The sequence below is a fragment of the Macrotis lagotis genome, chromosome 7, assembly GCF_037893015.1.
Source record: "Macrotis lagotis isolate mMagLag1 chromosome 7, bilby.v1.9.chrom.fasta, whole genome shotgun sequence".
NCBI classification, from domain to species: Eukaryota; Metazoa; Chordata; class Mammalia; order Peramelemorphia; family Peramelidae; genus Macrotis; species Macrotis lagotis.
In genome coordinates this window covers 94,986,410-95,058,498 of record NC_133664.1, presented here as the reverse complement: position 1 = coordinate 95,058,498, position 72,089 = coordinate 94,986,410, and the positions used below count along the sequence as shown (strand labels likewise).

General features: G+C 36.1%; 1 protein-coding gene across 1 annotated transcript; it reads right to left on the bottom strand.

Annotated features, from left to right (window-relative positions):
• Window positions 1-11,588: 11,588 nt before the first annotated feature.
• LOC141494079 (GTPase IMAP family member 8-like) lies at window positions 11,589-60,576 on the bottom strand. The gene is given in 11 exon segments (XM_074195241.1): window positions 11,589-15,099; window positions 16,861-16,909; window positions 18,368-18,438; window positions 21,854-22,065; window positions 33,416-33,556; window positions 40,390-41,239; window positions 44,713-45,312; window positions 46,194-46,242; window positions 47,434-48,182; window positions 53,524-53,581; window positions 60,379-60,576. Coding segments are annotated over 10 exon segments (3,654 nt in total). The 5' UTR covers window positions 60,379-60,576; the 3' UTR covers window positions 11,589-14,224.
• Between the last annotated feature and the right edge of the window lie 11,513 nt (window positions 60,577-72,089).

Here is a 72,089-nt window from a genome sequence, read left to right as displayed (position 1 = left end):
TAACTATTTCCAGTAGCTTTTTAGATAATTTTTTAGGGTTCTTTAGGTAAACCATCATGTCATCTGCAAAGAGTGAAAGTTTTGTTTCTTCCTTCTCAATTCTAAATCCTTCAATTTCTTTTTCTTTTCTTATTTTCTTATTGCTGAAGGATTTCTAATACAATACTGAATAGTAATGATGATAATGGGCATCCTTGTTTTACCTCTGATCCTATTGGAAATGACTCTAGCTTATCCCTATTGCATATGATTTTCACATAGATACTGCTTATCATTCTAATGTTCAATGCATTTATTAGTATGCTCTCTAACTGTTTTTAGTAAGAATGAGTGATTTTTGAACATTAGTGGAGATAATCATATGATTTCTGTTAGATCTATTATTGATATAGTCATTTATACTGATAGTTTTCCTAATACTGAACCAACCCTGCATTCCTGGGATAACTCCTGCTTGGTCATAGTGTATACTACTAGTGATAACTTGCTGTAATCGCTTTGCTAAGATTTTATTTAAGATTTTTGCATCCATATTTATTATGAAAATTGGTCTATAATTTTCTTTCTCTGTTTTGATTATTCCTGATTTAGTTATCAGCACCATAATGGTGTCACAGGAGGAGTTAGGCAGAGTTTTGTCTTCACCTATTTTTCCAAGGAGTTTATAGTTTATATAGAATTGGAACCAATTGTTTATTAAATATTTGCCACAATTCACTTGTGAATCCATCTGGCCCTAGAGATTTTTTCTTAGTGAGTTCATATGATGGCTTGTTAAATTTGTTTTTCTGAGAGGGTAATTTAGGTATTTGATTTCCTCTTCATTTAACCTGGGCAACTTATATTTTTGTAAATATTCATTTCACTTAGATTATCAAATTTATTGGCATATAGTTGGGCAAAATAGTTCCAAATTATTACTTTAAATTTCCTCCACGTTGGTGGTGAGTTCACCTTTTTCATTTATGATACTAGTAAGTTGATTTCTTTCTTTCTTTTTTTTTAGTTGAATTAACCACAATTTTATCTACTTAGTTATTTTTTTCATAAAAACAACTCTTGATTTTATTTATTAGTTCAATAGTTTTCTTGCTTTCAATTTTATTAATTTCTCCTTTAATTTTTAGAATTTAGAATTTGGTATTTAATTGGAGGTTTTTCATTTGTTCTTTCTTTAATTTTTTTTTTAGTTGCATGCTTTGTTCATTGATTTCCTCTTTATTTTATTCATGTAAGCATTTAAATATATAATATATCCCCTAATAACTCCTTTAGCTATATACTATAAGTTTTGGTATGTTGTCTCATTATTATGATTGTCTAGGATGAAATCATTAATTATATCTATAATTTGTTGTTTAATCTGCTCATTCCTAAAAATAAGGTTATTTAGTTTCCAATTAGTTTTAGGTTTGTCTCTCCATAGCCCATTATTGCACGTGATTTTTATTGCATTATGGTCTGAGAAGGAAGTATTCCTATTTCTGCCTTTCTTTATTTGATTATGAGGTTTTTATGCCCGAGTACATGGTCAATTTTTGTGTAGGTGCACAGATAAAAAGTATTTTTCTTTCTGTCCCCATTCAGTTTTCTCCAAAGGTCTGTCATTTCTAGGTTTTCTAGCATTCTATTTACCTCCTTAACTTCCTTCTTATGTATTTTATGGTTAGATTTATCTAATTCTGAGAGAAGGAAATTTAGGTCTCGCACCAGTAGAATTTTGTTGTTTATGTCTTCCTATAACTCATTGAGCTTCTCCTCTAACAATTTGGATGCTCAGCCACTTGGTGCATACATATTTAGTACTGAAATTGCTTAATTGTATATGGTACCTTTTAGGAGGATATAGTTTCCTTCTTTATCTCTTTTTTTCAATTTTTTTATTTATTTAAGGCAATGGGGTTAAGTGACTTGCCCAAAGTCACACAGCTAGGTAATTGTTAAGTGTCTGAGGCTGAATTTGAACTCAGGTCCATCCTGACTCCAGGGCCAGTGCTCTATCAACCTAGCTCCCTCCTTCCTTATCTCTTTTTTTTTGTTTGTTTTGTTTTAGGTTTTTTGCAAGGCAAATGGGGTTAAGTGGCTTTTCAAGGCCACACAGCTAGGTAATTATTAAGTGTCTGAAACCAGATTTGTCTCAGGGCCAGTGCTTTATCCACTGCACCACCTAGCCTCCCCTCCTTATCTCTTTTTAATGAGGTTTATTTTTTGCAGCTGCCTTTTCACTTCAGCTGAAGCATAATATATTCTGCTCCCACCTCTTACCTTTATTCTACATGTATCTCTCACCTTCAAATGAGTTTCTTGTAAACAGTATATTGCAGGATTCGGATTTTTAATCCACTGAATATTTGCTCAAATTTTATGGGAGAGTTCATCTTATTCACATTCAAAGTTATAATTGCTCACTCTTTATTGCCCTCCATGCTATCTTCCCTCTGTTTGTATTTTTCTCCTTTTTCTACCTTATCCATATTCCACAGTATTTTGCTTCTGAATACCACCTCCTTCAGTGTGTCTGCCCCCTTATATCCAACACCTTCCTGTTTTGTTTCCTTTCCTTTTGCCCCTTCTTCCTTCCCTTCCTTCTGTCAGTTCTTCTTTTCCTTCTCCCTCCCCCTTTCCCCCCTTTCCCCCCTTAATATTTGAAAGATAAGATCCTTAATTGAGTGTGCATATGTTAAGTCAAAATATGTTTGAGTCAAATCTGATTACAGTATGATTCAGGCAATTCTCACCTCCTCCCTTCTTCCCCTCTATTGCCATAGGTCCTTTGCACCTCTTCATGTAATATAATTTACCCCATTCAACATCCTCCATCCTCCCATCTCTTTACTGTACCCCCTTTTTAAGGAGATACTATTTTTAAATCATTCTATCAGAGTGACAGACAAGTCATGGGTGTTCATTACTTCTGGCTATGTATATTCTCTCTAATAGAGTTACAATTCTAAAGAGTTAAGAGAATTTTTCTCCCAGGTGGGAATAGAGACAATTTCATCTTATTGGATGACAGTTTTTTTTCCTTTGCCCTTTTTTACATTTTTATGTGTCTCTTGAGTATCCTGTTTGAAGTCCAAATTTTCTATTTAGCTCCAGTCTTTTCATCAGAAAAAGTTGGAAGTCATACATTTTGTTAAATGTACATCTTTTCCCCCGGAAGAAAAGGCTCAGTTTTTCTGGATAGTGAGTTATTGACTGCATTCTAAACTCCCTTGATCTTCAGAATATCATATTCTAGGTCTTTTGATCCCTTAATCTTGATGCAGCCATGTCCTGTGTAATCCTTACTCTGGTTCCTTGGCATCTAAATTATTTCTTTCTGGCCGCTTGCAGGATTTTCTCTTATATCTGATAGTTGTGGAATTTGGTCCCAATATTCCTTAGTGTTTTCATTTGGGAGGGGATAGATGTATTCTTTCAATAATTATTTTGCCCTCTGGTTCCATGATAACAGGGCAATTTTCCTTCACTATAATGGGAAGTATCAATTCCAGGCTTTTTTAATCCTCTATGTTTTCAAGAAGCCTAATGATTCTTAAATTTCCCTCTCCTGGATTTATTCTGTATGTCAGTTATTTTGCTAATGAGGTATTTTACTTTTTTTTCTATTTTTTCGATTGTTTTTGGTTTTGTTTAGCAAATGCTTGTGATCTCATGAAGTCATTAGTTGCCATAGGTTACATTTTTTATTTTATTTTGTTTTTAAAATTTTTTTATTATTACAATAATCTTGTTATAAGAGTAAACATAATCCCGCCCCCCCCCCCCCAAGAAGATGACAAACCTCAAGAATAGTGAAAGAGAAAAAAAATGTACTTCAGTCTATGTTCAAATTCCATTGGCTGTCTCTGGGGTGAGTTGTTTTCTTTATCTTAAGTCCACCAGAGACATTGTCTCAATATTTCTCCCACAGTTGCTATTACAAGCTGTATATACTTATACTCTACTAATCCCCACTCTCATTTATTCTATTCTCTCTCTCTCTCTCTCCTTTCATCCTGGCCCTGTCCAAAAAGTGTGTTGCATGTGAGTGCCATCTCCCACTATCTTCTCTCTCTTCTATCAGTTATTCCCTCCTTCCTTCCCCACATTCCCCATTTTCCCATCCCTTTCTTCTCAAATTTTCTCTAGGGTAAGATAGATTTCTATATCCTATTAAGTGGTGTATCTTATTTCCTCTCTGAGCAATTTCTGATGAGAATGAAGGCTCACTCATTCCCCTTCATCTCCCCCCATTCCATTCCACAGAAAAAGCTTTTTTGACCCTTATGTGAAATATATTAGTTCCTTCTTCCTCTTCCTCCCAATATTTTCCATTATCGCCCATTGACTCTGTCTTTTTTACTATATATTGTACCATTATATTTCACTCCTTCCTGTGCCCTGTCTATATATGCTCCTTTTAACAGCTCTTATAAATGAGAAAGTTCATATGAGTTTTCAATGTCTTCTTCCTATACAGGAATACAAACAGTTCAACATCATTAAATTCCTCATAGTTAGTCCTTCTCATATATCTCCTCTATGGTTCACCTGAGTCCTGTACTTGGAGATCAAACTTTATGCTTAGCTCTGGTTGTTTCAATAGGAAAGTTTGAAAGTCCCCTGTTTCATTGAATATTAATTTTTACCCTGAAAGAGGATACTCAGTTTTGCTGGGTAGTTCATTCTCAGTTGTAAACCAAGATCTTTTGCCTTCTGGAATATCATATTCCAAGCCCTATGAGCTCTTAATGTAGATGCTGCCAGATCCTGTGTAATCTTGACTATGGAGCCATGGTAGTTGAATTGTTTGTTTCTGGAAATGTTTAGTATTTTCTCTCTGAATTGGGAGTTTTGGAATTTGGCTATAATATTCCTGGAAGTTTTTCTTTTGGGGTCTCTTTCAGGAGGTGATTGGTAAATTCCCTCAATTTCTATTATACCCTCTGCTTTAAGGATCTTGGGGCAATTTGGCTGTATTATTTCTTGAAAAATGAAGTCTAAGCTCTCTTTCTGGTCATGATACTCAGGTGGCCCAATAATTTTAAAATCATCTCTTCTGGATCTGTTTTCAAGGTCAATTATTTTTCCAATGAGATAGTTCACATTTTCTTCTAATTGGGGGGGGGTGTTTGGAATAGTTTTATTTCTCCCTGAGTTCTTGCAAAATCATAGTCTTCGCTTAGTTCCATTCTGTATTCAAAGGACTTCTTTTCTTCAGAGAGTTTTTTTATCTACTTTTCTACCTGGCCAATTTTGCTTTTTAAAGCATTCTTCTCCTCACTTGCCTTTTGTGTTGCTTTTTTTCATTTGGCCAAAACTGGTTTTTAATACATTATATTTTTTGGTATTTTTTTGTATTTCTTTCACCAAACTGCTGATTTGGTTTTCATGATTTATCTGTATAACTCTTATTTCTCCTCCCAATTTTTTCCTCTGCCTCCCTTAATTTCTTTTCAAAGACTTTTTTGAGCTCATCCATAGCTTGAACACACTTTCTATTTCTCTTAGAGGCTTTGGATAAAGAAGCTTCAAGTTTGTCATCTTCTGAATCTTTCATCAGACCAAAGTAACTTTCTATGGTCATATTCTTCTTTTTCTGTTGTTTGCTCATTTCCTGAGCCTAAGATTAATTTACCACACTTCCAAGGCTTTGGGGGTTTTTGGGGACACCCCATTGGGACCTTTATTCCTTCCAGGTCTTATGCCTTCTTGCCTGTGCTTTGATATGTAGATGACCACAGGCACCCCGCTCTGCCCTAGAGCTGTAAGGAGGATCCCTGCTTGGCTATGGTAGTGTGAAAGCCTAACCTGCATCCTGGATCTCAATGTGGGAAAACAGCAGAGTACTGCTCCAGGGAGAGCAGAAGACTTCTGAACTCTCCCCCTCCCCCCCCTTACCATCTGTGGGCTGCAGGTTGCTTCCCCCAATTCCTACTGCAGGTTCTTACCACACAGCTATTCTGAGGCTGGTGCTCCTGCCCTCCAGTGCAGCAGAGTTCTCTCATTGCCTCTTCTAGCTGTTCCAGTGATCCCTGGGCTGTGCTGTGCTGTGCTGCATCCATGGTTTTTTTTCCTACCCCTATTCCTGGTGAAATACACTTTTCCTGTGGAACCTCTAAGTTGTCTAAGATTGGGAAATTGTTTTACTTGGGCTTTTGGTGGGTTCTTCCCCTCTAAATTTTGGCTACAGTCATAATTTTATGGCTTTTTTTGAGTTTGGGGAGGGCACAAGTTTCAGGGAAATCCTGCCTTCACACCACCATTTTGGCTCCACCCCTGATTCCAATCTCTTTTTTAGAGAAGAATTTTCTCCATTTACCTTTTCCAATTGGTCAATTCTATTTTTGAAGGAGCTTTCCATCTGTCCAATTGTGGCTTTGAGAAAATTATTTTCTTTTTTGCACTCATTAAATTGTATTTTCTTTCTCTTGTTGCAAGATGATAATTTTCTCTTGCAAAGTGCTTATTTTCTCTTGTGTTTCTTTTCCCAATTTTTCCAACTAAATTTTTAACTCCTCCCTGATCTCTTCTAAGAAGTCTTTCTGGGCTGGAGACCAATTTGTATTTTCCTCAGAAGTCTTAAATCTCTCTGAGTTAGGATCTTTGTTCAAGGTAGCTTTCAATGACCCCCTCCTTTTTCAATGGCTTTTCTTCATTTTCCTAGGATCTTGTGTTGGAGGAGGGGCTGGTTTACCAACCTTTAGTATTGAAATTACTAAAGGCTGTGCTCACTGGTCCAGCCAGTAGGGGATGATAGACACTTTCTCTGGAGTATCTGTGACCTTGGTTTGTGGCCCATTCCCTAGCCCTTGGTGGGGAAGGGGGAACAGCAGGGTCTGTGTTATCCTCAAATAATGTGGGCTGGGATATTAGTCTATATAGTTAATCTCTTTAATCTGAGATAGACCTGCTGCCCATACCTGAGCCTGGGGTGGGGGGAGTTGTTAATGTGATTGTTCTGGGAAGAATCACTTTTTTCCCCACAGGGATGGGGTGTTGGGAGTCAGGGTCTCTAAGCTGTTTGACACAGTTGCAGGTGACTGATATGTGAACTCTAACAGCCTTAGTTTCATGGGAAAGAATAAAAAAAGTCAGAGAAACTGTAACTAACTATTTTCTCACCATCTTTTTCATATATTCCTGTGTATGGTAAGGGGGGGGGGCAAAACTGTTATTTTCCCTGGAATTCTATCCGACCCATCTTATATCTGTTTTCCCTGTATATATTCTGACATCTGCTTGGAATTCCCAGTGTTGGGTTTCCCAGAGATTTCATAATGTTGAAGTCTTTTGTATGCCTCAGGGAGAGGCAGTCCTGTTCAACTTGGACAGAGTTTACAATCTGTTTTATTCAAGGAATTTTTCTGAAATCCTTCCTTTATAGTCATTTCACTATTAGGGTGAGTAAGTATTGCAATCAATAATAGACCTATAAATATTGGTATACATGGAATCCCTATATATATATTGAAGAAGGAAATTTTGTTCCATCAGGTAGTGTGACTGCCTTGAGACTTCTTGCTGCAACTGTGTCAAACAGCTTAGAGACCCTGGCTCCCAACAGTGGGGGGCAGAGGACTCAACTGGAAACATGGGGACTCTGCTAAAAACACCAGGGCTCATGCCCCTGGTCTTCCAGTCTAGCTGCTGGAGCTGGTTTGGAGCTCTCCCACCCACTACACTGGAACTCTCCCTCCAACCTCACTGGGTCTCTCCTGCCCCACTCACACAACCTAAGCTTCCATGGCCTCACCATGCCACCCCTGCGCTGGCTTTCTGTTCTCTGCCCCCAGCTCACCCTGGAACAGACCTTGTTGGTAGATGTTCTCTTGGGTTCTTTTCTGGATTTTGTGGATCCAAATTCTGTTAAGAGGCTTGATTCATGTTAATTCTGAGGTAAAACCAGGGCTTTCTGGTCCTGGCCTCTCTCTGCCATCTTGGTTGAAAGTCTATGTTATTTTTATTGTTACTAAGACCACTCATGCACTCTCTGAACTAGAAGAGTTACTTAACTCCTTGACCAAAATGGTTCTGGATAATTGTGTTGCTCTTAATTATCTCCTTGCCTCTTCAGGTGATGTCTGTGCTCTAGACAACACATAGTGTTGTATGTATATCAACAACTCTTATAAAATGGAACATTATACCAAGAAAATACTATAAAAGGGAACTTGGATGCAAGATCTACTCTCCACTTTGGTCTCTTCTTCTTCCTCTTCCTGTGGTTCCTGATTTCTCTCCTTGCTGGCCCCCATGATTGTTCTTCTTTTAGTAATTCTCTTGCTTCTATTTGTTCCTTTATTGTTCAAACTTCTTCTCAAATTTATTTCCTCTAATATTCAAGCAGCAGGTTTGCAGCTAGTGGCCTCAGTCACCTGCACCAAATTCTGACTGCCCACATCCTTTGGGTATTACTCCAATTGAGTCCCATCTGCAATATATTTCCCCTCCAAATGGGCCTCAATAGGATATGTAGGGACAGCATGAAGCCCCTTTTTCAGCTACCAGAAAGTTACAAAGGACTAACTTCCATCCCAATTCCCCAGATGAATCTGGGCCCCAATAATTTGAGAAGGGAATATGATGCAGGGAATTATAGGCACAAGGAAATACTGTAATTAAAAACAAATTTTGTAATCTTTTTCTGCACTATTAAAATCCAGTAATCTTATATATTGGGAACTAGTCCTTGTAACTTTCTCTGCACTATTAAAACAAATGCCTCTTGAACTTCACTTTGGCCCTGGCCATTGGCTCACCAGTGGGTCAAGTTAGATGCTAGATTATACAAGGACCAAATTATCAAGTATGGGTTCCTGAAGAAATTTATCCAATACAAGACTTGGACCATTCCCAAAATGTCACCCCTTCCATGGATCATGATGGGGTATTGAAGGAGGAACTGGAGCATTTCTCTTTTGTTCTCTTACTTGTCCTTACCTCTCCGACTTCTAATATTAGAGTTACTCAGTCAACAACCATTGACCTGCCTGGTTGGGCTACTTTATCAAAACCATGTGGCCTTTAAAGAACTTTGACTCTTATTTTTGTCATCTTTAACATGATGAACTTTAACTCTTAATCTTATGGTCTCTAACCTCCTAATGTGCCAGTTAAATCACCTGGCCTTCCTAGTTAAACTGCTATGCTCAAGCCATGTGATTTATAAAGAACTCTTAGCTATCTTTCACTTTCTTTTGTGCTGTAATGACTTTTTAACAAATCTGTGTTTTCTTTCACAACTGCATTCCAGGATCAAAGTCATGAATTCTTTTTTTTATTTTTTTGCAAGGCAATGGGGTTGTGTCTTGGAGTCATGAATTCTTTTTCAGAAACTATTAAATCCTCCTACAACAATGCTGCAAACCTGCAAACTTTCAGTGCTCCCACAGGGGTATTATCCAGGAAAATATCTGATTCTTGACCTCCTAATATGTGCTCTGCAAGTTACTGACTCCAGTTTGTGTCTAACCAACAAATTTATGGGATTGATAAAATTAAATCTCCAATAGTCAGTCAGTTGGAAAGGCCTCCTGGTTCAGAGAGAGAGAGAGAACTCCAAACTGGCCTTTTGTTTAGGATTTCTGTCCTGGTTATTTCACTCCAGGCTTCAATGGAGCTTGAGGTTAGAAATGAAACTCTACTCTATACTTAGGGTCAGAGTCACACAGCTGCTTTTTGTTTCTGAAGATATTCTTTGTTCAGTATATAGCTAAGGGTCTACAACTACACCTCACCTTGGAAAGGTACTCAGGTGCGATTCTCATCTGCATTCTTTTCTGGATGAGTGACCTGGCTGTATGTAATAAGTAACAGAGTGACAATATTTAGCTATTCTTGTATCCTTCTATATGATGCATGTGACCTCTCCTTGCCCTAATGAATGTTCTACCTGGTTATTGTTGGGTAGACCCTGTCCCCAGGTCTAATTCATTCCCCCTCTACCAGCCTGGGCCTTAAAAAAGTGAGTCCCTCTGGGAAGTTGTTTCGTTTTGTTTTTTAATTTTCAATGTACATTTATTTATTCTTGATACTTTACCCCTTATATTAAATTAATTTTAATTTTAATTTTATTTCTATGGTCCTTAATTGAATGTAATTGTATTTCAATGTGGTCAGTTAAGTATCTGTTTGATATTTTTCCTCTTCATTTGTTTGTGTTACATGGTTGATTTTTAAAAGAGTGCCAATAGTACTGAGGGATATACACACTTCTATTTCCATTCAATAATGGCCATCTTACTTTTAAAACATCTTTATCAAATCTTACTTAAACAATTTTTCACTGTTCCTTACCTTATTTATCTATTATTAGACTAAGTCTAAGAGTTATATTTCTGCCCCACAGTACTATAGTCTTACTATTTCTACTTATCACTCATTTAGCTCTTTAAGTTTTAAAGAAAAATTAATTTATATGAATATTTACAAATGTTTTTTCATGGAAATGAGTGCAGTACATTATTAACCATTTTTTTCTGAATCAACTGATATAATCATTAGTTTTATAATTTTTATTGATATTATCAATTATACTAATCTATTTCCTTATACTTAATCATTCCTGATACAAACTCCACTTGTTCATAATGTTTAATCATTGTAATACATTGTAATTTTTTTAGCTAATATTTTATTTAGGACTTTTGCATCCATTTTCATTAATGAAATTTTGTCTATATTTTTCTTTCTCTGTTTTTACTCCTCCTAGTTTAGTTTCATTATCATATGTGTTTACTAAAAGGAGTTTAGTAGAATATCTTCTTTGCCTTTTATTCCAAATAATTTATTTAATATTTAAATTAGTTGATCTTGAAATGTTTGATAGAGTTCTCTTATAAATCCATCTGATCCTGGTGCAATTTTCTTAAGAAGTTCATTTTATAATCTTTTCCTTTCTTTTGGTCTATTTAGTTATTCTACTTCCTCTTCTGCTAATCTGCTAATTTTTATCTTTGTGAATATTCATCCATTTTATATAAATTGTTAAATATTGGCATACAATTGGGCAAAATAACTTCTTATAATTGCTTGATTTTTAGGCTTTCCAATTTAGTGTTTAATTGAGAATTTTACTTTGTTCTTTTTCTAGGTTTTTTAATTGCATACTCAAATTCAGTGGACTGTTCCTTTCTCTATTTTATTAGCATAAGCATTTGGAGATAAACATTTTCTTACAATTACTGCTTTTGCTGTATGGTTTTTGATGTTTTAGTTTTGTCCTTTTTAATGAAATTATTGCTTATTTAACCCACTCAATTCTTTAAAATTAGATCATTTACTCGCCAATTAGTTTTTAATCTTGTCTCTATTATCCCTTATGAAATATAACTATTACATTGTGATCTAAAAAAGGATATTTTTAATATGCCTGCTTTTCTGCTGAATTTTTACATACCATCATATGGTTTACATTACAACATATTTATAATGGAACCATGAACTGCTGAGAAAAAGCTGCTATTTTTAAAATATGAAGACATCATAATTTCAGAGCAAAACTTAGGTTATACACACATATACTTGTGTGTGTGTACATGCACAGTTCTAGACCACAAGAATTTCTGTCCAGAACGATGATCCTAAGACTCTACTAGATAGTTCATCAGCAAAACATCAATTTTTTTATTTCATTTCAATTGAATTCAATAACAAAGGCAGGAGAGGAAGTTACATCATTTAGACAGATTTTTATGGAAAGCTGGAATAGTTTCCTAATTAATCTTCAATGAGTTAAGTCCTTTATTTGGAGCTCCAAATGTATATACCAACAGAATTTATAATATTTAAATAATGTATATAATGCAAGCAGTTACTAGATATGTCTTGTGCTAAAATCCAAGGGAAAATGTAAATATTAATCCCTTTTAATGAAGTTTATAATACAGTGTGAAAAGATATATTTTATGCATGTATGTGTATGTATGTATATATACATATATACACAGATACCTAGCTATAATATAATATAGCATGTTAAGTACATGAGAGAAATAAAAATAAAAAGTAATATGGGGTCTGGGGAGTAAAATGATCTTTTCTTCATGGAGAGACTTGGAAGATGTTTTACTAGGTGGCATCTGAGATTAATCTTAAAGGATAAACTTTCAACCACTGGATAAGATGGAGGGCAATATTGTAGCAATGAGGAACAAGTTAAATGAAGGCACAGAGGTGAGAGGGTACAAGATATGAATAGGGGAAGGCAGAGTCTAATTTGTCTAGAACTCAGAGTATGTGGAGGAAGGGGAATATGAAATACTGTTGGAAAGGGAGAGGGATATCAGATATCTGAGTGGCTGGAATATCAAAAAAAATTCTAGTTTAGTTTCTATACATTAGACAATAAATTTGTTGGAATGCTGATGATGTTTGTCCTTCATTCTTGAAGAAGACCATGACAGGAGAGGTGATGCCATGACAAGCTAATAAATTGGATTTTAGTGAGGGGCTGCTGTGCTAGGTCACCAGCCTCACTTTCTCCTCCAGAGTCATCTGGGTCAAGTGGCCAGATATGAATCAGGATGCAAGGTCCTGGATGTGAGGCAATCTGGATTAAGTGACTTGCCCAAAATTACACAGCTAGTGTCATATGTGGCTGAATTCGAACTCCCATCCTTCTGACCCCAAGGCCAGTGCTCTATCCATTGCACCCTTAGCTGTTAGTGAAGATTCTTGTGGATTAGATGGTTTTTTCAATCCCATTCCAGCTCTCACACTCTATTATGCTGTAAGTTACTGAAAAGCTTTGAAAAGTGGCACATGATCAAATTTAAGGTCACTTGCATGACCTTCAGAAAGTCAGTCAATTAATGAACTTTTATTAAATTCCTAATCCATGATAGCACTGGCTTAAAAGCTGAGGGGGGGGGGAGAAAGACAAAGGACATTCCTCAGTCTCAAGGGGCTCTCAGTTTTATGGGGGAGACAGTGTATAAACAATCATATTCAAATAGGATATATAGAGAGTAGAAATTGGAAATGATCACTAGAGCAAAGGCACTTGAATTAAAGGAGACCAGGAAAGGCTTCCTATAGAAGGTAAGATTTAGCTTGGCCCTATCTGAAGGAGGTCAGTGAAGGTGGCAGTGATGAGCAGGAAGAGAATTCCAGGCATGAGATACAACCTGTGGATATTCATGTTAGGTATTCAAAAATACCTAAGAGATCAGTGTTACTGGATTTCAGAATACATGAGAGGCAGGGGTGGGATTTGATATATAAGAATATTGAAAAGGGAAGGATCAGGTTATAATAAACTTAAAATGCCAACAGATTTTACATTTGATCCAGAAGGTGATAGGGAGCCTCCAGTAAAGTTGATTGAATGGACAAAGTTGGGATGATATGTTCATACCTGTGCTTTAAGAAGTATTCTTTGACAATACTGAGTGAAATATAAGTTGCAGTTGGAAGAGACTTGTAGAATCAAGATCTTTTAAGGCCTCAGTTTCCTTAAACCATAAAATGAGAAGAGTTGACCTAGATAACTTAGAAAGGTCCCTCCATCTCTAAATCTACGCTTCAATACTCTAGCTAGAGTATGCAATACTTTAATTGGGTGATATCAAGGTTACCTTGAAAAGAAAGGAACAGTCAGGTGGGAGAGAGATTATGGAGGTTAAATTGATGATTCACAGCTTGCATAGTTCATGGAAATAAGGAAGAGAAAGTTTGACAAAAATTTCAATTTCAAACATCAGTAACTGGATAAATTTTTGCTTTATGAAAAAAATAGATAGAAAAAAGGAAGGGCACATTTTGGGGTAAAATTCATGTGTGGTTTTGTTTTCATGTTGACTTTGCATTACTGGCAAGACATGCAGGGAGAAATGTGCTATGGACAAAAGGAAATGTAGATATAAAGCTCTGGATAGACTGAATCAGAGATTCAGATGTAGGAGTTAGGAATGGGTGGCATTGCCAAGGCAGAGGATATATAGAAAGAAGAAGAGAAGTCACCAGAGATGCCCAAAGTAGCTCACAATTTGCCCTCAAACTACTAAAACTATCAGATATCAGAACTATTAGCTTCATTTACTAATTCTTATGAAGTGAGAAAACAATTGACTTCTTTTAAATGTCTTCTTGCCAAGTATTCTCCAGAGGGATAGGATTTGATAGTTATATACATTTTTGAAATTAGAGAAACTCATTTAGAAAAAAATTCCACGACAGTGACCTTGAGAATGACCTCTTCCAATAATTACTATTAAGAACCACCTTAGAAAATTACTCAAGCTATAGAAACCACTATAGCAACTATAATGGCAATAAAAGCTACAACAGAGAGCAAAATATACAAGCAGATTTTTTGATGGGAAAAAACCCATTTTTGGGTCCTTAAATAAGCCCTGACAATGCAGTTACACTCAGCCTCTTTTAGTTCCCATGCATGCTGGTGAATATAGAATTTTACTATTTGTAGGTAATTTTGGTAGCTTTCTTCAGGCCCATTAATATACCGTGCCTTGTAGAGATCAGTATCAAAGTAAAGCATATTGCTATAATATCTGCTTTCATTCTCTTTCTCCATCTTCTGAATCATAGTCATCAGCTCTGCCACCTGGGCTTTCTGCTCTTCCCCAGTGGCCCTATTGTTGAAGGCACAGAATCGTCTGCCACACTCTCGTATCCCCCATTGTAGATCTATGTTATCAGTATTTGTTACATAGTCCGCTAAAGATCCCCCTAAATCTTCTTTACGGGTGAAAAGCATAACTAGGTGACTCATGACTTTTATTCCAAAGATCTTCTTTACCTTTCTCATTGCCTCCTTATCTTGAGCAGTATATCGACCAATCTGAGTCACCAAGACTAGTGCATGGGGACCCGGGGAGGAGAGAAGGTAACACTCTCCAATTTCCTTGAACATCTCTTCAGTCCAGGCACTTGATTCACAGATGGCAGGAGTATCAATCACTGATATTCTTCTTCCATTCCACATCCCAGTTGCCATTTGACACCTCTTAGTCACTACCTGGGATGCCAGTTTGGACTCAAATATTTTCTGCCCAAGAATAGTATTTCCTGTTGCACTTCTCCCAGCTCCTGTTTTCCCCACCAGAATTATCCTCAGTGGCTCAGTGTTTTGATGAATTCCACTTCCTTCTGTAAGAGAAAGTTATTTCTCAATAATGACATATCCCAATAAGTCCCATTAGATCCTAACAAATAACTGGTCATTGTTATTCCCTCTACCTACCTATCTTAAACTAAAGACATTTAGGACAGCTAGGTGGAGCAGTGGATAGATCACTGATCTTCAAGCCATGTTCACATTTACTAACTGTGTGACTTTGGGCAAGTCACTTGCCCCTAAATGCCTCACATCCAGAGCCATCTCCAGTTATCCTGATTATATCTGACCACTGGACCCAGATGATTCTGAAGGAGAAAGTGAGACTGGTGACCCAGCACAGCCCCTCCTCACTCAAATCCAATTCATGTGTTTCTCATGGAATCCCCTCCCTGATGTCATGGTCTTCTTTGAGAATGAAGGACAAACATTATGATTATAGGCATTTAAAAGTAGGAGCCAGGACTATCTCCAGATTTTTCTCTGTATGGTGGATAGCCTACAGCCTACTTTTAGAGGGGGGGTAAAATATGATAATCAATCAATATTGTATTTTTGTGTCCCCTTTCTTGTCTAGTCATTATTTCTGGGTCCTTCTCTCTCATTCCCCAAGAACCAGGGTACAGAGTAGGCAATGAATGAGTAAGTGAAAAGAATGGATAAAGGAATTAATTATCAGATTATTTCTATTGACCTCAATTAACCAGTGCTCAGGTCATTGCCTAATCACTCAAAGATGCCCATCTGGAATTTTCCTCCTAAGTATTATCCCATGAGATGATTACTCTGCATCATTTTTCCTGTCCTAGGTCTAATCTCACTGGGGCTCTGATCTCTGTTTTCTGTGGTGATTATTAGCTACCTAAGAGATTAGACTTTGCTAAAATATTATTTCTTTATTCAGTCATTCCTTCCATTCCATTATATTCCACTCAACAATCATTTATAGAGCAATACTGGGTACTAGATAAGATATAGCCTAATAAGAATCCAGCCCTCAATAGTGACTAGTCCAGCAGAGAACAATGAGCACCAATGACTCTAATATCAAAGAAAACAAGATGCCTCATAAGAAATTAGTAACAAAGTGCTATGAGAGCTTATTTCTATTTTGATTCAGAAAAGACTTTTTGAAGGAAAAGTGATTTTAGTTCTACTTTAAAAAGAGGTAGGATTTCATCTCTTTGGGGTATTTCTGTTTGATGGGTATCCTTACCTTAATTCAAAGCAATAAATTTTAAGCATGCTGGTAGGATAGTGACCTATTTATGGACAAATGGAAACTTTTCTCTGAGATTGTCAGATAGTACCCTAGAGGTGATTGGGGAATCTAGATGGTGCAATGTATAGAGTGCCTGCCTTGGAGTCAGGAATCCCTGATTTCAAACTGACCTTAGTCATTTGGCATTATCTGTGTGACCATGGGCAAGTCACTTAACCCTGATTGTCTCATATCCAGAGTCATCTCCATTTATCCTGATTCATATATGGCCATGGACCCACATGACTCCAGAGGAGAAAATGAAGCTGGTGAGTTTACACAGCACTCTGTCATTGTAATCCAAGACTGTGCATATCACGGCATCACCACCTACCTAATGTCATGGTCTTCTTCAAGAACAAAGAATAAATAAGAAGTAGCTACCTTCTCTGCCTAGGTCAGCCCAATCCTATTTTAGACATTGCAGCTGATCATTCACAAGGTGAAAGATCCTGCATATCCCAGTTCTACTATTTCTATGCTTTTCAAGAGTATTTGGGAGGAACACATTAATGATACACCGTCTCCTTACCCACATCAACATCTCCATCATTTGTTTGCATCATCGTCTTCATTCCTTTCTAGGGAAAAAAGTGAGGAAATAAAAAAAGTACTCATTATGCAGCATGGAGCTAGAAAGAACCTCTGAAATCACTTAATTCAATCCATTCACTTAATACAATAGAAATTGTGGCATTCAAATTGGGGATAATTAGCTCTGCCTGAGTAATTCTCACTGGTGAAAAATAAAGTCAATTTTCGGGGTAAAATTAAACAAAGGATCTCAGAGGACACAATTCAACATGACTTTTGTTTACAGTCAATAACTCTTTAATCAAAATTTTTGCTCATCTTCACCCCAACCAAGTGAAGGAATGGACCTGAAAAAGCAACTCACCTGTGGTCAGTTCTTTTCATAGTAAGGAAAACAAGGATTTTTTAAGTGACTTCTATAGATTGGACTGAGGGGGAAGATGAAAGTACACCCAGTGACTGTTCTGGGTGTAAATGAGAGTTTACACAGTTGGATTTCTTTAGATCATTTGAAGTTTGAGAATTCTTAGAAGAGAGTGAAAGTTAAATATATTCCACAAGGACAAATAGGAATGATTTTTTTCTATCTTTTGGAATTGGTCTATAAGGGAAGATAAGTAAAGATAATGAAACTATTCAAGTTAGTAACTCTTAGTAGTGAGGGTTCACCATATACATGTTGGAATGAGGATACTGAAAGTGAAGTAAAAGGTATGAAAATGGGATGTCTATCACAAATGTTAATGCCTCCACAATTTTCCCTAGAATCAACTCTACTAAGCAGAAAGCTCTAGGAGAAGGTTAAATAGGCAATTGCTTAAGATAGGATGAAGGGAAGAGCTGTTGGTAGAATAGAGTGTCACTAGGGGCAATGAGGTGGCGGAGTAGATAGAGCACCAGCCCTGGAGTCAGGAGGACCTGAGTTCAAATCTGACTTCAGACACTTAATACTTGCTTAGCTATGTGACCTTGGGCAAGTCACTTAATCCCATTGCCTTGCAAGGAAAAAAAGAAAGAAAAGTCTCATAATTTTTTAAAAAAACATAAATGCATATTACTCTTGGCTTTTATATTGTAATAGGCCAAGTGTTAAGTTTTAAAATGAATATTCAGAGGTGGCTAGGTGGTGCAGTGGATAGAGCACCGGCCCTGGAGTCAGGAGTACTTGAGTTCAAATCTGGCCTCAGGCACTTAATAATTACCTAGCTGTGCAGCCTTGGGCAAGTCACTTAACCCCATTTGCCTTGCAAAAAAAAAAAAAACTAAAAAAATAATAAAATAAAATGAATATTCAATTCATCCAATGAATAATAACACATAAAGACCATTGCTTTCATAAGTCACCTTGAGAAGATAGGTGACTTTTCACAATTCCTTTGAGAACTTGTCTTAAACCCTCAAGAAAATATCTTCTTTGTCAAATTTAGAGGTGCCAGATATTTATGAGTGATGGAGGAATCCACTAGGGTCTCAAGAATACCAAGGAGTATATTGCCAGTATTTACCTGCACAGTTTGTCCAAGGGATTGGTAGCTGGCCATTTCTTTTAAGAGTGAGAAGCATAAATCAATGTCCTCTGAAAAAATACAGGTAAGAAGTACATTCAGAAAAGAAAACAATTCTTGAATCATAGTTATATTATCCCATTTTACTAATGTCTCCTAGTCCTTCTTATTAAAGACATCTAGCTTCTCCATCTCCATTGTCAACACTTTAGCACAGGTCCCCATCACCTTACAAGTTATACCTTCAAGTTGTTGCTAGCTGTCCCATAGTATGTCCCATTGTCCTAGGATTGGAATATCTAGGAAGGAAGTTAGGATTGAATAACCCAATGTGACTTCCAGAACAACAGTATCAACCAGTCTGGACCTATCTCAAATTAAAATGACATTTCACCTTGGTTTTCCGATCATGTCTTTCAACTTCCTCCCAAAGAGAATTCTCTTGCATGTCTTTCTTCCACAAGTAAATAAATGGCTTATCATCTTCTATTCCAATTCTAGCTCGTAGTATCATGATAGTATTAAATACTATCTTCATTTTCCATATCTGTGAGACCCCAAACAACCATATCATTTCTAAAATCTTTTGTGTCCTTCAATAACATTGTCATCTTCTAGCAAATAGAACTTGTCAATGGAATGGTTTAGATTTAGAAAGTAATGAATTTCCTGCCACTGAAAGTGTTTAACTAGAGGTTAGATGATCATCTCTGAAATGGGTTGTAGAAGTGATTCCTACATTGTATAGGAGGGTTAGATAAGGTGAACTCAGGACCTTCCAACTCTAGGATCTGGTGATAAAAATTTGATGCCACCAGTTCATTATAAAATCAAGACAAGGTAGCTATCTATATGATCTTACAAGAAAGAGAATAATTAAAACTTGCCTTGTCTCACAGGCCCCCTCTACGGGCCTGATCTGATATCTAAAATCTTTATTAGTGAATCCCCCTCTAACTCAGAACACTGTTTTCAGAAGATCCCTGTTAAAAATATGAGGCAGGGAAAATTCATTATATATGTTATATATATATGTGTGTGTGTGTGTGTGTGTGTGTGTGTGTGTGTGTGTGTGTGTGTGTATACATATATATATATATCTTATGTATGCATATATAATATAAAATATATGATGGGATAGTAGAGCTCATTATGGATGGATGTTGCTGCCAACAATAGATGACAGTGAATTTGGAGTCAAAAAACTGAAGATTCCATCTCAACTCTGCTACTTCTAAGCTCCATAGTCTTTGGCACTTCTCTAGACCTCTATGGTCCCCATTTTCCTCATCTATAATAGAAGGGGAGTGGGCAGCATGTTTTCTTGGGGTTCCTTCTGAGTCTAAAGCTTCGGTTCAGCTAAGATCTCGTGTCGACATTCACAGTTCCATCCTAATGAAGAGAAGTAGGAAAAAGGAGGGGATTTCTTTATCGTAAAAATAAAAGCAGGTACAATGGGAGACTGCCCCAGGAGGCTACAACCCTTAGATCATGTGCATAATTATTTCCAACCTGTGGATCTTCAGGGAGACTTCTTTTGACCCTGAATAAATAAGCTTTGTGGGTAGCTGAGAAACTGAAAGGACTTATAATTGAATAGAGGGTGAGCCTGAACTGAGTAGTCCCACACAGGGATCATTATGCCCTTCCTATAGCCCTTTATGTATTTCTGTCTTCCCAGGTTTATCTGAGCAAGGAGGAGTTGCTAGAAGCCTCTAGCTACAGAAAGGAGCAGAACTTTGGTTTGCTCATTCCTCAGGCAAATGCCCTGAATCCCTGAGGGTATGACACTGTGTTTTATTTTTTTCTGATCTTCACAAGGGCAGCAGGGTCCAGTGAGAAAGCAGGGCAGCCCATAAGAAACCTGCTCATCGCAGTCTAGCGATGGAATGACTGGGCAACTAAGACAATGAATCCTGCAAGGAGCTAGCTCAGCTAAGCAAGGAAGTGATTCAATTCATGAGTTATGTCATGCCCCAAACTGAACTTGATGAGGACACTTTGGAAGAGAACAGGAAGCATCCCCAGGCCACCTGTGCTCTTGATGTGCCTCCCTCTGTACCTGTGCTTCAAGTCTGAGTCTAGTATTCCCAAGGACAATATATGTGTGAGGGGTGTTTTTCTCTGTTGGAAAAGGGGAAGGGATGTTTTTTGTAATTTTGGACCTTTGCTGTACCTTCTGGGTAACAGAAGCAAAAACCTAACTGATACGGGAGTGAGTGAGGCAACCAAAAGGGAGTTCATAGGTGATAATATGAGAAACCTCCATCCCTCAGAATTACTCCTGGAATCCTGAGATGAGAAAAACTATCAATTTCCCCCTTACCCCTCACCCCCACCCCAAGGACCCACAGTCTGCTAGTTTCAGCAGAGATTGGGAAAGAGAGGTTGGACACACTGAGGTACACAGGTAAATGAGTAATAATTGTGGCCTCTCCTCAACTCTGCCCTTTCCTAACTGAAATAACTTTCAGTTTCTAGTTTCCTAGTTGTTAAGATCAAGTGATTACTGGGAATAACAGCTCAAGTCACAGTTCAGTTTTAAGTTTATAGTTCTATCTTTGTTCCAGAATGTCCTTCTCCCTATGATGAACTGGCCAGCATATCTCGGTCCTTCTTATGCTAATGCCCCTGTGTAGCGCTCTCTCTCTCTCTCTCTCTCTGTCTCTCTGTCTCTCTGTCTCTCTGTCTCTCTGTCTCTCTGTCTCTCTCTCTCTCTCTCTCTCTCTCTCTCTCTATTCTCTCTCTCTGTCTCTCTGTCTCTCTCTCTCTTCTCTGTCTCTGTCTCTCTGTCTCTCTCTCTCTCTCTCTCTCTCTCTCACACACACACACACACACACACACACACACACACACGACACTTTACTGTGTCTTCAGCCTGGTAAAATTTTTTTTCAGTCAGACTCAGTAAGAATAACAAGATCACTAATCACTTCACTTTGTGAAGTCCTCTAAGCATTTCAAAGTACACTCACATCCATTTTCATTTGATCCTCACAGATTCCTTGAAGTAGACAGGTATTCCCCTATTAATAGATGAGAAAGTTGAGGATCAAAGCAGACTAGTGACTGTTCAAGATCCTGAAGAGAAAGAGAAGTACACACATACACACACACACACACACACACACACACAAACACACACACACACACAGAAAAAGAGAGAACAAGACTGATACTGACAGGCAGAGACAGAGGCAAACACTGATACAGATAAGCAGAGACAGAGACAGAAACAGTCAGAGAGACTAGACAGAGACAAAAAGACGGAGAGACAGAGATAGAGAGGTAGAGATACAGACAGACAGACAGAGACAGAGAGACAGAGGCAGACAAATACAGACAGACAGATACAGAGTCAGAAAGACAGACAAAAAGAGGAGAGAGAGACAGAGACAGAGAGACACAGAGAGAGAGACAGGCAGACAGAGACAGACAGAGACAGAGAAGAGTGTTTCTAGATTCTCAAAGATTATTTCTCTTTACCGGAGAAGCCCAGGACCAGCTTGCCTCTGCCAATTGTGTGAGCTGTGATCTTGCTTCCCAGGAAGCTGGTCTCTGCAGCTTTCTGCTTAGCAGAACAAGATGAGGAGCAAGCCGGATATGGGTCAGGGACATGTGGGGGTTGGGAGAGAGCGGGGAGGCTGAACTTGTAACCAGGAAATGTGGTTTGCTGTTCCAGCACCTCGGCTGGGCAGCTTTAAGGAGGAGAAGCTCCCTGAGACTCTGGTCTCCAGGGAGAGGGGATAAGAGAGAGACTTTTATAGAAACCCTGCCTCCTCTCCTTCAAGTGAGATACTCGCTAAGGTCTTCCCTTCTGGAGAGAGGAAGAAATCAGAAACTCAGAAGGACCTAGCAAATACTCCCCTGTCTGCCACCTTAACACAGTTCCCCTATTTCCTTTTTAATGACTATTGTTATTTAGATAACCTAGGTGATGGAAGGGCAAGCTGGTCTAGGAGGGTTCAGGAAGGGACACTAGGCTTTCTTTACAGGGCTCTCATCCTGAAGATTGAGAGGCCATACTGAGAAATAGGACCCATCTTAGGAAACCTATGAATTCATTGTAGTTTGTCTTTGATAGGAGCCGAATCTCCACTCCCAATGACCCTGCTTCTGTCTTCACTACCATCTGCTACTACGGTCTAAAACAAAATTGAATGATATTGTTGACATAGTGCAGTTTCTCTATTTTTTCACTTTTGATTAAATCTAATTTTAATTTCACCTTTGTCTGAGATCACAGTTCCTGCATTTTTTACATACTAAATTTTTAGACTGGAGCTTTTCTTAAAATAATAAGCAGTATTTAATCTAAAATCAAGAGCAAGCATTATCTATAATGGGTATGAATTTGGATTCTTTCCAGAAAGATTAAAGGAGTAAGCAAAGATATGCATTATTGACTTTATTATTCAATATTGCATGAGAAATATTTTGCATTCCAATTCTGTGGAATAACTTAACAGCAAAGTCTTGATTCTATAGACCAAAAAGTATGAAGCAAAATCTGTCCAGAACCCTAGAAATAGATACCTCAACCCCATTTCTCTCAAGTTCTAAAAGAACACTCTTCCCCGAATAATATGACTCTACCTGAACTGGAGAGCCACCCTCACTGATGAACTCAATATTAAGTTTGCACTGGGGGCAGCTAGGTGGCACAGTGAATAGAGCACTTGGAGTCAGGAGGACCTGAGTTCAAATCAGACCTCAGACACTTAATAATTGCCTAACTGTGTAACCTTTGAAAAGTCACTTAACCCCATTGCCTTAAATAAAATAAAAAAAAATAAAGTATCATTATTTGATTATTCCTCTCCCCATATATTAAAGCTACAAAATATAAAATAAGGCCACACAAATCATCATTTTCATATGTTAACAATAAAACAAAGAAGAAAGAGATAAAGAAATTCTACTTTTACATAACTGCAGATTGGATAAAAAGTTTGGAAGAATATCTTCTAAGATACACAGGAACTATATGGACACAATTACAGAACACTTCACACACACACACACACAAAATCTTAATCATTGGAAAAGATTAATTGGGACCTAGATGGTACAGAAGATAGAACGCCGGCTCTTGAGTCAGGAGGATCTGAGTCCAAATCCAGCCTCAGACACTTAATAATTGCCTAGTTGTGTGTGACCTTGGGCAAATCACTTAATCCCATTGTCTTAATTAAATAAAACCAAAAAAGAAAAGAGGAAAAGGAAAATATTAATTGTTCATGGATAGACTGAATCAATATAAACTATGTTACAATACTGCTTTAAATTAATGTTCTTCTTCAGTGCCGTACAAACTACCAAAGAATTATTTTATAAAGCTAGAAAAAGCAATAAAAATTTTCATTTGGAGTAACAAAAGATCAAGAATATCAAGGGAAGCAACAGGAAAGAAAGTGAAGGAGGCAGTATAAGCAGTACTAGATTTCAAACTATACTATAAAGTGGTAATTACCAAAACAATCAAGTTTCAGATAAGAAATGGCTTGGTTGATCAATGGAACAGATCAACAGAATAAGTACATAATATACAAAAGCAAATGATCACATAATCTAGTGTCTGATAAGCCAGAAGATCCAAGTGTCCATCCTGGTCTGATATGTTAATTCGTTTTTAGTTGTTGACATGTTTCTAAAATTAGTTTCTAATAATTTCCTTATTTATTTTTATTTATTATAAATTACTCCTTTGCATTATTTTGGCAGTCTCTCTCTCTCTCTCTCTCTCTCTCTCTCTCTCTCCTTATTCTTGTTCATCTTGTTGTTCTCTCAATTGCTCTATAAATTTACTTGTCTCTTCTTTGATTTTCCTGATCCCATGATTTTTTTTTTTATTTTCCTGCTTTTTATATTATTGCTTTGTTTTTTTCTACAAATTTTGGGTACAGAATCAATTTATTGATATTTTCTTTCTCTTTATAGATAGGTAGGTAGATAGATTAAAAATATAATGATATAAAATTCTCCTAAAACTGTTTAAGTTGTATTTCATAAATTTTAATAAACACTTTCATTTTATTTTCTTGGTGTAATTATTATTTCTGTGTTTTTGATCCACTTGTTCTCTATTATTATTTAGTTTCTATATTTCTAAGTCATTTGTGAATGTTTGCCTTATGCATTGTAATTTTTATTGCATTGAGTTCTGCAAATGATATATGCCTTGGCTGTTTTATCAAGGATTCTCCTATTGAATTTTTTTAAATTTCATTTTATTTACAGTAATAGGGTTAAGTAACTTGCCCAAGATCATGCAGCTAGGTAACTATTAAGTGTCTGAGGTTGAATTTGAACTTAGGTCCTCCTGACTTCAGGGCCAGTGCTCTATTCACTGCACCACTTAGTTGCCCCCTCTTATTGATTTTTAATTATAAGTATGAGTAAACTAAGCTATACCTTCAAGAATAGAAAGACATTCAATATTTGGGCACCCAAATTGTTTTTTTTTTCTTCAAAAATATGTGCATTGAATTACTTTACTCACTTTACTTTATTAGAGAAGGGGATGGTTTGTATTCTGATTCCTACACCACACATTGGGAACCACCTAGGTTCCCTAAGAAGTATAATAAGGAATATGCAGTACAAAATCTTATTCAAACCAACTTCACAAATTTTACCCTCCCCAGGAAGGAAGACATGAAAATGATAGGTTAGAGATCAAGGGGTAAAGAGTCAAGGTAGTTGGATTTTGACAATCAGAGCAAATGGTTTTGGGTAGAGATAATTGGGTTTGTATCCCATCTGAGTGAAATATTCTCAATAAAACCAGTTCAGGGTTAATATTCCTAGTGAAATCCACTCAGGGTTAAGAAAGGTTAAAGAAAGAACAAACTTATTCCTAAACTATGTCTAGAAGAAAGCCCCTTGTATTTCAAACAGGCAGAGCACTCTCCTAACTTTTGATAGGACAACTAGAAGGATAGTAGACTTTTTACCATGAGAAAAACCTTGCATTCCAAAGAAGCTCATAAGCCTCTTTTTTGATGATACTAGGAAGATAGTAGAAGACCTTGAATACTCAGACATTATTTTATTTAGATAGACATAGAAGGTCATTAAAAGTCTTTTTGATGTTCTCACCATCTGGATGGTGAGGTAATACTTTATGAAAACCTTTCATTCTTTTCTTTGTTTCTGGGGTAGATTTTAATGAGTAGACTGTAACTGAAGAATAACTAATGAGTTGACAGAGAGAGAGAGAGAGAGAGAGAGAGAGAGAGAGAGAGAGAGAGAATAGGGAGGAGGAGGGGATGGTGTTAGTCCATATAATCTTGCTTGACTGTCAATTCGCGGTAGCAACTTGATCTTCACTACCTTTGTGAGACTTGGAGTGTATCCTTTACTGGAGAATAGCCAAAATAAACTTTTTTTTTTTTTTTTTTTTTTGCTCAGAGGAGTCTCTATAATTTTTTAAGTGGATTTTTATCCCACACAGTTTGGTGCATTGGCCAGGAAATCATCCCTCTTTGAGACTCTCATGGACACAGATAAGAGCAGGAGCACCATGCTGATAATTTCAGCAGCTTGTGATTTAAAGCCCAGGCAGATCTCTTGAGGAAAGGAAAAGAACCCAGAGGGGAATTTTTTTTTTTTTAACAAAGGTGAAGCCCTCCAGAGGTGGCACTCTCAAGAGAAAGGGAGAAGACAAGACCCGACCCCCCCCCCCCCCCCCCCGTGGAAGTTGAATCAAGAGACCCAGACACAAACCCAGATGAGAAAGATTTGTGAAAGACAGAAGAGCTACTGGATGACCCCCCCCCCCCCCACCCTTAACCCTTTACACCCAAAACAGCTAAGAGTTTGTGGGGTAGAGAAAAGAGAGCATCTGCAAAGATGAGATAGAGAGAACATTGGCCCAGATCAGATTCAATTTAGGGAGTAAGAATCTGAAAAGGATGGGGAGAGCAAGTTTAAAACTAAGTAGTAAGGAGCTATCATTCCCTAGGGTGCCAATTGATAGTACTTTAGGGACTAGACTTGGAAGTTGGGATTGGATTCCAAAGTACCAAGGAAAAGATAAAAAAGAGAATGATTAAATATTGTTGCCTAATTTGGGCTGGGGCCCATCTTGAAGGAACTGACTTCTGGCCAACGTTTGATTCCTCCCATGGTTTGGGGTGCCAATATAATTGTGTGTGTGTGTGTGTGTGTGTGTGTGTGTGTGTGTGTGTGTGTGTGTCTGTGTCTGTGTCTGTGTGTGTGTGTGTGTGTGTGTGTGTGTGTGTGTGTGTGTAAATTCAAAAAATCCTCATAATGAGGAGGAAGTAATCTATGTAGCCCAATGGCTAATTTGTGGGAAAAGATGAAAGTAAGGAGGAGACGGAGGAGAAGTCTAAGCATTGGGAACCTTTGCTGTTGCCACCTCCTCCTTACATTCCTCTGCTGGTACCCACCCAGGTTGAGGGCCTACAAACCCCTCCCTCAGCACCTTCTGAACAGTTGGTGGGGGGAGCAGATGGAACAGCTTTGATTGATTTAGCAATTTCTTTACATGCATTCCTTAGGGGAGAATTGGAACAGCTCCTGAAGATCAGAAGTTTGTTTTTCCTCTCTTTCCATGGCACAGGAGTTAACTGCAAAAATCTAGGAATCTTATTTAACTCTTCTCTGCTGGTATGTGCTGCCAGACCCCATTTTCCCCTCCCTCCTTACACCGCCCCCTTCTGCAGGGGCCTGCTTATCTTTCCACCTTGAAGTTGGCAAAGAGAGAGAGAATTGCGTTATTAAGACTTGGTAAAATAAATGTTAAAAGGAACCTTATTTGAAGTTAAAGAATCAGGAAAGAGACAGTGAAATCATAAAAAGAAATGCTATTTTAATTTGAGAAAGTTTGGGGGAAGCAAATTCCAGAAAGACAAGAGAGTCAGGTTCATTCTTAAGTATATAATTTGGTTACAAAGAAATGCCAGAAAAAGGGAAACTAAATAGTCAATCTTTTACCAGAATGATATGGTAACATTATAGCTTCAGGAGTTTATTAGATCTATAGATTCTGGATAATGTTAGTTATTACAGAGATTGATGGAACAAGTGGGGTTCTAAGAACAGAAGAGCCATCAGGAAAGACTTTGGACCTGCCTTTTATTATGAGAGAAGTTATGTGGTTTATTCTATCTGAAGGGAGAGGCAGGGGATATTCTGGACTGTGGGGTTTTTGAGTGATTGTTTGCCTTCCCAAAAGGTATACCAGTTAAAATCAAGAAATGTTAAATATTAAAACTTTTGAACAGAAAATTGTGAAAAGTGGAATCATGTATGTAGTTTATATAACTGTATAAGTTATGAGGCTCTAGTTCAAAATAGTATATATATTAAAATCAAAAAGAGTTAATGGAAAAATAATGGAACAGTATATTAAGATAAAATGTAAGTTGTATAGTATGAGTAATATAAGCTTTGAGATACTTGGGAGAAGAAAGTATAGAGAGCTATAGGTTTAAATGGAGATATGTGTTTAAATAAGATTAGGATAATCTAAAAATTGCATTCAACTGCCACTTTTGCAATAACTGGCAGTGAATGGATTAGAAAAGTGATAAACTCAATAACATAAAAAGTTTGATGTGAAAGCAATTGCTAGGTAAATGTTAATATTTTATTATATTATTGATTCTATATGCTAAATCACTCCTCTGTACAAAGCAATCTGAAAATACATGTAAGTGAATTAAGGGGTTTGTTTAAAAAAAGGTGGGGAGGGGTTTGTTATAATGTTTTGTGGCTCTTCCAGAGTCTTGGGGAGGGGCTAAAAGAATTAATGGAAATCCTGTAATACATAGGGACAGAATGGCCTTGGTGGAGGCTGGGAGTCTATCAGAATTATTGTCAGTACAGATTTGTGAGTTATGTGCTCTTAATCAAGCTTTAGAATTACTAAGCAAAAGTAATATTTATACCAATTCAAAATAAGCTTCGGTATAGATCATGTATTTAGAAAACCCTGGGATGAGTTAGGAATGATAAAGAGTAAAGATGAAGAATTAAGTACATATTACCTTGATATCTCAACTTGTGGAGAATCTCCAATTCCCAGAACATTTTGTTCTAATATTAAGAAATGTTGGTCACTGAGGATAGAAAGTGCTTATAAGAGCATTGATAAGTTAGAATTGTACTGATAAATATAAAAATAATTGGCAAACTTTTTAGGTTTTGAAAAGAAAATAATTTAGGATTATTATGAATATGACTTTTGAAATTTAAGAGAAATATAAAGAAAATCTTGTAATCATAAAAAATGATTTTTAGCAACATCTGATTTTAAGAATTTTTCTGTGTTGCAAAATTCTAGGGAGTAATGGGAATATACATGAAACTAAAATGTACTATGAATAATTAATAAACTTGGTATAAGAGTAGATTTAAACCAAACTTTCTTTTTTTGAGAATTTAAAAGTGTTGTAATCTTAAACAATGATAGAATTCAAGTTTCATCCATCACATTTGTAAAGATTTGTTATGAGAAAACTAGAGAATACCTTGCCGACAGGTTATATCTCTCAAGGTCTTTTTGGCCCAGAGAGTTTGTAAAAGCTTTTGTTTATTCACCTTGTGTTTATGAAAGGGAATATTTATATGTAAGATAACACTGAGATTGGTAAAACTTATATTGAGTTTTTGAAATTATCTTAAGTATAAGACAAAATTCAAGAAGAATCTTTTTTTCACTGTTTTGAAAATAGAAGTTTATTTGGAAAAAGAGATAAATAGAGATTTGTGTGTAAAGATACTTAATTGTAGGTTAACCATAAGAGAATCTGTTGTTTGGTTTTGCTTTAAGAGATTGCAATGTCAACATGGAAACCTTATGTTTCATGTAGGTTAAATTTTGTGATGGAAAATGCCATCCACATTCAGAGAAAGAATTGTAGAGTCTGAAGCATTTTCCATTTTTTTTTTTAGTTTTTTTTTTTTTGCAAGGCAAATGGGGTTAAGTGGCTTGCCCAAGGCCACATTAAGTGTCTGAGATTGGATTTGAACCCAGGTACTCCTGACTCCAGGGCCAGTGCTTTTTCCACTGCACCACCTAGCCACCCCCCAAGTAGGTTAAATTTTAAAGAAGATTTCTTCTCCCGTCTTAAATGCAGAAGGTTAGTGTATAAGAGATTGGGAAGTATATCTTAACTGCAAGATACCCTTTCTAATAATGTTGAATAAATGTGAGGAGCTTTGGAAAATGATTAGGAAATTTAAAAAATGCAACCCTAATTAGATGACTTATTAATGATAAGATATAGAAAAGCTTTATCAATCATGTGATCTGCTTTTGGAAATAATAAACTATTTTATTGTAATGTTGTCAAAAGCTGGAATTAATGATTGATTGCTTTGTAGGGATAATGAGAAAAATTATCCAATGTCATGATCCTCTGAGTTCCCTGAAATTTTTGTTTTGCTTTGTTTTGTTTGAAAGGCAATGGGGTTAAGTGACTTGCCCACACTGCTAGGTAATTAAATGTCTGCTATCAGATTTGAACTCAGATCCTCCTGAGTCCAGGGCCAATGATCTATCCACTGTTCCATCTAGCAGCCCCCTTCCCTGAAATTTTTAAATAATGTATTGGACTTTGCTCTAGATCTGTAGGTCCAGGTATAATTGTATTAATAGAAAGATTGTTTTGTGAAATCTAGTTCTTAATGTGTTACACTTATTATTTTGTTAAATTTAGTGACCCTTAAGATAGTCTAATGGATTGAAAGAGTTCTGAAAAGAATAATTTGTATTTCAAACTTGGTTAATACTTGAACAGGTTTATTATAGAATTCTATTATAAATAATTGTTTGCAAAAGAACTTGATTATATTGTTTATATATATATGTATATATATATATATATATATATATATATATATATATATATATATATATATATATCAAAGTTGTGGTTGTTTGCTTTAAAATAAAACCAGGGGAAAAGAGAGAACCTGGATGAGTTCATCTTCCTCCATTGCTTCTGTGTGTGTGTGTGTGTGTCTGTGTGTGTGTGTGTGTGTGTGTGTGTGTGTGTGTGTGTATGTGTGTGTGGGTGGTTTGGTCAGAGAGTTCCAAGAAGAAGATGGGTACCAAGTAGACAGGAAGAGAGAATAGAACCTGAGGGGGTATCAAAGATTGTGTGAGAGGACTTCATATTCAATACATACATACATACATATATATATATATATATATATATATATATATATATTAAGAAATAAGAGGAGGGATTGAGTGAAATATTCCCAATAAAAACATTTCAGGATTAATATTCCTAATGAAGTCTTCTCAGGGTTAAGAAATTTTAAAATAAGAACTATTATTCTTAAACCCCCCCCAGACCATGCACCCCCCCCAACCCCCATGCAACACCTTGAGGAGGATCAATATACTTTCATCTTGCTTGACCTCAGTTTGTCTAGAATCACCTTCAAGGTGGTGTTGCTCACTCTCTATGAGATTTCCATTTATTACTATTCTAAATGAAAAATTCCTACCCTTTACATTTTGCTGAATCAGACTGATTTAATTCACTTTTTTACTAATCTTATATATAGGCAGAATGAGCCCCCCTCCAATCATCATTGCACAGAACCTTTTGCTGAGTCTAGAGGGAAATTTATGTCCTTCCTCATTTGTCCTTTTAATTCCTGTCATGTCCCAGCTATGAAAATTATTTGGAAATATTAATGAGCCTCAAGAAAGTACCAGGCAAAGATGAAGAAAAGATACATGTTAGTGTACCCTGCCAACAAAGCTTTTCTCTCTTATCTATTGTTATAAATGATCCACAATAATAAAAATTTAGCCTGGAGTGATTGAATAGCTATTATTAATATCCCCACAGGAACAGGCAATTCCCCTAGTGGGAAAAACCCCAAATCATGACAGTGTCCAACCTTATATAGGAAGGCTTTTGTTCCCCTCTCCTTTGACTTAATTCTACTAAAAAAAATTATTAAGAACCTGATCTTTACAATGCAATAAACATGATATCCCAAAAGTCTTGAGGGAGTTTTTAATAGCTACAAAAGTTTAAGATTTTGGAATACCTATTATACTGAAATGAGATACAAAGATAAAATAAGATATAACCCATCCCCTGAAGGAGCTTACAAACTAGTAAGTGGGAAAGATAATAAAAATACACAAATATATTTTAATTTGAATTATTTTTAAAGGGGAAAAGGATAATACTTTTCACCATAGTAGTTGCTTCTCTACTTCAGTCAATTAGCAAGTATTCTAATATTAATACATTTAAGCACTACTAAGCATTAATAAATCTGGAATACAAAAATAAAGCAAGCTTGCATTCTAACCAGACAAGAATAATGTGAATAAGTCATGTTAGAGAAATAATAAGCCTCTAGCCCTGACCCTGAATAGAGATAAAATTGAGGGAAAAAAAAAACCAAGGGAAAGGTTTTTTTTTTGATGGTCCCAAATAAAGGTTTCTGCCTTTTCCAAGGAAAACTTTTCTAGACTTTAAGCTAAAAAAATGGAGGTATCTGTTCTTTCCTTAAGGAAGAAATAGTCAAAGATTGGAGCTCAGTCAAAAGCTGGGGGCAGCAGGTTCTATAGAACCAGCAAACAATAGGCTTAGCAGGAGCAGCTAATGATATCAATATATCACTAGAAGACAGTGGGTCTGCAATGACAGAAAATTAAGTTACCTCTCAGATTCACATATGTTGTTCACATATTGCTCCCTACCCCACAGAATTGAATGTTCCCAAGTTAGTGGGAGAAAGCTTTTTGCCACCAATTTTTTTATTATACTATTTCATTAAATGCTTTTTCTTCAAACTAATTATTTCCTCTGACTGACCAGCAAGAGTAAACAAATTAGTGAGATTTCTGAGTTAAAATTTTAAGGATTGTAATCCATAGAATATCTTCAAGTTGGGGATTCTTGATAATTGAAAATTTACTTTGGCCTGGTGCCTGGAACATGACAAGAGCTAAAAAAGATTATGCAAAAGGTGGTATCAGGGTTTATCCTCAGTCTCAAAAAATACAATTACAAAATATTGTTCATGTGTAGGCAAAAGATTGCCACCTCACAGGTCAAGCGAACAAACAAATGGAATTTAGTCACAGTAATAGTCTAAGAAATAAGGCTAGTGGATTTTCTTTGAGGAGGGATAAATCAACACTCTCAAAGCACTTGACATACTAATGGTGTGCCTACTTGGTGGAAGCTGACACAGTTTAAGATGTGTTTACTTTTTGGGGGGCATGTTGTTGGCTCCTATAAGGAAGAATATGTCTCCCTATAAAAAGAGCAATAACAATTTCCAGACAACAACAATGGAGGCAGGGGAAACAAGGCTGAGACTTCATAAATGGTCCTTAAGAATACTGAATATATATTTTTCAAAACACTGTGCATTACTTCAGTCTTTGCCTTTGCACTGCCTGTCTCTGAGGCTTGCAATTTACTTTCTTAATATAATTTCCACATACCATCCTTTTCTTCCTGAAAGATACAGTGCAAATATTCCCTGCTATGCCAGGATCCCCCAAATTGAGATACATAAATCCCTAAGACTTATGAGAAGTTTATCAAAAGGAGCAGAAAAATATTTAGTTGATAGCTTATCCCTCTGAAATATTTCCAAAGTAATAATAATATTAGTGAAGAATTATATTATGAGAAAGGAAGTAGCTTTTAAAATCCTGGACTTGAAATTTACTCCCGGTGCAACATAGAGCAAGTTATTTAACTTCTCTAGAAATCAGTTTTCTTCATCTAAACATTGGATATTCTTTGAAGTTCCTTCTAGAACAATTATATTCCCACTACAGATCTCACAGGCTTATAACAAGGAAAATTCTCATGAACTTCATGAAGTCTGATGAATCTTTGTGTTATTTGTGCAATTATGTCCCTATGGCTCTCAAAGGTAACTTTATATCTACCTAAACCTGTCTCACCATTATTCTCTTCTTGACTGATTCATTCCTGTCCCATCTGTCTTCCTCTCCTTCTCTGAGAATCTTCCTCTTATCTCCTCCAAATCCTATCTATCTTTCTGGTAGGAGCTAACCTGGAGGGCAGTGTGGCAGCACCAATGGTGGGCCTTGGAGATGGCTGCAATAGATGCAGAAAGAGATTATATGGGACTCTGGTGGGGTAAAGCAACTGGTACTTATTGGCAACTCTCTTGGCCATAAGTAGTTCGGAGTTGCTGTTCACAGGTAGAAATAAGCAATTATGATCAGTCACAAGAGAGCAGGAATCCTCACCACAATTCTAGGCCAAAAGGAACATCAATATTGCACCTACAGGTCAATAATGGATCTAGTCACTGATGCAGGACAAAGAAGAACATTATTGCTTGGGGCTTCAAAGGAACAGGGACTTTTCTTGACTAAATGCTTGACTAAAGAACAGAATTCAGACCAGGAAAGTAGTGACCATAGCTCTTCCAGGTAACACCAGGCTGATCCTTCACCTGGAAAATGGTCATCTACCTAAGAGCCATTATGGCTTCAAAAGGGAATGAGGAATGGTCAATATGGTGTTTGCTGCCAACAACCCAGGAAAAAGGCCAGGAGCTTGTTCACAAATTTGTAGATCTCATACTGTCAGTCATAAGCGCTTTTTGGAAAACTGTATCAAAATTTGACTGCCTGGAGAAGTTCTTCAATGTCATGATGGTGTGCTTGCCTGGGTTCTGGGTGATGGATGATGGATGATGTTCCCATGCTCTCCCAGTCACCAAGGGAATGAAAAAGGCTGCGTGCTCACTCCCATGTGTTTTAGCATTGATATTTTCAGTCATGTTGTCAAATGCCTTCAATGAACATGAATAGGCCATCAAGGTCAGCTACTGCACCGATGGTAAATTCTTCAAGATCAAAGTGAAGGGAGTGCTAGTGCATGATTTCCTGTTTGCAGATGATTATACACTCAAAGCATCCTCTGAAAGTGAAATGCAACAAAGTATAGATAGATTCTCTTCTGCTTGTGCTAATTTTGGTCTGACAAATTAACTTGATACAGTATTGCAAGAAATTATTGCAGAAAATCTCTTTAACATAAAGCAGAAATAGGGAAAATTCCACTGATCATCACCTGAAAAAATCTCAGGTGGAAAACTTGAGAAATATCACAGCCAACTTTCAAAGTTCCCAGATTAAGGAGAAAATATTGGAAGCAACAAAAATATCCCAACAATTTAAATATCATGTAGCTACAACTGGGATTACACAAGACCTAGCAGAGCGGAGGAGGGTGGTGGGGGGAGAATAGGGTTGGAACTCTGAGATTAAAGAAGGGGAGAGCAAGATAATGGTAGATAAGTGAGAAGGTATAGGGATAGCAGAAATAACTGGTACTGGCTAAATCAGATAACTGAGGAGGAATGAGCAAAAGCAGAACTATCTGGAACTGGAAAAATTAGATAAGTGAGGAGGAATAGCAATGCCAAGACAAGTTCATGAATTGTATTTGAGTGAGAGGATGCTGTGCTAAGGTCACCAGCCTCACTTTCTCCTCCAGGGTCATCTGGAGGAGCCAGATATAAATCGGGGAGCTGGAGATGCTCTGAATGAGAGGCAAACAGGGTTAAATGACTTGTCCAAGGTCACAAAGCTAGTGTCAATTGTCTGAGGTTGAACTCGAATTCCTGTCCTACTGACTCCAAGGCCATTGCTCTATCCACTGCACCATGTAGTTGCCCAAGTGAGGGGGAATAGGGATAGCAGAACTATTTAGTAATGGCTACAAAATGGAGAGATGAATTAGTGGAACAGAGTAGGTCACAAAACATGTAGTAAAAGACTATAAGAAAATTTGTGTTTGAAAAATATAAAGTTTTAAGTTTGGAGGAGAATACATTATGTGATAAAATAATTGTTGGGAAAACTATAAAGAAGTCTCACAGAAATTGAGCATAGATCAATATCAATATGTTAAATCATGTACCAAGATCAGGTAACCTAGATAATAAGGGAGCTATTAAAAGAAAACTAGAAGAACATGGAACATGTTAACTATCAGATTCATGGATAGGAGAATAGCATGCTAAAAAAAAAACAAGAGATAGAGAACTGTATAAAAAAATCCAATTTAACCAAGATTAGAAGGAAAATAGAAGAGAGATTTAAAACGACTTTCATGGATAATCTCCAAGAAAGAGATTACATTTCTCAAATATTTGGAGAACTTTGTCCAATTTAGAAGAATACAAGTCATAGGGGCAGCTAGATAGTGGATAGTGGCACAGTGGATAGAGCACCTGCCCTGGATTTAGAAGATTTAGAAGGACCCGAGTTCAAATCAGGACTCAGACAATAATTGCTTAGCCATTTGACCTTAGGCAAGTCACTTAACCCCATTGCCTTAAATAAATAATTTTTTTAAAAAAAGAATACAGATCATACCCCAATTGATGAATGATCAAAGGATAAGAATAGGCAGTTTTTCAATGAAGAAATCAAGACTACAAATTATATGAGAATACATTCTAAATAACTTTGGGATAGCATCTTATACCTTTTAGATAGGCTAAAACGATAAATACCCTTCTTCTGGGTTTTAGTTAAATAAGTTGTGATATATGATTGTGAAGGAATACTGCTATGACATCAGAAATGTTGAGCTGATTGATTTAGAAAAACATAGAAACACAAGGAAGATGCCATATATAATGGTCTCACATATATTTATATATATGTGCGTGTGTGTGTGTGTGTATGTGCATAGGTTTATGGAATTGTTTGTACATATATGTATGTATAAATAATATATATATGCATATATATATACTTTTAACTGTAGCCTTCTCTTGTTGGGAGAAGGGAGAAAAAATAAAATTAAAAGTATATACCAGAGGGACATCTAGGTGGCACAAGTGGACAGAGCACCGGCCCTGAAGTCAAGAGGACCTGAGTTCAAATGTGGCCTCAGATGCTTACTAATTGCCTAGCTATGTGATCTTGGGCAAAAATATCAAAATATAAAAAATATAAAAAGAAAGTATACAACAGAGAAGAAAAGAAAACAGAAGGAAGCTTAGAAAAGCTGAGTTGTTTTGAAAACAATAAACAGTATTTATTATAAAGGTTTATTGTGAGATGAAAAATTATTGATTTTAATTGAATCTTCTGCTGTATACATGGAAATTTTTCATTTTCTATTGAAGTTTAAAGTTAATTTAAAAATTAAAAGAATAAAATAAAATCAATCTCTTCGTCCTACAATTAATTGACAATTACTTGGACATGCTGCAAAGTCATGTGGGAAATTAGTTCATGCTTAGCATGGTGTTCTCTCAATGACCTATCACCATTACAAAAACATTAGTTACCTTGCATCTTCAGGAATGGGAATTGAAATCCATCTCCTTCCAAGTTCTGTTGACATGTGTTTCCTCTACCTGTGGGGTTTTTTTAATTTTATTTATTTAAGACAATGGGGTAAAATGCCTTGCCCAAAGTCATACAGCTAGGTTCAATCTGAGGTCAAGTTTGAACCCAGGTCCTCCTGACTCCAAGACCAGTACTCTATCCACTGTGCTACCTAGCTGCCCATTTCTACCTGAATTTTTTATGTATAATCCAATCTTAGTACTGAAATGTGTTTTTTTTGGATATTGGGCCCCAGATTTATGGAAAATATATTTTGGTTACTACTTTTGTAACAAGTCATTTTTTTCAGTTCTATGAAACATTTATTTTTTTAAATTAATTTATCTTGAATTTTACAATTTTCCTCCTAATCTTGCTTCCCTCCCCTCACCACCCCCCCCGGAAGGCAGTCTGTTAGTCTTTACATTGTTTCCATGGTATGCATTGATCTAAGTTGAATGTGATGAGAGAGAAATCATATCCTTCAGGGAAAAAATAAAGTATAAGAGACAACAAAATTACATAATAAGATAACATGTTTGGTTTTTTAAATTAAAGGTAATAGTCTGGTATTTGTTCAAACTCCACAATTCTTTCTCTGGATACAGATGGTATTCTCCATTGCAGATACCCCAAAATTGTGCCTGATTGTTGCACTGATGGAATGAGCAAGTCCACCAAGGTTGATCATCACAACCATCTTGCTGTTAGGGTGTACAATGTTCTTCTGGTTCTGCTCATCTCGTTCAGCATCAGTTCATGGAGAAGCAATTTTATAAGAAAAGCCATTTAACTAATCAGATCATCTAGCTGTCTATTCAAGATAAATTTATAGTGTGTTGGGGGAAGGGTCATGAACTATAGTTTCAGGGGTACAGATCTACCAAGTATCAGGAATTTGGATCAGGCATGTACTGTGAGCTACCATGTGTTATCATGCTTTGCATCAGCTTTTATCTTTTTTAGGTTCAGGTCAGTAAAGTATAACTATATGCACAAGAATGTGAAGATATATACATGTGTGCATATTTATATCTATGCAAACTACATGTAAATATATGTCTATATGTCATAAAGATAATAAACAGAATTCAGAGATTTGAAAATGAGCAAGTCCATTAATAGGATAGTAAATAGGAACTGACTAATAGAGAAGACAGCTTTCCTTAGGACATGACAAACTGTGCAGAAATATTCAGTTGCTTAAGTTGTCTATAACTGCTATTTCATTTAACTTTAGAATCACATGCTATTTGGGGACCAATGTGAGTAAGAAATGAGGTTGAGCCCCTTACTCTAAAAACAGACCAGGCAGGAAATATTTAACAGATACTAAAATATCTAATTGTAACTGAATAATCAAATATGATAGAGTAGAAAGATACATGGAAGGAGGATTCTTAGTTCTTATACAAATTGACATGAATCCCCAATCTACCAATAAGTATTTCCCATGTTCATGTCATTTGCCAAAGAAATCAATTTTCAGGATAACTAATGTCCCATATTAAGGAAGGACTTAAGTGCGAATCAGTCTTAATTCATGACTGAGAAAACTCTCCTGCTTATGTTTTTATAGCTCCATTTTCTCAACAACTGTCCTAGCTATAATGCTGCTGTTTGCTCAGCTTCCCATGCCATTACTCAGACAATGCTACTCATCTTTGCTTCTGAAGATATCAACTCAAACTCCATATTTTGCCACTGCTTTCTCATTCTTCCATTGTCATCTGTCAAGGTCATCCACTCATCTGAAGCTTTCCGACTCTGAAGACAAAATGTGTACATTTTTGAAATATGTGGTTACCCCTCATTAAAATTGTGGTGATGGGGTGGCTAGGTGGTGTAGTGGATAAAGCATCAGCCCTGGAGTCAGGAGTACCTGGGTTCAAATCCAGTCTCAGACACTTACCTAGCTGTGCGGCCTTGAACAAGCCACTAAACCCTGTTTGCCTTGCAAAAAAAAAAAACCTAAAAAAAAAAAAACCCTGTGGTGTTCCTACTATGGCTTGCCTTTACATTGTTGCTTGCCAAGCATGATCCTCCTTCTCAGTGTTACAGTCACTATTGCTATGTTCTATTACAAACTTAGAGTGAGATGTCCCTGTCCAACTGTGACAAGGGTAATCATATTTTCACTTCCATTATTGATCTGTCTCACAGACCCTCCTAGTTGGCAGATTAAATGGAAGCTATGAATTCTCTTTCTTAGCCTTCTAATTAGAAGATTCCTTCTCTTTATTTTTAGCTAAGTTAGGGTGACTGAATCCTCTTAAACTTTTTTCTGCCTAAAGGTACAGATGGGATACCCCTATACATTGTCAAAATGTCCTACTGAGTCTTTTTAAGGCTGGGGATAAATATAGAAAGTTTTTTCATTCATCCTATTCTCATTTTTCTACCTGGTAACTAGTTCCAGGTTCCTCAATTTTTTAAAGCTTTAATAAGCTTCAAAAACCATTCTAGAGTAGGGTAGAAGTTCAAAATTTCAGTTAGTAAAGCCTGTATTGCCCTTTAAGTCCAAAAGCACAAGGGAAAGGTGTATAATAGATAGGTGCACTCCTCATCAATGTTGATCACCAAATGAAGATACATAACTGTTTATTAAGGAAGGTAGAGAAAATTTCTAAGCAGTTGTGGTTGAAGGTATGTCATCTCTGAGGACCATTTAAGCTCAGAGATTCTGTAATTTTTGATCCACTTAGTCTCAGTCTATCTAACTAGACAATGTGGCCAGGATAATTGAAAGGAGCAGAGTAAAAGCAGAAAGGAGATAGAATATTTTTGGAAGAAGCAGACATAATTCCTGTGGATTGAAGAGAATGTGGGTATGAAGTAAGATTGAGAGATGAAGTCAGGTGGTTTGGTCCCAGCAGGCAAATTCCTAAGTGAATTTCTTGGGTGGCTCACTTTTCTCCTTGCCTTTCTCCTTTTACATAAAGGGAACATAAAGGGAATTGCTTTGCCTGCATTAATGAAAGGCTGGGTATATGAATTTCAATGTCAATACTGCCTGCTTTTAGGGAGATGATACATCAATATGAATAGGGGTCAGGATGAAGGGCAGGATGGCTCTAATGAAGAATTTTGGTAATTTAGCTGATCTAGCCAAAAAAATATTTTCTTGTCACTTTATGATTTTTAGAGATCTCATTTTTTTCACTAAACATCAGTTTTACCATCTATAAAATGGGGTTCATGGAATCTGAGATTTAAAAGAGACCCATCTGCCATCTACCTCATGTATCATCTTTAAGGGATTTCTTCTACGACATTGCAGTAAAGTGCCAGGGACTCTGATGAACTTGCTTTAAGGGAACCAAAACCAATTGTAATGTTTTCCCAACTAGGATTAGAGTAATGAAGATCAGCAGTCTCCTGGAGACTGCCTCCTTTACTTGGCATCAGGGGATAATAGGGTCAGAAGGGACTACAGAAGTTATCTCTCTTGATTTGTTTTATCACTTGCCAAAGGAATCAGATGAAGTGACTTGTTCAAACCATAGAACTAGTCGGTGCCAGAGCTAGGAATGGCAGTTGGAACTTTCTGTCTCCTACCTCTGTCTCTTTTCCTCACATCACAGTGCCTAAATCCAATCAATTGGTACATTTTTGATAGAAGCTGGGAAAAAAAACCCAAAAGAGGAACCTGACAGAAAAACATTACCAGAAAGATCTCCAGAATAAGTTGCCATCCAATGAAAACTCTTTCTTCAGCTCTGATTCTTGTTGCTACTCCTATTTGCTCTGAATGATCATCAAACTTTCTAGAGCAGAGTTGGTCTGATCTGCTTCTTTTGATGCCGTATTCTCATTACAGCCAACTCCTTTAGAACCACGTCCCTGGCCTGCTGGTTCTTCTCCCAGCTCCTCCATTAAGTGCTGACTGTTTTCCTGGATGTAGCTATATACATCATTTGAATAGAAACAATTGTTATTTTTCCACAGAAGGCCTTCTATCATTTCCATAAGTTCCTTTAGTTGGGCCTCCTGTCCCTCTCCTTCAAGTTTGTTATTGAAACCACAGTGAAATCCTTCACATTCTTTATTCAACTGGACCAAGTTTTTGTTATCTGTTTCTTTTAAATATTCTGACGGGGTTTCCTTCCCTAAGTCTTCTTTCCTGGTGAAGACAAGGATGGTGTGCGACAGAATCTGTGTTCCAAATACCTTCTGGATACACCTGAGCATCTCTTTGTCCTCATCGGTATAACGACCCAACTTAATCACCAGGAGTAGGGCATGAGGCCCTGGGGATGAGAGATCCATACAGCGACAGATCTCCTGAAGTTTGTTTTTTGTTTGGGCATTGGCGGAAAAGATATCTGGGGTGTCAATGACAACAAGTGTCCTTCCATGCCATTTCCTGCTCTCTCTTTGGCATTTCTCAGTCACTGGCCTGGAACTCACCTTAGACATAAAGACTTTCTTGCCAAGGATGCTATTTCCAGTTGCACTCTTGCCACTTCCCGACTTGCCTACAAGTATGAGCCTCAGCTCTCTTGATATCATTGGATCTGGAAAGCACAAACATGAAAAAAGATGGTCAGAGCTGTCAGGAATATAAATGGGGTACATGCAGTAAGGTTAGCAGCAGATGAGGCAGAGCTGAGCCTCATTTCTAATTGTGAAGAGTTGAGCACATATGTTGTGTGTGTCCTGTCTCACCCTCTGCCCTCTCACCTTTGTCTCATCTGCCTCTGCTCACCTCTTTCTTCTGTTGCTATCATCAGATTAATATTGAAAAGTAAAAGCCAAACAGGTTAATAGTTGCACTTTGAGAAGTTATGATGAGTCTTCCCATCTATTTAGTCCTTAATTACTCCCTCTCCATCATGAAAATCTCTGATCTCTCTTTTGCCTCATCCAATGTGAGCTATCATCAGATTATTAACTCCTGGAAGACACAGACTGTCTTCTGGCTCGTTATGTATCCCCACTGTTTAGTCAGTGCCTGGCCATAATAAATACTTAATAAATGTTTGTTGACTGACTTACTGACCCAATATAGTTACCGGAGAGAGTATTACATGGTTAACTCAATAATTCCAAAAGATTAAATTATTCGTGGTCCACCTGATGAGGCAGGATGTTGAGCCCAAAATATTACTCTGTCATTTTGTGACATTTTTCCATTTTCCATATTCCACACTTCTATAATTGTTAGCTCCAAATTTGGGGGCTTAGAATGATGTCCAAGGAGATGAGGATTGGGAAAGGGGAAGGAACTGTGCCAGTTTGGACTTTTCATTCTGTAACTAGAGAAATTCTGAGATTTAGAGGTGTCAAATTTATTGAAATTGTTTCTTGTAGAAATACATGTATATAAAACATAGAATACAGTATTCATGTTTTTCTTTGATAACATGCTGATTATATGAGTGTATGCCACATATAATAATTCTCATTTCTCTAAAATTAAAATACATGATGGAAATGTACTTAACAAAATTCAATTCCTTGGTGATTGTTAACTATCACTGTATATGACAGAAAATTTGAGTTATTTGTATTTTGGGACTTAGAGGTGAAGAGTTTTCTGTGCATGTATTTTCTGTTTTTCCTCATCTTTGACCTCTTTCTCATTCACTAAGTGTCTCCTTAAGACAATTCTTTTGTAGTCTTTTTAGAAGTTCATTTTTAAGGCTCGCTAAAAGCAATCACTGAATACCACTTCTTTCACTTTTAAATGCAATTAATCATTATGATTATTATTGCTATTCTTGTTACCGATTCTCATCTGATTGTATCATAGTCAAACAGGTCATAAAAATATTTCTTTCACAATTGCTGCTTTCATCAGATCATTCTTCCATCCTTGAAATTAAAATGATTCTCTTTTATATTAATACATGAAGTCGAAAGCCAAGTCCTTCAAAGATTTCGGTCTACCATAGTTATCTCAGAAATTCTACTCTTTCACTCTGGTCAAGGAACCCTTCTATGGTTCCCCTGAAAATGTGATACTCTCCCCCCCTCTGCTCATGTAGTTCTCCAAAACATGAATCAATTTCTACAAATTCCCCCTACTCTAATGATAACTTCAAGTGAGTTTCTTCCATAAAATTTTCCCCAACTAGTAAAGCAAGAGTGATCATTTCTTTCTATGGACTCCTAAAGATTCTTTGAATCTATATTTCCTGTTAAGGTACATTTTTATTCTGTTGGATGATATTTTTTTTCTCTGTGTATTTTATCTCTCCCAACATGGAACTCAGGTCCAAGTCCATGTTCCATATTTATTTGTATCCTTATTGTGCATATTTTCTCTGAATGATCATCAAACTTTCTAGGGAAGAGTTTATCTATCTACTTCTTTTGATGCCATATTTTCATTAGAGAAAGCTATATTATATATATTTAATATTAAATATTTTTGAAAATTACCCAAGATAATTAATAGTCACTTGGAAAAAATTGGCCCTAGTTTGTGGTAAGTGTGGAGAAAAAACAGAGTGAGCTGGGTAAAAGTTGACTGATCATGAGCTTAAATGGGTTTAGTAAAATGTACAATATAGGTGGATCAAAAAAATCATATAATATGTGGACTATAAAAGTTAGATAAAGACCCATTTTTTTGCATGCAAAATTTGAGAAAAGTGAAGTCAGAGAAGGAAAAATATTTCATTCAATTAAGTCATGAGAGTGAAAAATAAGAGCTGAGATACTGAGAAATATTGAAGAAAAAGAAGAACTGACCATTTCTCTCTAAAACAGTAATTGCTAACCTACATTTATGAATATTTAAAAATATATTTTGAAAACTATATTTCAGTCTAATGAGTTTCCCTTGTATTCTTATATATTGTATTCTCTACATTAAGAGAAAATTTTTGTGGTCAGTAAACTCCATCAGATTACCAAAACGGCCCATGAGACTAAAGAAAGGGTAATATTCCCAAGCTAGAGTGTACATTCTATCTCATCATCCCTTCTTCCCTGTAGGGATTTATCTTCCCTTTCTAGAGTCTCTGAAATTTTTTCTACCCTTTCCAAAGACAATCTTCTTGAAAGTAATTGCTGATTTCCCTATTGGGGCCTATCTTCATCTTATTCCTGAAAAACACTTAGCATCTAAAACCATGTCTAGCTAATGACTCTTGATCAAAGCTTGTTGCAGGCAGGATCTCTTTAAAGCCTTTCTGCCTCTTTCTTCTCATTTATCCCAATATCAGAAACTCTAATAAATTTACAAAAGAGAATGGGAAACAGGAAAAGAAACAGAATATAAGTGAAATGTAAGAACTTAGAAGGGTAGTTGACAAAAGATCTCAGAAGAGATCATAATGATTGAGTCCATCAGAGTTTTTTGAAACTCTATTATTAAACTCTATGATTAGTATGCTAGGGTATGATCCTTAATGTGGAATCTCGGGCCCTGAGTGCAGAGTTTGACTTTGCCACTTATTATTTGTGACTCACAACAAATTAGAGATAGATTCATTGACTCTGAACTTCATTTTCCTCACCTGTAAAATTAGAAACTTAGCATGATAGATGGAGATCTATGTTCTTTTCCAACACTTATTCTATGGTTCTATATATGAGAGATGATGCTAGTTACCATGAAGCATTTAGAAGAGTATGAACCATGAACATTCCCTCAAGGCATTTGCAATCTAGTTGGGGAAATGAGATTGGCCCAGATAAAATAACTAGAATTCAATAGGAGAAAGGATATAATAGAATACCAAACTGCAAATAAAAGGTTAGTGAGGGGCAGCTAGGTGGCACAGTAAACAGAGCACTGGCCCTGGAGTCAGGAGGATCTGAGTTCAAATCTGCCCACAGTTATTTGATAATAGCTGTGTGACTTGGGTAGGTCACTTAACCCCATTACCTTGTAAAACAACAACAAAAAAAGGTTGGTGGAAGATAGAAGGAAGAAGGCTTCTTTTGAGGACATATCCCTCGAATGTAGACATTCTTTCTAGTTCTCCCTCTTCTCCCAACACCCATATTCCAGAGTTTGCACATTTTATTTTCCTACCAGGTTTATTCTCATTCACCATTGTGATGATCTTCTCCAGAAGTTCATTCACTTGAAGTTGCTCCTCTTCCCCTGTGACTCGATAATTGAAAGCATGGTACTGATTTCCACAGTCCCTAATAAGTTTCTGAAGAGGTTTATCTGTGTTCTTTATAAACTCCGTCAAGTCCTTGTCTGCCAAATCTTCTTTCCGGGTGAACAGAATGATCACGTGTCTCCTCAGAGCCTCTTCTCCAAAAACTTTCTTGATATTCCTCACCACTGTTTCATCTTCTTCTGTGTAGGAGCCCAGTGGCATCACTAGAAGGAGGACATGCAGGCCCATAGAGCAGAGGGAGAATAGATGACAGAACTCTTTCTGGCAGTCCATTTGGGAAAAGATATCTGGAGTATCAATGAGCACGACTTTTCTTTCTCTCCAGATCCGTTGCTCTTTCCTGCACACTTGAGTCACTGGCAGGTCACTGAGTCTGGACTCAAATACATATCTGCCCAGGATGCTGTTTCCTGCAGCACTTTTCCCTGAACCATGTTTCCCCACAAGAAGAATATTCAATTCATCTATCTCATTGTCCTGTTTGGCTGTCACGTACCCAGACCCTGTTGGGACAAAACAAACATATTAATAGATAACCTTTTTCCTGCAAATGCAAGAAAGTTTCAACAGGACTGAGGCAGAACTTGGGACTTGACCATGGACAATGCAGAGGCCATGAAAATAGGTGAATCCTACCCAGAATCAAAAGGAATCCCAAAAATGTCCTAAGAAAAATTTTAAATTTCTTTTGTACTGATTCTAGTACAAACCATTTTATTTTGGAAAAAATCATGTAACCCTTGAAATTTATTGTTATATAGCTGATATTTCCAAAAGGTAAAAACTATAAAAGGGCATGTTACAGGTAAACATACCTCATGTTTATCCTCTTCAATTGGCATGGGGAATCTTTTGAAATGATTGGCACCTAATAAGCATCAGGCAGCCTTGAGATTTTCTAGAAATTTAGCTAGGTCAAGTTTCTCCTGAGAAAAGCAGTCAATGTAATAATAGGACATTTAGGGAACTAATCTGAGTTCACTGCCATTAAAGGTCAGAGCAAAGGGAAATATTTCTTCATTGTCTATGCTTTAATTTGTCATGAACAATGAAATTAAAGCATTTATCTTTTTCTGAAGGACTTATATGAAGAACACAGAGCATTTCTGCTTTTTCAACTTGACTGTATTTGACTTGAGATGTGCCTGGATAAAAAAAAAGACTAAGGCTCTTCCCATATATAGATCTCCTATCAGCTATGTTCATCCTGACCCTTGCCAAATCCCTCACTTACCTGTATTTGCTCATGCTCTCATGCTGTTTTCTTTCACTGAAACGCCCTTCTCTTTCTCCCTAACTAAATTTCTCTTCTTGACCTATATAGACATGGGCATGAGATATGAGACTATAAAGGTATAAAATAGAAAATGAAACATGATTTTACCAGACATATTGTCTTCCTTTTGATAGGTCTGGACTATATTCACGAATTCCTGAAAAAATAAGAGAGGTAGGGTGGGAAACAATTTTTGTGAATCACCAAGTTTATCCTCCCTCAAAGAACAGAATTGAAATTAAAAAAAAAAACATTCTTCAAAGACTAAGAGTTAAACCACCTAAAGTGCAGAAAGTAGTGCGAAATATTATGAATCAAAGAAAAAATAGACAGTTGCCCTGCCAGAAACTTGGGACCCTCAAGAAAGCCTAGCAAGGCCTTCACAGAAATACAGTAAGGCCTATCTGCTTTTACTATTTCTGACATTACCTAGAAATCATCCAATCATCTCTCTCATTTTACATTAAAAAAAATAGGGCAGTTCAGTGGCACAGTGGATAGAGCACTGGCCTTGGAGTCAGGAGGATGGGAGTTTGAATCCAGCTTCAGACACTTGGCAATGACAAGCTGTGTGACCTTGGCCAAGTCACTTAAACCCTGACTGCCTCTCATCCAGGGCCATCTCCAGTCATCCTGAATCTTATCTAGCCACTGATTCCAGTTGACTCTGGAGGAGAAAGGAAAACTGGTGACTTAACACAACACCTCACTCATTCAAATTCAATTCATGTGCTTGTCATGGCATCACTTCCTTAACGTTATGGTCTTCTTTGAGAATGAAGGGCAAACATCATCATCAAACACTAAAAGGAAACTTGACACCTAGTCAAGGTAAATGGCTCACCCATACTCATATAGCTATTGCAAGCATAGTTCCAGAATACTTGTCTCCTGATGCATCTCATCCAATCTGTCTAGCTTTGACTGCTACATCCTACACAAGCATTATCTTGATCCTACAAATCATTAGTGCCTTCCTGCAATGAAAATATTTTTCTTTAATTGTAAGTATTTTGTATTTACTTATATGTATACCTGTTCTATCTGTCCAGCAAACTGTGAGCTCCTCAAGGGCAGAGACTTTCCCTTTTGTCATTGGATTTCCAGAACCTAATAGAGTGCTTGCTACACAGAAGCTAAATAAATAGTTATAAATTAATGAATTCCCCAAAAGCCATATTGCAAAATGGAGTACTTTTGTTAAATCTGAACATGTGCAAACGCACATGTGATCGAGTTCCATGTTAAAGGAAATGTAAACTCTAGTTACTCCTTTTCAGAATCAAAAGCATCATAAAAATGCAAGAGATGGTATCTATCAATGTAACTCTGAGATTCAGGCTCTTACCTGGGATTTTTCGGCATTTGTTAGTTTTGGTGACAAATCTGCTTTGGGGTGTACATTGTTTTCTTTCATTCCTATACTCTCAATAAAGTGTGCATAAGACTGGTCATTCTTCTGTATTAAGCAATTAATCTGTTCAAAAAGACCCTTAACTTGAGTATCCTGTTCTGCTGCACCTGCTTTGTTGTTGAAAGCAAAGAATTGGATACCATGGTTCAGAATCAGTTTCTTCAGATACTCATTGTCCATTTCTTTAATGAACTCTGACAGTGAGTCTGACTCTAGTTCATCTTTCCTTGTGAAAAGAATTATCATGTGCCTCACAACTTTAGTTCCAAAGGTCTCCTGAATGCCCTTCGCCACCACTTCATCTTCTGCTGTGATAAAACCCAGAGATGTAACCAAGAGCAAGATGTGGGGACCCGGGGAACAGAAGGTGATACAATGTCTGATCTCTTGCCCCCTTTCTCTAGCAGAAATTTTTGTGGAGAAAAGATCAGGGGTATCAATGATCATAACTTCCCTCTTTCCTACAGCTCCACTTTCTTTCTTGCAAGTTTTGGTCACAAGTTCCTCACTGTATTTCGACTCAAACACTTGCTTTCCCAGGATGCTGTTTCCTGTTGCACTCTTCCCTGCACCATGTTTCCCCAGGAGAAGAATCCTTAATTCTGATGATCCAAAGCCCACTTTGGGCTCCACCTCCTGTTGAGGGCTCTTGTTATTAATAGTTACATTGATAGCCATTGTCTCTGAAACACAAGGAACAGGGTCATCAGCATCATATGGGAGTGTATATATTTCCTTACAGTATAACACTATTCATAGTCATTGATCAAGTAGTCCAATGCATTCCAGGACCTCTACTTGGGGCTCAAAACCCTTCATAGTCTGCCCCACCCACATTTCCCATCATCTTAATACCTTCTAATTCTCACCCACATATTCTGTGATGCAGTGACACTGTTCTTGATGTTCCTTGAACAGGACACTCCATTTCACGACTCTGGGCATTTTCTCCAGCTCTCCTTAATTTTGAGGCATTCTCTCCTTCCACATCTCTACTTCCTTCCTTCCCTGACTTACCTCAAGTTTCAACTAAAATCCCATATTCTACAATAACTCTCCCAACCAGTATTAATTCTAGTGTTTTCCCTTTTAAAATGATTTCCCATTTAGTCTATATATAGCTTATTTACACATTCTTTTTGTCTCCCCATTAGACCCCATTTACCCTATATAGCTTATTTATACATATTTGTCTCCCATTACTCCCCATTTCATGAACTCCTTTAGGGCAATACCACCTTTTGCATTTCTTTGAACCCTTAACACTTGGTGCAATGCTTAGCACATAGCAGTTACTTAATAAATACTGATTGACTGATTGGCTGGTAGGTAGAAGAGTATGTGAAGCCAACATCCCTACTGTTTACCATTACACATCAATTTTTAAAACAACATTTCTTGTAATATTCAATAGGAAAATTGGTTGATAATTTTCTTTCTCTGTTTTGACTCTTCCTGGATTAAATACCAGTATCAAATTATTGTCATAAAAGGAATTTTGTAGTATTCCATATATTTTGCCAAACAGATTGGGAAGTATTGTGATTCATTGTTATTTGAATATTTGATAGAATTCACTTCTAAATCCATTTGGCACTGGGGATTTTTTATTAGGAAGTTCATGGATGGCTTGTTCAATTTCTTATGCTAAGATTGCTATATTTAAGTAATCTATTTTTTTCCTTCTATTAATCTTGGTAATTTCTATTTTTGGAGATATTCATCCACCTCATTTAGATTGCCAAATTTTACTGGCATAATTGGGTAAAATATCTCCTAACAATTGTTTTAATTTCCTCTCAATGGGTGATGGATTCACCCCTTTCTTTATCAATTCTGCAAATTTTGTTTTCTTCTTTCCTTTTTTTAAATCAAATTAATCAATGGATAATATATTTTATTGGGTTCCCCCCATAAAATCAACTTCTAGTTTTCAATATTTATTTTACATTTAGTTTAATTAATCTTTCCTTTAATTTTCAGGATTTCCAATTTAGTGTTTAATTGAGGATTTTTAATTTGCTTTTTGAATTTTTTCATTGAATGCCCAATTCATTGATCTAGTCTTTCGCCATTTTATTTACATAAGCAATTGAAGATATAAACTTTACCCTGAATATTACTTTGTCTAAAATCCATAAGCTCTGGTAAGTTGTCTCTTTAACAAAATTATCAGTTGTTTCTGTGATTTATTCTTTGACTCACTTATTTTTTAGGATTAGATGATTTAGTTTCCAATCAATTTTCTTTTGGTTTTTGCAAGGCAATGAGTTTAAATCTTGCCCAAGGTCACACAGCTAAGTATTAAGTGTCTGAGGTCAATTTTGAACTCAAGTCTTCCTGATTATAGATGCTCTATCCACTGCACCAGTTAGTTGCACCCCTCCAATTAATTTTTAATCTCTCTTCCATTGATCACTATTGAATATAATTTCTGCTGCCTTATGAGATACAAAGAATGCATTGCTTTTCTACCTTTGGATGGGAGACTTCTATGTCCTAATACATAGCTAACTTTTGTGTACTATGTACTACTGAGAGGGAAAAAAGTATATTTCTTTCTATTCCCATTCAATTTTCTTCAGAAATCTATTATATCTAACTTTTCCAGGATTTTGTTCACTTCCTTCTTTCCTATATTTTGATTATGTTTATCTAATTTTGGAAGGAGAAATTTGAGATCTCCAACTAGAATAGTTTTATTTTCTATTTTCATCTATTACTCATTCAGTTTCTCCTTCAAAAATTTAGATGCTATGCCACTTAGGGTTTATACAAGTATTGATTTAAATAATGGTCTATGATAGCTTTCAGCAAGATATATTTTCCTTCCTTATATCTTTTTATTAGATTTATTTTTTGCTTTTTGCTTTGTCTAAGATTATGGTTTGCATCCTGGCTTTTTTTTTTGCTTTAGTCAAAGCATAATACATACTGCTCCTACCCCTTTGCTTTAATCTGTGTGTATCTGTATGTCTCAAAGATGTTCTCTGTAAGTAGCATATTGGAATGATCAATAACTTTAGTGAAGTTCCAAGATAGAAAATAAATCTAATTCACCCCTTTTATTTTCAATTTACATAATTTGGTTTTCGTTTCATATCTGAATATTAGCAGCAAAATCATGCAGCAAAATACAGACAAATTACCTTTAAAATAACTGTAGATAATATCAAATATTTGGGAGTCTACCTACCAAGGCAAACCCAGGAACTATATGAACATACTGCAAAACACTTTTCAAACAAATAAAGTCAAATATAAACAAATAGAAAAATATTAATTGCTTAAACATAAATCAGGTCAATATAATAAAATGACAATTCTACATAAACATCTAATTTTTCAGAGCCATACCAAACTCTTTTAATGCTATTTTTGTAGAATTAAAAGAAATAATAGAAGATTCATCTGGAAGAACAAAAGACCAAAGATATCTAGGGAATTAATGAAAAAAATGTGAAAGAAAGTAGCCCTACAGGATCACAAACTGTATGATAAAGTAGTGGTTATTAAAACAATCTCGTTCTGGTAAAGAAGCATGATGGATCAGTGGAACAGATTAGGTACATATTACACTATAGTAAATGACCATAGTTATCATAATGAAAGTGTGTTTTGTGCAGGGTGGTGTTTACCATTTTATATAAGGCAGTGTTTTCAGTTTTTCCCAATAATCGTCCAAGAAATTCAAGAATTTTAGTGGTTCCTTAAGCAGTAAATAAATGTAATTAATCTAATAAATAGTATATTAAATTACCCTTAATGTTCACATGAAATTTTTGGTTTTTTGAAAGGGAATGGAAAGAAAAATGAATAAGCATTTACATAGCACCTGTGCTAAGGACTTTATAAATGTTATCTCATTTGATCTTACACTAATTGTACAAAGTAGCATCTCTATTTTACAGATGAGGAAACTGAGCAAATGACAGGTTAAATGACTTTCCCAGGATCACAAAAATAATAAGTTTCTGAGACTGGATTTGAATTCAGGTTATACTAACTCCAGGTTAGAATTTTTTCCATTGTTCCAACATATGTTTATGCATTCTAAAACAAATGATGGGAAGATGGGAGCTTCTTGGACAAAAAATATTGGTGAAGATGTGCAAAAGACTGAGTGGCATCATAACTGTGGGAGGAATTGGTTAAAATATCATGGAGGAAATAGATTGCATTCATATCAAAATCTACTTATTTAGTCATCACATGTTCATTTCCCTTCTGAAGGTCACTAACAGATTATGTTTCTATCTACTCCCTGAAATTTTGTCTTTTCCTGATATATAGATAGGTAGATAGATAGATAGATAGATAGATAGATAGATAGATAGATAGATGATAGATAGATACATAGATACATAGATACATCGATACATCGATACATAGATACATAGATACATAGATATGACCATGTACTTGAAAAGTAGCTAAAAACCATATCCTGGACATGAGACTTACCAAAACCGTATTTGAGTATACTACAGAGTAAATTACGGGGTTTGAGCAAGACTAATTTTTAAAAAGGGGGTTGAGGTGGTTTCCCCAGCAACAAACTTGGTCTGAGTGACCCAGATTTTTGAGAACAATAAAGGAGTTTCTCTAACAACTTCAGTCAAATACTGATATTATCACACTGCAGATAAAGGGATACAGAAATCTAGAAAAGGGATAGAATGTTGGATCTGGAGTCAAAATGGACCTAACTTCCATATAGTTAATATTCATATGACAAAGGGAAAGTTATTTAAAACTTCATTTCATTCATGTGCAAAATAGGGATAAATATAACCTGTAACATCTATCTCAAAGGACTGATGTAAGGAAAATATTTCATATACCTTAAAAATTCTAAATATGTGAAAAAATTAATAATAATGAGGAAAGACTATGTTTGTTTGTAGGCAGAAGTGAAGAAACAGGTAGAGGAGGAGAAATTGAGAAAGGATTGAAAGAGAAAGGGAAATTGTTAAAGCAAAGTCTTAAAGGTGGGGAGGGAAATGCTCTCAAGACATCAAGTACTGAAAATTAGTGAGGAATAAGAGCACCACATGGCTTGTAGAAAAAAGAGTGATTGATGATGGGAAGATCTGAGGATAGAGATAAGAAAGCTTCAGTTGGACTGTCTTGATCTTCTCAGTGAAACAGAAGTCTAAGTCATTAGCTCTCAGTTGTATGAAATCAGCTTCATTAATGGGCAAAATAAATTCTAGGATCATACATCTAGAACTGGAAAGGATTGTAGTCATCTACTCCCAACAATTGATAAACATTTACTAATGGGAGATGATGTGAAGGGACTGTAAGATGTGAAGTGGAAAAATGAGAGCTCCCAGGAAATGTCCTCAATTTTCTCAGAAAAGTAGGAGATAAAATCCTAAACTGAGAGAGTCAGGCAAGTAAGTAGTGTGGGAAAGTAGGGAAAGTTTAGAACAGCTTCTTTGGGAAAGGAGTGGGATAGGAAGTCCATGGAGGAAAATAAAAGATTGAATCCTTGTAGAGAGGGCCTAATAGGGAAGACAAAACATGAATTTTTAGTGAATTCAGTCAGCATAGTTTTGTGGTTTTACTTTGTTCCATTCAATAGATAGAAATAGAAACAAAGGGAATAGATTGGGGGAGCAATCAAGAGAGTTGGGTTATGGGGAGCAGAAGAGTTAACTAAAGAATCATAGTTGGAAATGGACAAAAAAAATAGCCATGCATGGGTGATAGCATAGGTAAGTTCAGTACCCTAATTTAATAAACAAGGAATTTTGAGACCCTGAAAAATTAAATTATTACTCAGGTGATCACTCAGTTATATCAGTTATCTATTCAAACTTAAATCCCATGGCTTCCAATTTAACCTTATTTCCACTGGATTGTGGTAGCACATTTATCTATTTTCACTTGTTAGCAGTTTACTTGGAATTTACGTAGTTGTTAAAAAGAACAATTTCCCCCTCAAAAGTATAGACAGCACAAAACACAGTTTTGAAGTAGGGGGAAAGAATTCTTCCTAATTAATCCTTTCCTTACCTAGTTGTTGATTAAGGAGTCTTTCTTGATGATTCATGTCTGTAACTTGCTGAAGCATCTGAGGGAGATTCAACATTTTGAAAATTTTGTCAGACTATTCTATCATGAAATATAAGTCAAAGAGCAATTCACAGGCTTTTTTTGAAGCCCAAAACTCTTGTTTCCAGAGCATAAAACTTTTAATCACCATGGAATATTTTGATAAATTTTAATGGTAAAGATTTGGCATCATTTTAATTCAGCATGAACCAATGTATCATTTCTAATATATATGTAAATATATTCAAAATATTTTAATATTGCATTCAATTCACCATTTAAGAAAGCTATTGAAGATGAATCTTAAAGCGTGCAGAGGAGGTGAAGGACTTAAATATATGAAAGGAAGAAAGGAAAGATATCTTAAAATACAATATGGGGTAATATTAGTTACTCACCAATTTTGGAATTTTAACTCATACTTGATTTTAAGATATCTTTCTTTTCTTCCAGATTCCTATAAATGTTACCTAAAATTAGCTTTAGGCAGAATCATATAAGATGCAATCTCTCTCTGTCTCTCTCTCTCTCTCAGAATCCACTATTAGTATCAATATTTCTCCATATCATAGCTATATTCAATATCTCAAGGCTGCTGTATATAAGAGGACTGTCTTTGGTTCTGTATGGCCCCAGAATAAAGAGCTAAAAGCAAAACACATTGAGACTTGGTGTCAGTAAAAATTCCTAATAATCAGAGCTCTCCAGGAGTAGAGTGCTCTGCCTTGGGAGGTAGGGGCTTCATCTCCTTAGAGATCTGGTAGAGGAAGAAGAAACCCTGATCAAATGTCAAGAATGAGAATTGCCCTTAAGAATTACCAGAGTCCTTGGCCCCAGGGTTCCCCAGAAATGATTCTGATTCTATGATATTGTCTGACAAAATGACAGAATCCTATAGATGAGTATAAGATCATAGAACACGATCAAAAGTCCCAGAATGGTTCAAAAGAGAAAGAAAATGTATAAAATAAGAAAGATATAAAATAAGTTGGAAACTAGAGTTTTCAATACAGAACTTAAAACTTCCTTGTTGCTTTTAAAAACAGAATTAGCACAGTAGGTAAAATACAATACCCAACAGAAAATTTCTCAGAAGTAGAGATTCTGTACCATTCATCTTACTACAATATACATAAATGTGTGGCTCAAAACCATCCAACTTCAAAAAGGAAGTCCTGAAATTTTCTTCTTTTCAAAGATATAAAAATTCAAGTGACCCTAAGCATCAAAGAATGCTTCATGTTGCTTTGCAATTATCCAAGGATGAAATTTTGACCTAGAGGCTACAGGGCCTAAAACTTAACCTCATTCCAATAAGGTAGCATGTTTCTTTGGCTGAATATAAATCTACCTCAAATAATATTAAATGACAAACGTTACAACTGGAAAGGATCTTTGAGATCTTCTAGTTCAACCCCATTAGTATGATAAAAATCAACCTGTGCTTTTTCACTGAAGTGAAACGTGTTATCCAAGGTCATATCATTAATCATAATAAGATGGAGAAGTAAACAAACAATAACAGGAAGGATGTAAATGAACAGAAGAATATGTCAAGGAAAATTTTTCGTTATGGGAATATACAGAGAACCTGCTCCTTTTCTCATACTAGACTGGTTATAGGTAGAGATGACTATAGCCAGGATGATGAGAAATAGTTTTATGAGCAGACTGTACAGATGCACAAGTAACCAGGCCCCTTCTTGGAGATGGCACACTCTTGTGCTACTTTCTCCCCCTCCAATCCTCTTCTCTCCCTTAATCAAAACAAGTTTAAAAATTGACTGTTACCCAGGCACCCTGGGTAAAATTCTGTGTTTCACTCTGGAGAACCCAGCCTTAGGCCATGATGGTCAAGAAATTCTACTTTATTTTCTTTGTAAAGTATATGATAAAGGTATCTATAAATTTTTCCGCTTTCATATTGAAAAGTAAACTACAAATGGGTATAGCTTGCAAAGTATTAGAAAGAGCCCTGGCAGAGAATTAAAATTGTATTACCAAGCAAAATAACTTTAAAATTTTACTTCTTACTTTTCTTCAAATGTTGCAATTCTCTATTACTTTTCTTTTAGTCCAGAAGGCCTATAATCCACCAGTGAATCTTCAAGGTGTGCTCTAGTGAATTTCCTACAATTTAAAGGGGAAACAAACTCCCCTCTCCTCCTCCTTCCCCCTTCATGGAGCCACCCCATCCGCCAATTCTTCAGTGCTTCAGTCCCCAATTCAGTGCTGGAAGATGGCATCACTGGTCAATGAATATCCTTAGAGTTACAAACTGAGCCCAGAATAAAACTTGTCTGTGAAAAGAAGCAAGTCTTCAACTCCTCATCACAATTGATGTGGGGCTGTTCAGAAAGGTGGCCAAAAAGGAAGAATCAAAACAGACAAAGAAAACTGTATATCAATCTCCCTAATGAATATTGATGCAAATATCTTTAAAAAATTTTAGCAATGAGACTACAGCATGTTATTACTAGGATCAGATAGGATTTATACCAGGCAGGTAAGGATGTTTCAATATTAGAAAAACACTCAATATAATTAAACATATCAATAGCAAAACCTACAGAAATCATGATTATCTCAATAGATGCCGACAAAGCTTTTGATAAAATATAATATCCATTCTATTAAAAACACTGGAAAGTTTAGGAGTAGATGGAGTTTTCCTTAAAATAATAGATAGTATCTTCCTAAAACCATCAACAAATATTATATTTAATGGGAATAAAGGCAGAGAATTTCCGATAAATTCAGGGGTGAAACAAAGATGCCCACTATCACCATTACTGTTCAATATAGTGCTAGAAATGCTAGCTTTAGCAATAAGAGTAGAAAAATAAATTGAAGAATAAGAATTGGTTTTCACTCATTGCAGATGATATGATGGTATATTTAGAGAACCTGAGAAAATCATCTAAAAAATTCCTTGAAACAATTAACAAATTCAGGAAAGCAGCAGTAAAAACCTACATAAATCATCAACATTTCTATAAATGAACAACAAAACCCAAAAGCAAGAGATAGCAAGAGAAATTCCATTTAAAGTAACTATAGACTATCAAATACTGGGGAATCTACCTCCCAAGACAAACCCAGAAACTGTATGAACACAATTACAAAGCACTCCTCACCCAGATAAAGTCTGGTCTAAATAACTGGGAAAATGTCAATTGCTCATGGATAGGTCAAGGTAATATAATAAAAATGACAATTCTGCCCAAATTAAATTATTATTCTGTGCCATACCAATCAAACTATCAAATAGCAATTTTGCTGAGCTAGAAAATATAGTAACAAAATTCATCTGGAGCAACAAAAGTTCAAGAATAGCAAAGGAAATGATGAAAAATGTAAAAGAAGGTGACCTGCTCTACCAGATCTAAAACTACATCATCAAAACTGCCTGGTACTGGTTAAAAAATAGAACAATAATGGGTTGTGTGGGGCAACTAGGTGGTGCTAGATAGAGTACTGACCCTAGAGTCAGGAGAATCTGAGTTCAAATCTGCCCTCAGACTCTTAATAATTATCTAGCAGTGTGACCTTGGGCAAGTCATTTAACCCCATTGCCTTGCAAAAACAAACAAAAAAAGATATAGAATAATTTATCAGTGGATTAGGATAGGTTGAAAAGAAACCACAGTAAATGACTATAGAAATCCACTATCTGACAAACACAAAGACATCAATCTCTTGCATAAGAATTTACTATTTGACAAAAATTATTGAGAAAACTGGAAAATAGTATGGCAAAAACTAGGCATAGATCCACTTCTCACACCCTATAACAAATAAGGTGAAAATGGGTACAGGGTTTAGATATAAAGGGCAACATTACAGATGAATTAATAGATCAAGAAGTACTCTATCAGATCTATGGAAAGGGGAAAATTCATAACCAAAGAAGAATTAGAATATATTATAAACTGCAAATGAGTGATTTTGATGATATTAAATTAAAATGTTTTTGCACTAATAAAATAGTGCAAAATTAGAAAGAAACCAGAAAGCTGGAAAACAATCTTAATAACTAGGAGTTCTGATAAAGGTGTCATTTCTAAAATATAGAGAGAATTGCCTCAAATTTATAAAGTTACAAATCATTCCCCAATTGATAAATGGTCAAAGGATATGAACAGTTTTCAAATGAAGAAATTAAAGCTATATAGAAGCATATGAAAAACTGCTTCAAATCCTTATTGATTAGAGAAATGCAAATTAAAACAACAATAGGTTATCACCTCACACCTATCATGTTGGCTAAAATAGGCAAAAAAGGGGAAATGATCAATGTTGGAGAGGTTGTGGTAAGACTGGGACATTAATAGATTGTTGATGGAGTTGTGACTAGATCCAACTATTCTGGAGAACAATATGAAGCTATGTCCAAAGAGCAATAAAAAAGTTCATTCCCTTTGACCCAGCAATTCCAATTCTAAGTCTATATCCAGAATAAATCATAAAAAATGGGAAAAGTCTTACATGTTCCAAAATATTCATAGTAGCTCTTTTTGTAGTGACAAAGTTTTGGAAATCAAGGGAATGCCCATCCATTGGGGAATTGGTTAACAAGTTATGGTACAAGAGTACTATGGAATATTATTGTTCTATAAGAAACCATAAATAGTCAGACTCTAGAGAAACATGGAATTAAGTACAGGATCTGCTGCTGAGCAAAGGGAGAAGAACCGAGAGAACAATGTACACCTTAGCAATAACATTGTGAAATGATCAGCCTTGATAGAAGCAGCTCCTCTCAGCAATTCAATGAGCTAGGACAACCATATTAGACCAGCTATGAACAATGCTATCCCCATCCAGAAGAAACAAAAAAAAAAAACCTCTTCAGAATACAATGAATACTTTATTTTTTTTTATTTTATTTTTAGGTTTTTGCAAGGCAATGGGGTTAAGTGGCTTGCCCAAGGCCACACAGCTAGATAATTATTAAGTGTCGGAGGTTGGATTTGAACTCAGGTACGTGCTCTATCCTCTGTGCCACCTAGCCACCCCCCCGATGAATACTTTATAAAAATTATCTATTATTTATCTCTTTCCCTTCCGAATTACTCATACCCCAAATGACTAATCTGTAAACATGTTTATCAACAATATGTATGTACAATATTAACCTGACTGTTTGCCTCTTGGGGGGGTGGCAAAGGAGGGTAGAAGGAAATTTTGCAACTTAAAAATATACATATATGCATAAGGATATATATATATATATATATATATAAATTTAAAAATATATGCATAAGGATAAGTGTTGAAAACACTTTCATAAAGAGTATTTGAAAAAATAAAATATCAATAAAAAAGAAAGGTGGTCAAAGAAGATACCAGGTGGAAGATTTTCTCAATGATCCTTTTGAATCCTCTCTACTGAAATACATATTAAAGCATCTCTGCAGTACCATCTCACATCTATCAGATTGTCCAGTATGACCAGAAAGGACAATGTTCAATGTTGGAAGTGATGTGGGAAATCTAGGACACTAATACATTGTTGGTGGAGCTGTGAACTCATCCAGCCTTTCTGGAGAGAAATCTGGAATTATACCCAAAGGACAATAAAAGTGTGCATACCTTTTTGATCCAGCAATACCACTTCTGAGTTTGTATAGCAACCCGGTTTGTGGTGGCAAAAATAATTGGAAATCGAGTGAATGTTCATCAATTGGGGAATGGCTGAACAAATTATAGTATCTGTATGTTATGGAACACTATCATAAGAACCAAGAGGGATGGGATTTTAGAGAAGCCTGGAAAGAGTTGCATGAACTGATGTTGGGTGAGATGAGCAGAACCAGAAGAACTTTGTATATCCTAACAACGTGGGAATGATGGACTTGCTCATTCCATTACTGCAATAATCAGGGACAATTTTTAAGCACTTAAGTAACAGAAGAATACTATTTGAATTCAGAGAAAGAACTATGGATTTTAAACTGCTGTGTACTACATAATTTTACTAACTCTAATATTTTATTTTCTCCTCAGGGATATTATTTCTCTCTCATCACATTCAATTTTGATCAATGTATAGCATGGAAACAATGTAAAGATTATCAGTCTGCCCTCTGTTGGGAGGGGGAGGAAAGGGGGAGATTGTAAAATTAAAAACCTTACCAAAAAAATAGGTAGAAACTACTATTGCATATAATTGGAAAACAAATAAAATATTAATTAAAAAAAAGAATCCTCTCTACCCACCACCCTCCATACCCCCAAGATCTCTAGAAAGGGCTATAAAAATCTCAGAGATGTTTGCATTTAAATACTTGCAGCTCACAGGGTCCTCCTCTTTTCCTAGCTTCAAGAGACACATAGTCTATGTACACATGTGCTTACATGTGTGTGCACACACAGAGATACACATCCTCCTTTCAAAACTAAGTGCCTAATCTCTAGCCTCCCACAGAATCAGAACCTCCTCTCAGGGAAGTCTCAGATGGCCATTCACACTTCTCTTTCTCTATAGAGTGAAAGTTTTCTCTATAAAGTGAAAAGCTCTGACCCATGTGAGAAATTCTAGGTACATGTATGGGGAGAGATGATTGATCCTTCTCAAAGTCCCTACCAAGGTAGCCTGCCACCTCCCCATCTGCATATGATTGCCCTAATCTGGGAATTATTTCTGCAAGACTGATATTTTAAAATGCATTCCTGTTTCAAATACACACATGTACATATTGACAGACCATAATTCATAGGAGTCCATTGGACTCTGGACACTCTCAGGGTCTCAAACTGATCCCATCTTGCTTGTCCTTACTCTCCTAGGAAAACTGGATACGTTCTACTTACTGCCAGAGACTCAGCTTTCTCCCAACACGGTTCCCATATAATCTGCCAGTAAGAAGAAGTTCTTAGTGGAAAGGAGATTAAGAGAAAAGCAACCTGTTCTCTGTCTATCTTCTCTGGATCAGGAGTCTTCCTTTTCCTCCCCCATGGACCATAATAATGTGTAATAAAAGGAAATCTTGTGATTTAGGGGAAAACGAAAGTTACTCTGAGCCATGAGTGATCTAAGTTGAGGGAGGAGCCAGGAAATTCATCTAAACAGAGTACACAGCACACTCAGTTCCTGCTGTTCCTTCTGGAAGGCTATCGTTTTATCCTCATTTTCAAAGAGGACCATAACATCAGGAAGGTGATGCTGTAACAAATACATGAATTAGAGAGGGCCATGCAGTCATCAGCCTCATTTTCTCATTCAAAGGCATGAGACACCCATTTTGCCAGTGAATCTTTATACAATATATATTTTAATGCATACATTATTATTTTAACATTAATTTTTAAATTTTTTGTTATAGGATATGATTTCATCTTTAAAAAAAGATGCATGATTTTATTTCAGACCTACACAAACCATACTTGAGTTTCATCATTTCTATCACCTATTCTTTCACCCTTCCTCCACCCCCAACAACCCCCCAAAAATATATCAGAAATACTTAAATCAAAGACTTGATGTCCAAACTAAATTAATATTTGATTTAGCCAGCAAAGCAGAGACAGAGCATGACCTTCTGAAACCTGAGTGAGAGGTACATACAAGAACAGCACAGTACCTTTTAAAAGGGTCAGCATTTTGAACAAGACAAAAAAAAAAGGACTTCTAAAAATTGAGGTGTCATTTTTTCACTTTTTTTTGCCAGGGTTGGGGGAGGTGATTGGGCCTAAGGGTCACACTAGGGGTAAAATTTTTTAAAGAACCCTAGAAAGGGAAAGGAAACAAACTCCCAATAATGAAATCTACTTACTTTCACAATTGATCCATATCAGGCTTTCTTGAAAAATGACTCTGAATTCACCAACATGACCCCATTAGTCAATCTTCCACTGACACTTCACACTCACACCCCAAATCCAAACAGAACAAACATATGATCAAATACACCCTTGAATATGTACTTAAAGGATGCATATTTCAAGTTAAAATAAAAATCAAAACATAAGATTAATTAATGTCATAGTTATTGAAATATGTAAATCAAATTCTGAGCAAATGTGCCCACTTTGCAGATCAAACATAACTAAAGGTAGAGACTTCAGCCAGAGTGTCTCTACTCCACAGCACTGAGGCCTTCCCTAACAAGACAGAGAGGATACCCCAACTTCATTTCTACCCAGGAATCTCAAAAGCCTCTTTGGGACATACCCAATATTTTATATATATTCATAAATATATATACAAGCCCACACTAACATACGCAACAATTCTTTAACAATACTTTAAGAACTGAAAGTGCTACGATACTGAATTAAAATACTCCCTCCATTTAGTATTTAACGTTCAACAAAAATAGATAGATAGATCGATTTACGCACAAAAATGTATATACACACTACACACACATATATATAAAACAATGTATTTTATCTGTATATATTTTATTTGAATATATAAAATCTATTTTTCTGTATATAGAAAACAAAACCTTTAAATGTCTAAAATGTTTGAATTTTGCATTGTAGAATTAGTTCTTTGCCTATCCATTAACTTTTGGTAGCAGCCCAGGCTGCAAATTACCATCCAGAAGGCAAGAAAACTTAACTATTAAGTTCAAGAAGGTGGTATCATTGTCTGTGGATCAAGCAAGATAAGGACAATTCATGAGTTTTTTTACCATCACCATAACCACCACTGCTTCCCCAACCCCACCTCACCAACATCTTATCTATTTATGGCAACATAAGGAGATGATATATGGCCCTGAGTTAGAATAGTGAAGTAGGTCATAGGAAATAAACATGTTAAAGAACTGGGAGTATCAAGATAGAGGTTAAGTTCCCTTAGTAGACTGAGACAGCAGCTAAAGTCACTGAAGAAGAAAGGGGACTTGAGCTCCATACTTGCAGCAGAGCCCTTGGCCCAGAATAAACAACTCCCCTCTCCCCACCAACACCCCCTTAGGGCAACAGAGTTCACTCAACAGAAAGAGATTAACACCCTCCCCCAGTGCCCAGCCCAGTTTTCAAGGTCAACTCAGACTCTGCTCCTGAGGACCTCACTGCAGAGAAAGCAACCAGCATCTCCTACTGGCTAGCCTTTGGAATTACTAATGCAAGTGAACAAAACCTCTAAGATCTTCCAAATCAAACCTCTGAGGCCAGCCCCACCCCAACACAAAATGAAAAAAAGCCAGAGAAAAGGGAGTCCATGGAGAAATACTTAGAGGAGACAGATTCTAACCCAGAAATATCTAGCACTGCTGAGGAGAACTGGTCTCCAGCTTAGAAAGACTTCCTTGAAGAAATTAGGAAAGAATTTAAAAGTCAGTTGGAAAAACTGGGAAAAGAAACTCAAGAGAAAATTAATACATTGAAAGAAAATTAACATCATGCAACAAGAAAAAAATCCTTGGAAAATACAATTGGACAAATTCAAAATGAGACTAACCCTTTCAGATCTTCAGTTGGGCAAATGCAAAAAGAAAATGATTCTCTCAAAACTACATTTGAGCAAATAGAAAATTCCTTCAAAAATACAATGGACCAACTGGAAAAGGAGTTGCAAAAGATAAATGAAGAAAAATCTTCTCTGAAAAAAGAGAATGGAATACGCAGAAACTAATGACTTCATGAGACAACAAGATTGTGTTAAAGAAAAACAAAAGATTAAAAATAGAAAAAAGATGTAAAATACCTCATCAGCAAAATCACTGACCTCAAGAATAGATCAAGACAGGAGAATCTGAGAATTATCAGCCTTCCTGAAAACACTGAAGAGAAAAAAAAAACTCGGACTTAATATTACAGGATTTAGTGATGGAAAATTGCCCTGATATCATGAACCAGAGGGCAAAATAGTTATTGAATTAATACATCCATCCCCTCTGGAAAGAGATCCTAAACTGAACACACCAAGGAATGTTGTGGCCAAATTCCAGAACTATCAGATAAAAGAAAAAATCCTACAAGCAGCCAGAAAGAAAAAATTTAAATACCAAAGAGTCATGGTAAGGATTATGCAGGAACTGGTCACAGCAACATTAAGGGATCAAAGGATCTGGAATGAGACATTCCAAAGACCAAGGGAGCATGCAATGGAGCTAAGAATCCACTACCCAGGAAAGCTGAGCCTTCTCTTCCAGGGAAAAAGATGGGCATTTAATGAAATGGGAGACTACCAAGATTTCATGATGAAAAGACCAGAGTTAAATAGAAAATTTGGACATCAAACAGGATGCTCAAGAGACACATGAAATGGTTAAAAAAAAAACTTCTATCCAATAAGATAAAACTGGCTATATACCCCCTTGGAAGAAAGAGTCTCATAACTCTTGAGAATTAAAACTCCATTAGAGAGAATGTACATAGCCAGAAGTGATGGACACTCATAAATTTTCTGTGTCACAGAACTATTTAAAAAAAATACTTCCTTAAAAAGGGGGGCAGTAAAGAGAAGGGAGGTAGGAGGGAGATTAATAATGGGATAAATTTCATTACATCAAGAGGTACAAGCGACCTATTATATTTGAGGGAAAGAAGGGAGGAGGTGAGAACCACCTGAATCTTCATCTCATCAGACTTGGCTTAAAGTTAATTTAGACACACTTGGTCAATTTAAGAAACTCATCTTACCTTTTAAGCATTAAAAGGAAAGGGGAGGAGTGACAGGGAGGGGGAGAAAAAGGGGAACTAATAGAAGGAAGGGAAGAAGGGGGGAAAAGGGAAGGGAGTAAAAGGGGAGGGGGATTGATATAAGGGGACAAACACTGAAGGTGGCAGTATTCAGAAACAAAACACTGGGGAATATGGATAAAGGAAAAAAAGGGGGGAAATGCAAACAGAAGGAAGATAGCATGGAGGACAATAAAGAGTAATTATAACTTTGAATGTTCATGGGATGAACTCTCCCTTAATAAGCGGATGGCAGAATGGATTAAAAACCAGAATCCTACAATATGCTCATTTGAAGCAGAGAGCTGCATATAAAGTAAAGGTAAAAAGTTGGAGCAAAATATATTTTGCTTCAGCTGAAGTGAAAAAAGCAAGGGTAGAAATCCTTATCTCAGACAAAGTATCTGCAAAAATAGTGCTAAAAAGAGCTAGGAAAGGAAACTATATCTTCATAAAAGGTACCATAGACAATAAAGTAATTTCAATACTAAATATGTATGCACCCAATGGGACAGTATCCAAATTCTTACAGGAGAAGTTGAAAGAGCTACAGGTAGACGTAGAAAGCAAAACACTAATACTGGAAGACCTCAGTCTCCAACTCTCAGATTTAGATAAATCAATTCATAAAATAAACAAGAAGGAAATTAAGAGGTAGATTGTTAGAAAACCTAGATATGACAGACCTATGGAGGAAATTGAATGGGGATAGAAAGGAAGATATTTTTTTCCTGCAGTATATGGCACTTACACAGAAAGGGACCATGTGCTAGAGCATAAAAACCTAATGATCAATTGGAGAAAGGCAGAACTAGTGAATACATCTTTCTCAGATCATAATGCAATAAAAATCATATGTAATACTGGGCCAGGGAGATATAGACCTAGAACCAATTGGAAAATAAATAATCTCATTTTAAAGAATGAGTGGAACAAGCAACAAATTACAGAAAGAATCAAGTATTTCATCCTAGACAATGACAATAATGATACAACATACCAAAACCTATGGAATACACTCAAGGTGGCTGTCAGGGCATATATTTAATATATTTAAATCAGGGCAATTTTCCATCACATATATTTAAATGCTTACATGAATAAATTATGGAAAAAAGAAATCAATGTGCTAAATATGGAACTAAAAAAACAAAGGAAGAACAAATCAAAAACCCAAATTAAATGCCAAATTAGAAATTCTAAAAATTAAAAGAGAAATTAATAAAATAATCAATAAAATAATAAAAATAATATAATAATAATAAAAGCAGGAAAGCCATTGAACTAATAAAACCAAGAGGTGGTTTTATAAAAAAAAAAATTGTTAAACCTCTTGTCAAATTGATTTAAAAAAGAAAGACGAAAATGAAATTTTTAGTATCATAAATGAAAAAGGTGAACTCACCACCAATGAAGAGGAAATTAAAGTAATACTTCAGAAGTATTTTACACAACTCTATGCCAATAAACTTGACAATCTAAGTGAAATGGATGAATATTTACAAAAATATAAATTGCCCACATTAAATGAAGAGGAAATTAAAAACCTAAATAAACCTATCTTAGAAAAAGAAATTCAACAAGCAGTTATTGAGCTTCCTAAGAAAAAATCTCCAGGGCCAGATGGATTCACAAGTGAATTCTATCAAACATTTAAGGAACAATCGATTCCAATTCTATATAAACTCTCTGGAAAAATAGGTGAAGACAGAACTCGACCTAACTCTTTCTATGACACCAATATGGTGTTGATACCTCAACCAGGAAGAGTTAAAACAGAGAAAGAAAATTATAGACCTATCTCCCTAATGAATATGGATGCAAAAATCTTAAGTAAAATCTTAGCAAAATTATTACAACTTATTTTTAGGATAGTACATTATGATCAAGTAGGATTTATTCCAGGAATGCAGGGTTGGTTCAATATTAGGAAAACTGTCAGTATAATTAATTATATCAACAACAAACCTATCAGAAATCATATAATCATATCAATAGATGCTGAAAAGGCTTTTGATAAAATACAGCACCCATTCCTAATAAAAACACTAGAGAGTGTAGGAGTAAATGGTTTGTTCCTTAGAATAATAAGCAGTATCTATCTGAAGCCATCAACAAGCATTATATGCAATGGGGATAGGCTTGAAGCATTCCCAATAAAATCATGAGTGAAACAAGTATGCTCATTATCACCAATTCAATAACATATTAGAAATGTTAGCCTCAGCAATAAGAGAAGAAAAAGAAATTGAAGGAATTAGAATAGGGAAGGAAGAGAGAAAACTCATACTCTTTGCAGATGACAAGATGGTATACCTAGAGAATCCCAAAAAGTCATCCAAAAAGTACTAGAAATAATTAGCAACTTTAGCAAAGTAGCAGGATATAAAATAAACCCTCATAAATTCTCCACATTTCTATATATGACTAAAAAGATACAGCAGGAAGAGCTAGAAAGAGAAATCCCATTCAAAGTAACCTCAGACAAAATAAAATACCTGGGAGTCTACCTGCTAAGGCAGCCTCAAAAACTTTTTGAAAACAATTGCAAAACTCTTCTCACACAAATAAAATCAGATTTAAACACCTGGGCAAACATCAACTGTTCATAGATAGGCCACGCTAATATAACAAAAATGACAATTCTACCAAAACCAAACTATTTGTTTAGCACCCTACCAATGAAAGTTCCAAAAAAATTACTTTAATGAGTTAGAAAAAGTTGTAAGTAAATTTATATGGAGAAATAAAAAGTCAAAAATTTCAAAGGATTCAATGAAAAAAAGTACAAAAGAAGGTGGCTTAGCCTTATCAGATCTAAAATTATATTATAAAGCATCTGTCATCAAAATTGTCTGGTATTGACTAAGAAATAGAATGGTGGACCAGTGGAATAGACTAGTTAATATGTAATGAAAACATTTTATTTATCTCTTTGTTGCTGGGTAGATTTTTGCATAAAGATTGTAACTCTGAAAACCTTAAACAATCAGGTTGGAAGAAAGGGGGGCTAGGGAGGGGGGAAACGTGGTTGGCCATATAATATTGTTGGACTATCACCTTGGAACAGCTCCTTGATCTTCACTACCTTTAGGAGACTTGGAGTATGCCCTTTTCTCGAGAAATGCCAAAATGAACTTTCCATTTTGCTCAGAGGAGTCTCTATATTTTTTAAGTGGAGTTTTATCCCACACATGCTTAAAATCACATAATTAATGAAACCTGGTATTATTAAAATCTGTACTCCAAATGATTTGGTATTTAAGTACCTAAAGGAAAAGCTACCCAAAATGCAAAAGATCTTTAGAGCAAGACAATAACTTTAGGTGACTTTAACATCATTCTTATAATTCTTGGTAAATCAGGAAAAAAAAAGAAAAACAATAAGGAAAATATAGATCTGAACAATGTCTAAAACATAAATTTAATATATTTATGACAATTATTTAATAGACATATCAAAAAGTATATTTTTATTTTACTATAACATGGTACCTTTCATACTGTAGTATGATGGACAAGTTAATTAGCATTGGGTTTGAATGAAGATGTATTGTATGTGCCTACATCAATCTCTTCCAATTACATAGAGGTTGAATTCCAACATTAATAGCAACAGGTGTCAATGAAGCAGCATAAGCAGATAATACAAGAGTTTAGGGTTTGAGGAGACACGTAGCTATTTGTTCTCTTGGACAAGGCCTTGTAGTGAAGTGTATTCTCTGTTTATAGGGCTTTCCCTCCTTTCCTCCATGTCTCCTCTGGATTGACAATCCTATTCCCCCCCCCCCCCCCCCGTTGTTTAATCCTCTATTATTTAAAAAATAAAAAACAAAAAACAAAAAATCTTTTGACCTAGGAGAAAACAAAAGCTACTCTAGGCCTTGAGTGATCCAGGTTAAGAGACATCAAGATCTTCAAATAAACAGAGACCACAAACACACACACTCCCCTCCAGTGTTACTTTTCTGTTGTTGACAAGGGCACTAGGTAGTGGGGGTTGGGGGGAAGGGGAAAGAGTTCTCCCTCTAGCTGCAGGGAAGTGGCCAGGGTTGGTGTGAAATGGAAAAGTAACAGTCCTTAAAGGTACAAAGGAGAGTAAGTGGTTGCTCTAGTAAAGACTGGAGTGAATGGGGCTGGGAGGAGGAGCAGAGTTGGGATGAAGGAGTAATCTCTTCCACCATGAGATGCTGAAATGTCCCAAACAATCTTGAATAGAAGTCTAGCTGATTCCAAACTACCAAATCTGAAATCCCCTTCCAAAATTTTAGAAGTCTAATTATTTGGGGCTAAAAATGAAATATCAAAAAATGTAGGTTAGATGTGAAGTTTTATTCCCTAAGATTTGCCTAGAAATCTATAGGTGGAAGACAGCATTGAGATGTCTATCAAGAGCTTAATGAGAGCAGAGTCTTTATGGGTAAAGAGTCATAAACTTTGGGCAGCCAACCAAGAACGTTGCACATATTAGTACCAAAAGATATCACTGATTACTTTAGGATGTTCTAACCCATCCAAAGGTGTATTCCAGGGCAGAATTGACAAAGATTCGAACAGTAGGAGTAGTGTCCTTTTTTTCTGACTTATTTTAAGTTATTATAAGATATACTATAGACATAAAACATTGTTATTTCTTCCTTTTCAAAATGTCTTTAAATATAATAATTTATTTAACTCTCTCAGAATCAACCAGACCAGTTTCCAGCTTTCTCAGGATGGTCTTTAATAAATTTACACAACTGGGAAAGCCAACTTGTAGATTCAATTAGAGTGGGAACAAGCTAATTCAGATTTATAACTGGAGAAACACAGAGCTTGAGAAGGACAGAGGCTGATAGTCAGACTTATAAATCTTAATTAGAGACTGATAAACCAACTTTTGATCAGAAATTTAAGATTTAGAAACAATTTTTTATAGAAGACATGACATATTCAAAAAAAACAAGATTTTGAATTATAATTCTGACTGTCACTGATTTTTGATAAGTTATTTAACTTCATCGGATAATTTCCTGATGTGTAAAAACAAGGATCATTAGAGATATTACTAATCATTTTGACATGCAGAGCAAGCAACATGAATTGGAACAAGGCAAGTCAGGAATGGCACATTTTCAAATTAACTTTGTAATTCATGCAATAAAAATAATATAAGTAACAAAAAAAATTCTTTTGAACAAGAAGGAAATTAATGGTTAAGATGACTTTTGTGTTTTGGAAAAAGTTCAACTGCTGAATTTTTGTGCCTTCTAAATGTTTGAGTCCTAGGGCAAAACTTTAACCTTAGCTAAAGATCTGAAAACAATTATTTCCTGCTCTACTTTGTATGAATTCTTCCCCCACTCATTCCCTCACTTCCAAGCACACTAGACAACAGAGAAGACACAGCAGGAAAAGTATTTGTGTGTGTGTGTGTGTGTGTGTGTGTGTGTGTGTCTGTGTCTGTGTATGTATGTGTCTGTGTATGTGTGTGTCTGTGTCTGTGTTTCTGTGTGTGTCTGTGTTCTCTGTTTACATGAAGGTCCTGGACTTCTTCAGTTTGGATCACATATGACTCAAAGTAGCTTTCATTTTCTCCTAAACTCCAATATTTCTTTTTATAACAGGGAGGATCTGCTGATCCAGAGGAAACAGGAAGAGAACAGTTGGTCTTTCTCCTATTCCCCTCCCCGAAGAATCTTTCTTCTGGCAGATTATTGTGTATTGAGAGGAAACTGAATTTCTGGCAGTCAGTAGAAGGCTTCTAACCTTTCCAGACGCAGAAGACTGTATTTCAAGTTGATCCATTGACCAAGAGGTCCAGTTTCTAGCACCAGAAATGGCCTGGAAGCCTGCTGGGGGGGGGGTGGCGAGGATTGTGGGGGAGGTGGAAGAGATGGAAGGAGAAGGAGGAGAGGGCCTTTTGTTTCTCTTTTAAAATTTGGGGTAGGGGCAGTTAGGTGGTGCAGTGGATAAAGCACTGGCCCTGGAGTCAGGAGTACCTGGGTTCAAATCTGGTCTCAGACACTTAATAATTACCTAGCTGTGTGGCCTTGGGCAAGCCACTTAACCCCATTTGCATTGCAAAAACCTAAAATAAAAAAACAAATACAGTTTGGGGTGTCCCATAGAGCATACTCTGAAAAAAGAATGAAATTCAGTGGTGAGTTTGAGGTCTTAAGGTCTAAAAGATAGAATAACAGGTAAGTATAATTTTAACAAAGTGATTTTTTTTTTGGTAATACCTCTGCTATGGTTCTCTCCAATCCTTTATAAATTATTTAGCCCTTTGCATTTGCTTTTCAACATGAAAATGAGAAAACTGGTTTTGCAGTACTCAGAGCCTGCATTCAAATCTTCAGACTCTTATTAAGCTCTGTGAACCTGGCAAATCATTTAATCCCAATGGCCTCAAAAAGGTGAGGGGAAATCATAATCACCTTCACCATACATCTCACAAAGAAAATAAAGCATAGACCTACATAACCTAACCATTTCCTGGCCATCAGATCTTGAGGCTCAGATCTCTCCAGAGGGAAAATAGTATATTTTCCTGGATTCCTTGTGTAACAATCAAATTTTTTGTTTTTTGTTTTTTGTTTTTAGGTTTTTCCAAGGCAATGGGGTTAAGTGACTTGCACAAGGCCACACAGCTAGATAATTATTAAGTGTCTGAGGTCGGATTTGAGCTCAGGTACTCCTGACTCCAGGGCTGGTGCTCTATCCACTGCGCCACCTAGCCACCCCAAGAATCAATTTTTGAACTTTTCTTGGTTAAGAAGGAAAAGAGGATTGGAAGGAGCAAAGGTAGCACAAGTGACTGCCAACATCTAGGAGATATCTGGTAGCTTATGCTGTACAATCTGCTCATAAAAAACATTTCCTATAATTCTGCCTGTATTCACTGCCATCTGTAACTAGGTTGTTATGAGAGAAGGTGCAGCTTCCCTGTTTGTGTATTTCCACATCTAAATATTGTCCTTAACACATTCTCCTCTCTCACTGTGTGTTTCCCTTTTCATCTTATTATGATAAGTTGTGGGACCTTGGATAACTTCTGTGACAGAGCTTAAATCACTTCTTAGCATACTGACAAGGGAGGGCAAGAAGATCTCAAAGGACCTATCCAGCTTAAAGATGATGTTAGGAGAAAGATGGACTGTTCTCTTCCTGTCTCCTCTGAATCAACACATCTCTTTTCCTCCCTGTTGCTTAATCCTTTATTATATGAAGAAATATTGTGGTTTAGGAAAACATGAAAGCTACTCTGAGCCCTTAACCATCCTAGGATCATTGCAAAATAACAACATAAAACTATCCTAGCTGTTTCAGGTCACTTAAGTGTTTTCATTTTGAGAACAAGAATATTTCAGAATTTCTTGTATTAAAGTTGGGTGGTTTTATTTATGTTATAGTTATATGATATTACTTTGGAGAAATTCTCTATTGGGTATTTCATTTTACATATTATGTTAGTTTGTTTTTAAAAAACAAGGAGAGTTTTAACTTCTTCATTGAAAGCTCTAATTTCTGATCTAAATTTAAGCTTTATTTCTAATCTTATACATTTTCTTTCTCTTTTGAGCCATCATAAAATTGTTCTATGGTCTTATAGTCATTGATTGGATTTTGTCATTTATCAAACAGTATCACAGAATCAGCATCAGAGAATTTGAGAGAGTCTGGTAACCTTTGGGAATCAGTGAGTTCAAGTGATACCTGAGCATAATCAAGGATAGCTTGACCAGTAGTCTCCCTTCCTCTGCTGCAGGGTCTCCAAGGAGAGGAAACTCCTGTTTTCCACTCTTGGAACACTCTCATTGTGAGGAATTGTTAAAGATATCAAGCCTCAGCTTGGCTCTTTGCAAATGCTTTTTTTGAGGGAGAGGGAATGGAAGAGAGAGAGA